Here is a 72089-nt window from a genome sequence, read left to right on the forward strand (position 1 = left end):
GCTGTAATCGCTGCTTCAACAATGTACTGAGTAATTGGTCTGAATACTTACAGTACCAGTCAAAAGTATGGACACACCTTCTCATTCAAGGGATTTTATTTATTTTTACTATTTTCTACATTGTAGAATAATAGTGAAGACATGAAAACTATGAAATAACACATGGAATCATGTAGTAACCAAAAAAGTGTTAGTAAAATCAAAATATATTTTATATTTGAGATTCTTCAAAGTTGCCACCCTTTGCCTTGATGACAGCGTTGCACACTCTTGGCATTCTCTCAACCAGCTTCATGAAGTAGTCACCTGGAATGCATTTCAATTAATAACAGGTGTGCCTTGTTAAAAGTACATTTGTGGAATTTCTTTCCTTAATGCATTTGAGCCAATCAGTTGTGTTGTGACAAGGAATGGGTGGTATTGAGAAGACAGCCCTATTTGGTAAAATACCAAGTTCATATTATGGCAACAACAGCTCAAATAAGCAAAGAGAGAGTCCATCATTACTTTAAGACATGAAGGTCAGTCAATCAGGAAAATTTCAACAACTTTGAAAGTTTCTTCAAGTGCAGTCATAAAAACCATCTAGCGTTATGATGAAACTGGCTCTCATGAGGACCACCACAGGAAAGGAAGGCCCAGAGTTACCTGCGCTGCAGAGGATAAGTTCATTAGTTACCAGCCTCAGAAATTGCAGCCCCAAAAAATGCTTCACAGAGTTCAAGTAACAGACACATCTCAACATCAACTGTTCAGAGGAGTCTGTGTGAATCAAATCAAAGCAAATGTTATGTCACATGCGCCGAATACACCATGTGTAGACCTTACAGTGCAATGTTTACTTACAAGCCCTTAACCAACAATGCAGTTTTAAGAAAAAAATACAATTTTAAATATAACAAGTAATTAAGGAGCAACAATAAAATGACAGTAGTAGGGGGTTCCGGTACAGCGTTGATTTGCAGGGTCACCGGTTAGTCGAGGTAATTGAGGTAATATGTACATGTACAGTTGAAGTCGGAAGTTTACATACACCTTAGACAAATACATTTAAACTCAGTTTTTCACAATTCCTGACATTTAATCCTAGAAAAAATTCCCTGTCTTAGGTCAGTTAGGATCACCACTTTATTTTAAGAATGTGAAATGTCAGAATAATAGTAGAGAAGATTTATTTCAGCTATTATTTCTTTCATCACATTCCCAGTGGGTCAGAAGTTTCCATACACTCAATTAGTATTTGGTAGCGTTGCCTTGAAATTGTTTAACTTGGGTCAAACGTTTTGGGTAGCCTTCCACAAGCTTCCCACAATAAGTTGAATGAATTTTGGCCCATTCCTCCTGACAGAGCTGGTGTAACTGAGTTAGTTTTGTAGGCCTCCTTGCTCGCACACGCTTTTTCAGTTCTGCCCACAAATGTTCTATTGGATTGAGGTCAGGGCTTTGTGATGGCCACTCCAATACCTTGACATTGTTGTCCTTAAACCATTTTGCCACAACTTTGGAAGTATGCTTGGGGTCATTGTCTATTTGGAAGACCTATTTGCAACCAAGCTTTAACTTCCTGATGGATGTCTTGAGATGTTGCTTCAATATATCCACAATTTTCCTATTTCATGATGCCATCTATTTTGTGAAGTGCACCAGTCACTCCTGCAGAAAAGCACCCCCACAACATGATGCTGCCACCCCCGTGCTTCACGTTTGGGATGGTGTTCTTCGGTTTGCAAGCCTCCCCCTTTTTCCTCCAAACATAATAATGGTCATTATGGCCAAACAGTTCTATTTTTGTTTCATCAGACCAGAGGACATTTCTCCAAATAGTATGATCTTTGTCCCCATGTTCAGTTGCAAACCGTAGTCTGGCTTTTTCATGGTGGTTTTGGAGCAGTGGTTTCTTCCTTGCTGAGCGGCCTTTCAGGTTATGTCGATATAGGACTAGTTTTACTGTGGATATAGATACTTTTGTACCTGTTTCCTCCAGCATCTTCACAAGGTCCTTTGCTGTTGTTCTGGGATTGATTTGCACTTTTCGCATCAAAGTATGTTCATCCCTAGGAGACAGAATGCGTCTCCTTCATGAGTAGTATGATGGCTGCGTGGTCCCATGGTGTTTATACTTGCATACTATTGTTTGTACAGATGAATGTGGTACCTTCAGGCGTCTGTAAATTGCTCCCAAGGGTGAACCAGGCTTGTGGAGGTCCACAATTTTGTTTCTGAGGTCTTGGCTGATTTCTTTTGATTTTCCCATGATGTCAAGCAAAGAGGCACTGAGTTTGAAGATAGGCTTTGAAATACATCCACAGGTACACCTCCAATTGACTCAAATTATGTCAAGTAGCCTATCAGAAGCTTCTAAAGCCATGACATTTTCTTGGATTTTCCAAGCTGTTTATTAAAGGCACAGTGAACTTAGTGTATGTAAACCTCTGACCCACTGGAATTGTGATACAGTGAATTATAAGTGAAATAATCTGTCTGTAAACCATTTTTGGAAAAACTACTTAGGACATCTACTTTGTGCATGACACAACTGAATTGCCAAATCTATAGTTTGTTAACAAGACATTTGTGGAGTGGTTGAAAAACAAGTTTTAATGACTCCAACCTAAGTGTATGTAAACTTCCGATTTCAACGGTAGGTAGAGGTAAAGTGACTATGCATGGATAATAAACAGAGAGTGGCAGCAGCGTAAAAATGGGGTGTGTGGTGGGGACAATGCAAATGATCCGGGTAGCCATTTGATTAACTGTTCAAGAGTCTTATGGCGTGGAGGTAGTAGCTGTTAAGAAACCTTTTTTGACCTAGACTTGGCGCTCCGGAACTTCTTGTGGTGCGGTAGCAGAGAGAACAGTCTATGACTAGGGTGGCTTGAGTCTTTGACAATTTTAGGTCCTTCCTCTGGCACCACCTGGTATAGAGGTCCTGGATGGCAGGAAGCTTGGCCCCAGTGATGTACTGGGCCATACGCACTACCCTCTGTAGTGTCTTGCGGTCAGACGCTGAGCAGTTGCCATACCAGGCAGTGATGCAACCAGGAGGATGCTCTTGATGGTGCAGCTTATAATTTTTGGAGGATCTGAGGACCCATGCCAAATCTTTTCAGTCTCCTGAGAGGGAATAGGCATTTTCAGTCTTGGTGTGTTTGGACCATGTTAGTTTGTTGGTGATGTGGACACCAAGGAATTTGAAGCTCTCAACCTGCTCCCCTACAGCCCCGTCGATGAGAAAAGGTGTGTGCTTGGTACTCCTTTTTCTGTAGTCCACAATCATCTTCTTTGCCTTGATCACGTTGAGGGAGAGGTTGTTATCCTGTCACCACAATGCCAGGTCTCTGACCTCCTCCCTATAGGCTCTCTCATCATTGTGAGGGATCAGGCATCACTGTTGTGTCATCGGCAAACTTAATGATGGTGTTGGAGTCGTGCTTGGCCATGCATTCATGTTTGAACAGGGAGTACAGGACGGTACTGAGCACGCACCCCTGAGGGGCCCCTGTGTTGAGAATCAGTGTGGCAGATGTGTTGTTACCTACCCTTACCACCTGGGGGCAGACCGTCAGGAAGTCCAGGATCCAGTTGCAGAGGGAGGTGTTTAGTCCCAGGGTCCTTAGCTTAGTGATGACCTTTGAGGGCACTATAGTGTTGAACGCTGAGCTGTAGTCAAAGAATAGCATTCCCACATAGATGTTCCTTTTGTCCAGGTGTGAAAGGGCACTTTTTAAAAAATATTATGTGCAAGGCAAAATAGAATGCCATTTTATTTTCTCTTGCAGAACAGTTCAAACAACTGCCAGTAGGGCATCCAGCAGCCTGTCCTGGTCCAGGTTCTCCATCCTGGGGGTCTGCTCTGAGGAAGATCTTGTCTTCTTCCTCAGGTAGTTGCGGAACCTCTTCCAGGCAGAGAACTTTGGCTTTGCAGTAGAGAAAGCCTCAGTTTCCTTGTCATCGGCATCATCATGGTCCTCCACTTCAGCCACTTCATGCAGAGTGTCCTCTGTGACGAGCTGGTTGAACAGGGGGAGGCTGACCTGGACTGGCTTCTGTTCTACAGGAACTCATTCCTCCTTCAGAGTGAGGACCTCCTACTCACACCTCGGAAAATTGGCAAAGGACCAGGAAGAGTCTCCATTCTCTGAGGAGGGATCAGCATCTTCCTCCTTTCACCAAACAGCCATGCAGGCAATTAGCCTTTCCCCAAGAGGGTCTGATGCAGAGATCTCAATATTGTCTCTTTGGCCAGCCTCTTCCAACTCAGTGCAAATCATCATTGACAATGTTTTAAAGCTTAGGGCCTAAGGAAAATCTAAATGGAGACTAGATATGAAAAAAATACATCAGCTAGTGCTGCAAAAATGACACTGCCACAAATTACAGTATATTTTTCATTAGGCTATTATAACTAGTCATCTGAATGCGTTTCACATGTATATGCACAGGATGTAAAACACGCAGTAACATTTTATTTTTACCGTACGTCCCCCTTTGCTTTCCGTAGCTGATTTTTTTTCCAATCGTCTCGGGTAGACAACTGTTTTTTTTAGATGGCAAAACTTGGGATTTTTGGATTTGTAAACATTATTTACAACGACTACTGGTGATACTAGACATTATCACAAGTTACTTCTGAAGATATAGTCGTACAGCCGTCAGCTTTGGTTGGAGACTTTCATTTATCATTACGACAAGCGAAGAAGATTTTCTCCGCTGATAGGTAGTGCGCACTAGCAACAACAAACGACGTTAGCTAGTAGCACATCATCATTAGCTAGCCTGTCAACTATCCAGTTACATTTCAAAACTGTCCTTTGTTTTTGTCTTTCGTGGCGCGTTGCATTTGCATCAGTGATGATAAGAAACACGACACAATCCGCAGGACTTCTGGTTTTGTTGTGGTTGTTATTTGGGGACTTTGTCTTTGTTCTGGGTTGGTTTCACAACAGAGTCAAAACGTACAACAACCAATATTCTTCCAAAGAAGATGCTCCTGACAGTCAAGACCAGAGCTGTTTTTGTCACGTAAGTTCATCCAACTTGCAATATCAATGTCCGTTTGGAAAGGTTAAATGACTGCGTTGGAGGAACATTCTTCTAGCGTTTTCTACTGTCACGTTAATTTGACGTCATCATACAGTGAAGCTTGCTGGCGCCTTAACACTGACTTTTCCAACTTTATGGACAACCGGACATAACATCGAACCATATGGTTGATTTCGCCTTGCACATCGAAACACTACAATGGGTGGATAAAGATACTCTTAGCCAACTATTTGTTTTTGTAATTGCTGTACAGTGTAATTTGACAACCAATATCTCGTGCTTGTGCGCATCTCAACTCAATAACGTTACCCCTGTCATAGTCGAACTTTCCCTTATCATGCGAATATCTGATTTTAATTCACCAAATCTGCCACTTCCAGTATCACTTGTGTTTTGTATGCCTATCTCGTGCAATGTTATATTGCGGTGTAATGTTTTCTTGATGTTTGTCATTCATGCCGACGTTAGAAATTAGTCAGCTACTAAAATGAGTGTATGTGTGTATGTGATCGACGACTGATTTGACCCACATACTGCAATCCATTTGTTTTATACTATGGAACGTGCCTTTTATTATTTCTAACAAATTGCACTCACATGAGTAATATGAGAAGACCGAGACGTGGTGTCGTCTGATTGGCCATACTAAAGTTTCCTTCCCAATGAGTTTGTGGGACATGTAGTCTTCTCTTCCGTGAGTAATAGTTGTTTTAAATGTCCTTGAATCGAAGTAAAGACTACAAACGTCAGGTATAGAGGCGGGACTAAGTTTGATAGCTGCAGACACATCTTGTTTGGAGGCTAGGCCTGGGCAGGCGAATTATGCACGAGGAAAATAAGTGGTCTGAAATGACAGCTCATCCCCAGGTTAGGTCAGAGTCTTCCCATCAACTCTGGCAAACTCTCACCTGTCTGTTGAAGTAGGATACAGCAGTCCCTAAGGCTGGTCTTATTTTTGTAATTTAAAACTATTGTTAAAGATAGCAGCTCCTCAGAGAAATAGGCAAATTAAACTATATTTTTAATTAACAACAACCAGGGAAACCACTCAATGGTTTTGAATTCACCAGCATGCTCAGAGTACTTTGTTACTTATGGATGGCTTCACTACTTCCCATCACATTCTCTGGACAGCTACACTCAGAGGTCAGATATATGGTTATGTTTCCAGCTGTGGGCTATATGATGATGCTTGTGTCAATGTACAACTGTTAGTTACATTTCTGACTTATTGTCACAATGACATAGAATAAATTGAAAGAGAAACGTCTTTCTGCTCTTTGTATAGTAGCCAGCTTGTGAAACTAGTTGTCAGTAACAGCTGGTCAGATATGCTACTCGGTTTTCTCCTCATCATGACACAGAACCACTGACGTGAAAGTGACTGAATAGTCTACACAGTGCTAAGATAACTTAATTTCATAGAATTCTTGCAACATGCAGTCTTGCGCAACTTGTTCTTATAAAATAGTGTATGTCTCTGCTTTGGTGACAGTGACCCACATACCTTTCATACGACTGTAGTTAGAATGTACTCCTGAAATGAGTTTTTAACAAATATTTTCTGTAACACCATTTGCATTGATTGGCTCTAGACCTGAATACTTTATGATATGAGAGAGAGTGGGAAGACTTCGGTGTCTTCTGGACCAGACCAACACAGTTGGTCTATTTCATTATGCATGGGGAGTTAAGCCGGTTGTCTGCAGGTATCAAATGTATGAAAAGGTGGAGGGAGAATGGTACATGTTTTGGTAACCAAATTTTGGCCAACAAATGGGACAAATGTCGTCATGCTGCTTAAGTGTTTTGTGGTGTTTGAGAGTATGGGGCAGTTTTAAAGTACCGGTAGGCTAAATGTGTGTAAGAGGAAGTTAACATTTGCAGGCCAGCTTTTGCCCTTGTTCTGTCCTTCTATCTCTGCCGCCACCCCCCCCCCCCCTCCTCCTTTGGCTGAATCCCATATCACCCACTTCCCCTCGCCCCACGGCCCTCAATTTTCACCAAAGTGTCCCAAAGCTGAAGGGGGGAATATTATGGCCTAATTAGGCCCTCCGATAGCCACTTTGACAAGTCAACGCTGCTTCAGAGCGGAGTGTTATCCCATAACGCACTGCATTATTTTATTTTGTGCAATTTCACCCCAACAAGGTGTAGCCTAAACAAATGGTTAACAGTCCGGTCTGCAAGTAGCCTAGTTTTAAAACAGCCCGTGGTGTGCTTTATGAATGTAAAATGCGGTCCGCCAATGCACGATTGAACATAATAGCGCGGCTATTATGGATAATTTATTTTGAGCGGTAATGGCTAGAAACAAGCTAGACTAGTTTTACTATTAAACTTAATGCTGCTATTGTTTTTAATTTCGTAAAGCAGCATGTGTTTCTTAACCAGGCAAAGGGAGTCTGGTGGTGACTGGTTAGCTACAGAGAAACAAGAGTCACCTGTGCCATGTGTTTAATTGGCAGTGGCGCTTGAGCAGAACCTGTCTGCCTAACCTGCCCACACTCATCGCTTTTTCCCCTGCAGCTCACCAGCTGATGTAGGCTAGGCTGTGCGTGGCGGGTTCTTCGCACTGCTGAACAGAGCCGTGCTGCGCTTCTAATACTGTTAGTATTAATTGTGCTTATCACTGAAAAGCTCTCAATCTCTCCTAAAACGCTTGTCCAGCCCACCTAGTAGTCTGATTTTATCTACAGAGATAATTTAGTCTTGTCTCGTTTTAGTCAACTGAAATGAACTATCTTTTTTGTTTAGTTATTGTTTTTCCTGGGTCTATTTAGTCAGTTATGGTGTAGTCAATTGCCACTGAAAAAACGTTGTTTGACACACTATTTTTGTGACTAAAATTAACATGGGTGTACAACCTTCATTCTTAAGGCGTTCTCCGTGTTGTTTCCCTCAGTTGACAGGCGTCTTGGATGACTGCTTCTGTGACATCGAGAGCATCGATGTCTTCAACAACTTCAAGATCTACCCCCGCATTCAGAAGCTGACCGAGAGAGACTACTTCAGGTACTACAGGGTAAGTACTAAATAGACTTGCAGAGGTGACTAAACATCCCCCTCTGCATCTTGATCCTGAACTTACTGACGGGCCACCCCCAGGTGGTAAGGGTAGATAACAACACATCCGCCATGTGCCCCCTTCACGATTGTCTTGGTGTGCTTGGACCATGTTAGTTTGATTGTGATGTGGACACCAAGGAACTTGAAGCTCTCAACCTGCTCCACTACAGCCCCGTCGATGAGAATGGGGGCGTGCTCGGTCCTCCTTTTCCTGTAGTCCACAATCATCTCCTTTGTCTTGATCATGTTGAAGGAGAGGTTGTTGTCCTGGGACCACACGGCCAGGTCTCTGACCTCCTCCCTATAGGCTGTCTCATCGTTGTCGGTGATCAGGCCTACTAACCCTGTTGTGTCATCAGGAAACTTAATGATGGTGTTAGTATTGCAGAGGATGTCTCTGCTTGGGACTAATGTTCTTGTTGGAATTGTGCTACTCTTGTTTACATTATAATGTCCAGGGGTGTATTCACTAGGAACCAAACGGATGCAAACGGGCTGAAATATGACGGGACTAACCTAAACTTGTCCCATAGGGTTGGTTGTTTAGCAACAAAACCATTGCGTGCGCAACAGTGGCGCAAAACAGACGGGGTTGGCTTAGATTGTTGACATGTTGGAAAAAATATATAAATTAGCACTTATGGTCTCAAATAAATTGTTAGTTGTTGGTTAGCTAGCTAGCTAATTTTAGCCATATTAGCATAGGCATGACAAGAGTCAAAACAACATCGCACCGAGCTAAAACGAGCCACCTACGATTCCCAACATGGCATCTTGTTATTGTTGCTAGCTATCTGACTGTTCAAAATCATAAACCCACACGGCCTTCTGCCTCATTGATGCTTACGCATCATTTTTGTGACGTTGTAAGCCAACCCTTCTATAAGAAAGGCTTGTTTTTGTTGCAAAACATTTTCCATTGCAAAACAGTGTGCTCTAATGAATACACCCTGACCAGGAAAAACATGCTTGGGCCCTTGTTACAGCAAAAACTAATTGACCGTGCGTTCCAATCATGGTATGTGATACTTGTCAGGTACAATAAGTGTGAAAATTAGATGCTCCTCATACTGAAACCTAGGTATTAGAAATAATGCATGAGGATGACATCACCATGTGGATGTTACTGAATCTTAAAGGAAATTGCAGTAGGTCAAGTCCAGTGCTGACAAACCTTGTCATCCCTCTTTCCCAATCATCCTTTTGCTTCTCTAGACAGTGTTACGAGTTGCCCATATGTAGAACCTGATGCAAATATATAATTCTCTCTGATAACAGGGGACAGAGTGCTGGTACATTTGTATAACTGCTCGAATGCTTTCCCAACACCTAGCATCCATAAGGAAACATTGAGGCACATCGAGTCACTTAATCTTTTCACAAAGACAGTAAAAAAAACAATCGCTGTGTGAGTCCAGCTGTTGCGTTCATACACACCAAGCCACCTCATTCTAAAGGCAGAGTGTATTGCCCTTTTCCCACTGTGAACATCCCATCAGGAACTCTGAAAAGGAAGAATGGACTCATAGGAACATCCATTAATATTTTCAGAATACTCATCTGGCCCCTAGTGTGATAATCCGAATAATTTTCTGTCTGCCGCTGGTTAGTAATCTGCTCCACTAGTCACCATCCCATTGACCGAGCGATACTTTTGAACCCGCAGATAGCGTGCCACCCTTTTCTAATTATGAAGTATTCTCCTCACACTGTCACCTTCGTATGAGGTTGACGTCTCCAATGACGAGCACAACTGGGGGAAAAGGTCACCAGCAGCGACTATTCCCTGTGGCGTTTACGACGGAGCTCGTCTCTGGAACGTGTCAACGGAAAGAGAATCTGAGTCATTTGTTAACATCATTATTTGAGACGCTTATGCTCATACATAAAGGTCTAAATTGGGAAAACAGTGAATTTAGTCTAGCTGTTCTGTCTTGCCTGTCTCCAACACATCACATCTCTGTGTGACGCAGTCACTTTCATAGCATATACCATGCCATCCTAACTCTTCTCTTCTCCACAGGTCAACCTGAATAGGCCCTGTCCCTTCTGGGCCGATGATGGCCACTGCTCCATCAAGGACTGCCAAGTGGAGCCCTGTCCAGAGGTCAGTTCAACCGACCCACAATTATCTACATTGGTCCCCAAATCGACTTCTAGTATTCATTACCCACAAGCACCTCCTGTAGGTCTATAATGGTTAAATAAGTATTGGCAATGTGGTGAAAATTCCACGTAGGCTACAACAAGGTGGAGCTATTATTAGTATATTGCTAATCACTCTAATTCTTTTAGTTCTAGGCCTGCAAGAAGAGACCGGGGCAAGGGCCCCTAACCCTTAGTGGGTTAGTTTACAATTGTTAATATACTGTTTCCCGAGTCTTTGTATTCTAATCTGTGTTTTCTGTTAGTTATAGCTTAGCCTCTGTGACCTGCGTTCTGCGTTGTTGACAGTGATCTTCACCAGTCCCATCGGTTTTCTTTGTGTGTGTTTGTTTACAGAGCAAGATTCCAGTGGGAATTAAGTCTGGAAACTACAATAGGGTAAGGCGGTCAATCCCCAGACAGGCAACGTTCACTCAGCCATTCAACTGTAATGAATACAAACACACTCTACAAACACGTTAAAATGAAAGGGAAAGAGTGTACCATACGCACTCTCTATTTTCATGCAATATGGCAAAGAAACAGGAGTGTGCTTAACTATGTTTTAAAGGGAATTAGGGCAAAGGAGTACGTTAAACAGAATACTGTGTAAATTGATGGCTAGAAGGATTTCTAATAGTTGGATATGTTCTATTTTATATCTGATTTTACCTGAGGGTCTCTGGAGTGTTATGTACATGTAGGCTAGGCTACCTCTAGAGAGCAGACAGAAATAGGAAAGAAAAGCAAGCGTTTGTTTGCCTTGTCACAGTGTGGCCAGGTAAATAGTGTGTGTGCTTGTTCCAGCACTTTCTGACTAGGTTATGTCCAAAATGGCACTCTATTCCTTATATACTACTCTACTTTTGACCAGAACCCTTTGGGCCTAGGTTGTTATTTGGGACGCAGTCTCTGTCTGTCTTGGCTGCTGATTCCGTACTTGGTGGCCACTGAAATCGCTCATTACTCTCTGCTTGTTTTTGTTCTCTTCTGCAAAGTTTTTTTTTTTTTACGTGCCCTAATGAACACAACTCTGGCGTAGTGCCTTCTGTTTATCTTGTATTGACCCACCAGTGTTTGTTGGACATCTGGACTGATTGCCAGTCAAGGTCAAATCCGGCTATAGCTTTAGTTAGTGGGAAAAGTTGATGTTTGGACACATCGGTTGAGCTTTTCAATGGGCTCCTAGTTTGGTGTATTTAGTCCCATGGCTTTTTCACACTTTCCACTCCAGCAGGGGCTACACACATGATAGGGCTAGTAACATGGCTGTAGGCTACATTATGTACAGGGCAAGGTTTATTGTTTTTCACCTTTTAATGAAATCAAACCCATCTCATAGATTTTCGACCAACAGCGTTAAGCCAGACAGCTCTTCAAAATTTTACAGTAGTTTATTAGCTACATCTGGTTTGACCCCCCGAGGTCTCTGGTCCCTTATTGTGTGGTCTGTTGTATGAGGATTTCTGCCACATCACCCCCAGTGTTAGGGGTTAGCGTTAAGTGTGCTTCTGGAGACATGTGAGGAAAAAGGCTGATTAAATTCACAGTTAGAGCTGTGGTGGTGCTCGCCCACAGCTGAAGGCACAGAGGGAGAACTGTCTAGCATATTCTAGGCAGCGTTGGCTAGAGACGCTATGTGGCTGTCGACGTGGCCATGCCGCAGGAAAAAGCACAGCAGGTGTGTGAGGTCGTGACGAAACATTAGCTGACTGTGCACATTAGAGTTGTTTATTTAGCTTTTAATGCTTCGTTGCTAGTGGCATTAGCTTAACTTATTTGTTTAGCCCCTCAGGCATTTATTTTCTTGATTGACTTTCTATTTGAAAAGTGTAGTCCTATTGCAGACAGTGTGTGAAGAACTCAAGTTGAAGTCTGCAGAGTAGGGAGCCCTATATGAAGGATTTAGCCTAACCTAATTGATATGAAAGAGGGGTCGTTCCATTTGATTTCAATCACCGTTTGACTGCACCCCTTTTGATTGTAACGAAATGTTTAATACATATTTATGGTAGTGGTCAAAAAGTAGCTTTTTGGGCTTGAATGCCAAAACATTTAGGAGATAGAGGTGCTCAAAGATGACCCATTTTGCATACCCCTCCCTACCATGAGCATTCCATGTCTTCATCACTGGAAAAGATAGGTTGAGTTTGATATAAGCTTTTAAATTATGCAAACATTTACTACTAGGACAGACAACCCAGCTCAAAGTTATGCAAGCATCGCAAAACACAGTTTGTAGCACACACAAAACAAATATTAGGCAGCAGTGATCTTAATACAAGAGGTGATGTTCTCTGCTGCTCCAAGAAGCTTGATCTTGCAAGCTAACATTAGCAAGTTATCAAAATGAACAAGTTAGTAAAAACCCAGCTGGAGAGAATTTATTTATAGATAACTTAATAGTTATAGGATATATAGCTGGCAAACAGTAGTGAATTCCCTACAAGTGTAACTTGATCACCTCACTTAAGTTGTGCTGCAGGAGTGACTCACCCATGTTGCTCGTTGTGCTTCTTTGTAAATAAACATGATTGGCTCAAACTGCTGTTTTTGGGGAACTAGTACCGGTAAGCTTCATAATGAAAAAATCATTTTTAACGGCCGAAATGATGAACGCAATCTGGCTTATCTATTACCTAGTGGACAAGTTGACTGCAGGTATTTATATATATATAACGTCGCTTACCAGTATGCTAACAACATGCTAACAAGTACTAAGGGATCAAATCAAATGTATTTATATAGCCCTTCGTACATCAGCTGATATCTCAAAAAGCTGTACAGAAACCCAGCCGAAAACCCCAAACAGCAAGCAATGCCTCCTTAGAAAGGCCAAAACCTAAGAAGAAACCTAGAGAGGAACCAGGCTATGAGGGGTGGCCAGTCCTCTTCTGGCTGTGCCGGGTGGAGATTATAACAGAACATGGCCAAGATGTTCAAATGTTCATAAATGACCAGCATGGTCAAATAATAGGTCTGGGACAGGTAGCACGTCCGGTGAAAAGGTCAGGATTCCATAGCCGCAGGCAGAACAGTTGAAACTGGAGCAGCAGCACGGCCAGGTGGACTGGGGACAGCAAGGAGTCATCATGCCAGGTAGCCCTGAGTCATGGTCCTAGGGCTCAGGTCCTCCAAGTGAGAGAGAGCATACTTAAATTCACACAGGACACCGGATAAGACGGGAGAAGTACTCCAGATATAACAAACTGACCCTAGCACCCCGACACATAAACTACTGCAGCATAAATACTGGAGGCTGAGACAGGAGGGGTCAGGAGACACTGTGGCCCCATCCGATGATACCCCCGGACAGGGCCAAACAGGAAGGATATAACCACACCCAATTTGGGCACAACCCAAGGGGGATCCTCATAAAGAATGCTAACGTGCATATTTTGTACAGTTTCTTACTTAAACTATACAAGTAACTCAAACGCTACTCAGTTTGTTGCATGCAGGGCCACCACTTTAGTTTTAGATGTGGGGGGGGGGGGGGGCATAACCTGGTGAATTTGTTTGAGGCATGTAAAGCTAATTGCCTTCATTTTTACACAATTTAATATGCCATTTCCATTTAGAACAAAAAGTAAGCATAAATGCCCACAGTCATCAAGCTAGGTAGGAGATCATAATTACATTTAAGTGAACAATAAGACTGAGCTAGATCGACGGTAATTCAATAATAGATATTGTGTTGCACCTAACAAACTCTTAACATTTAAAAAAAAAATACTTTTTAATTGTCTTCATTAAGAAATCCTCTATATCAAATTTCAGCCAGAATGACCAACCAGCCCGAGCCACCTGCATGCCTGACCCCCACCAGTCTAGTCAATAACTCAACTCTCAACACAATTTCCTTTTAATTTTCTTAATTCCAAGGGAAAGTTTTGGAAACAAAAAACAAAACAAAAAAAATGCACCTTAAATATACATTAACACACAGAAACTGCAAATCTTACATATAATTAATCTCATGGGACTAAAAGTGTAGAGCTCTTTTTACTTGCACACAATATAGCTAGGTCGCCCCGTCTTGTCCCTAGGGGTCCAACATCCTGCAGTCCCCAAACCCAACCAACACACCCCACTCAGCTTTATGATCTTAATGAAACAATAAATTATTAGTTTCGGTTGTGTTAGGCCAAGATCAGAGTGACAACCCACAGGACGGCACACCCTCAGGGCCAGGACTGAGCAGCCCAGCAGCTAGGGATTGCCTAAATGGGTATCTCCCTTGACGTGGGCATGTTTTCAATACAGACTCCTTTAGTTGTACTGTAATCCCTATAAGACAGGTATTCCCAAACTGGGGTACGCCAAATAAAAATGTGATTCACATTTCAAAACAGAAAAAATGTTCAGTCCATTTATATTTTCTAACGTTTGGGTGAGGTTTTATTCGCGCCTGAGTAGCCTCGTTTCACAGCCAAAAATAAAATTAAACCATCTAGTGTAGAGCGAAATAACAACACAATGTCAAATACAGGTAGCCTAGTCAAATTATTTACATCCAATCACGTTACTCTCTCGGGGGAATTCCACATACGTATGTAGCCAAACGTAGCTGCTGCTCATGTTGGTATCTGTACTGATGGCGCAAAAGCCATGACAGGGAGACATAGTGGAGTGGTAATGCGCATGCAAGCAGTTGCTCCTGATGCCACTTGGGTATACTGCAGCATCCACCGAGAGGCTCTTGCTTCCAAGGGAATGCCTGAAAGCTTGAAAGACGTTTTGGACACTATAGTGAAAATGCTTAACTTTGTTAAAGCAAGGCCCCTTAACTCTCGTGTATTTTCTGCACTATGCAATGATATGGGCAGCGACCATGTAACGCTTTTACAACATACATAAGTGTGCTGGTTATCAAGGGCAAAGTATTGACACGTTTTTTAAAATTAAGTGACGAGCTTAAAGTTTCCTTTACTGACCATCATTTCCACTTGTCTGACCGCTTGCATGATGACGAGTTTCTCACATGACTGGCCTATCTGGGTGATGCTTTTTCTCGCCTGAATGATCTGAATCTAGGATTACAGGGACTCTCCGCAACTATATTCAATGTGCGGGACAAAATTGAGGCCATGATTAAGAAGTTGGAGCTCTTCTCTGCATTAACAAGGACAACACACAGGTCTTTCCATCATTGTATGATTTCTTTGTGTGCAAATGAAGTCAAGCTTACGGACAATGTCAAATGTGATATAGTGAAGTTCCAAAAACTCCTGTGGCCTTCTTTTCAAATTGTCATGTTTCGTTTCTAAATGTCTGCGCAAGAGTGAAGGTTTCCTGTGAGAGAGTAATGGTTAATGTGATTAGATGTACATTGTTTGACTAGGCTACCTGTATTTGACATCTTGTTATTTCGCTGAACGCTAGATGGTTTGATTTAATTTTTTTGGCAGTGAAATGAGACAACTCGGGTGAGGGGGGGAAAACTTCACCCAAATGTATAGCCGCGTTGGAAAATATACATGTACTGTTTGAAAATGTGAAGATTTTTTAAAATTAAATGCGAATCACATTTTTATTTGGTGTACCCATGACTGCATTGCGCATACCCCAGTTTGGGAATACCTGTTCTAACGTATTGCACAAGTTGACGACAGGTATTTACTTAAAAAGTAGCCAAAGTCTACGGAGGAGTGGGGTGATATGGGAGAACTTGGGAAGGTTGAACACCAGACAGGCTGCAGTGTTCTGGATAAGTTGCATGGGTTTGATGGCATAAACTGGGATCCCAACAGACAATTGCAGTAGTCCAGACGGGATAGGACGATGGCCTGGATTAGGACTTGCGCTGCTTCCTGTGTGAGGAAGGGTTGTACTCTACAGATGTTGTAGAGCATGAACCTGCAGGAGCAAGTCACTATTTTGATGTTTGCAGAGAACGGCAGGGTGATGTCCAGGGTAATGCCAAAGTTCTGTGCACTCTAGGAGGGGGACACCGTGGAGATGTCGACCATGATTGAGTCGTCTTGGAGCGGGCAGGTTTTCCCCGAAAGTAAGAGCAGCTCTGTCTTGTCAAAGTTGAGCTTGAGGCGGTGGGTTAACATCCAAACTGAGATATCTGCCAAGCAGGCAGAGATGCGTGTCGCCACCTGGGTGTCAGAAGGGAGGAATGAGAAAAGTAGTTGAGTGTTATCTGCATAGCAATGATAGAAGAGACCATAAGAGGATATGATGGAGCCGAGTGACTTGGTGTATGGAGAGAAAAGAGGATGGGGCCTAGAACCGAGCCCTGGGTGACACCAGTAGTGAGAGCATGCGAAGTGGTTCAACATTGAGCATGTCTATCTGTTTTGGCATTCAGGTCCAAAAAGTAACCATGGGCAAATATGTATGGAAGGTTTGGTTCAAATCAGAAGGGGTGCCATCAAAAAGTGATTTAAATCCAATTGAACGACCCAGCTGGAGCATTTTTCTTAGGCTACAGATTTTTTTCTTTAAAGTTATCTTATTTCTTCTAGCTAATGCTATTTTATCTTTCTATCCTTGTGGCCAGTACTCCCAGGTGGCCAACGCCAACACAGACATAGTAGATTGTGAACAAGCCCAAGACCTGGGGGCCATTAACAGCACCCTGAGGTAAGAGCAAATGCACACGCATGCTACTTCCCTAAAAGGCCTCATACATACATGGGCATCTGTTTTGATAAGAAATTACTAAACCAACACTGCAAAACATGGTGGTTATTTCCGATGAATGAAAGCATTGTCCGAGAGTGGTTTTCTGTACTACTTTTCCTCCTCCTATAGTAACTATAGTAAAGAGGCCTTTGAGGACTGGGCCCGGCACGATGACGCACAGGACCACTTCTGTGAGCTAGATGGTAAGGCCCACTCTTCCACTTCAATTCTCCACCTAAGAGACTTATTGACTTTTTAGACGGTGCCTATCTTTTCCATTTGTATGGGATCGAGGTTGGTGTATTTCTTCTCAGACTGGAAGGGGAACTTTTGGCCAGTGTGTGAGAACCGCTTTTATCAATTGTTCTTGGGCGTGAGCTACGCTACAAATCTTGGAAATAGTACCAGAACTTAATTATACGCTCAGTAATCTTTGATGGCAAACGCATGTAACTGTCTGAGAGTATCTGTTTAGAGAGGTGGAGACTTCTCTAGTCTCGTTAGAATATTTTCTAAATACGTCTCCCCCCCAGAACATAATCAAGCATCTGATGAAATTACGAAAATATTTAGTTCTGGGTGTCTGAGATTATACGCTCAGCAACGCGAGCCTCTCGTGAAGCCGTGTGTCTTAGTTCCAGGTTTCATTCAAATTAGTAGGAGCGTCTCATGCTCTGCAAATAGTGTGCATTTAGTGTAACAGTCACTTTTTGAGGTGTGAAAACATCGGACACATTTTGTTATTGGTGTCCAATACCCCTTTAACATTGACAAGAGATTTTATAAGGTGTCTCTCAATAGTGAAAGTGATTTATCTATCCATCCATCCCAATGTTCTCTCATTCTTTCTCATACCTTTCTTCTGTCAGATGAGACGTCACCAGATGCAGACTATGTGGACCTGCTCCTAAACCCAGAGCGCTACACTGGCTACAAGGGCCCCTCAGCCTGGAGAGTGTGGAACAGCATCTACGAGGAAAACTGCTTCAAGTGAGACACACACACACACACACACACACACAAAAAACTTGTGCACATGCCTCTGAATGCAGCTTTACACACACATTAACTCTATCTCTCACATGCCTACTTGCGCACGGTCCACTCACACACACCACGAGGGACATGTTCCCTAATCTGTAGCCCAATTTGTAAGTCGCTCTGGATAAGAGCGTCTGCTAAATGACTTAAATGTAAATGTTAAATGTAAATGTAGCTAGCTGAAATATTTCAGCTTCCCTCTCTTCGATGGGCTGATGTACAGTCAGGTCCATAATTATTGGCATGTGTGCATCAAAGATCCACCACCATATTTTACTGCAGTTCTGTTTTCATGTCATCTGACCATAGCACAGGTTCCTATCAAACTCTAGGGGGCGCTATGGTCAGATGACATGAAAATAGAGTTCGTTGGCCACACACACCAGTGCTGGGTTTGGCATCAAAAAAGGGAAGCATATGCAATAAAGTACCTCATACCTATGGTAAAATATGGTGGTGCATCTTTGATGTTATGGGGCTGTTTTGCTTCCACTGGTCCTGAGGCCCTTGTTAAGGTCAACGGCATCATGAACTTTACCAAGTACCAGGACATTTTTGCCTAAAAACCCGTTTGCCTCTGCCTTGGCTTCAAGTGGACTTTCCAGCAAGACAATAACCCAAAGCACTAATCAAAATCTGCAAGGTAATGGTTAGCCACAGAATCAACATTTTGCAATGGTCATCGGTCTCCAGACTTGAACCCCATTGAAAACATGGGGTTTGAATTGAAGAGGGCAAGTCCATAAGCGCAGGAGAATGATATGGAATGGTCTAATATCCCTGCTACTGTGTTATCTAATCTCAAAGAATTTTAGAAGGGGATGGTGCTTTAGTATTAAAAACAGGGGTGCCAATCATCAATTGTATTAGTGTAAAATAATATAATTTCCCAATTACTTTGAAGATACAATATATCTCACTATTTGTATAATTTATTTTATAGTATTTTTTTCCTATTTTTTTGCTCGTCTTTGTCAAGTGTACCAATAATCATGGACCTGACTGTATGTCTTGTGATTAATCCAGTATAGGGTCTGATTGCGCATTGTTTGTGGTTTGCAGGCCCAGATCAGTGTACCGGCCCCTTAACCCACTGGTTCCGCCCAGAGGTAAGGGATGCTCTTCTTGGACCGTCTTGTCTCCATTGTCCTTGTCAGGGTGGCCTGTATTTTACACACTTAAACCGACAGCTATTTTTTATTTACATTTGCCCTGTGTATTCACATGCTTTCACTTCGCTATTAGGTTATAATAATAGTTTTTATATTGTTTCCAGAATCCTTTCTAGAAATGTGTGTGTGCATATTCAGCTTCTGTGTAATAGATAATGTCCTCTCTCTATCAGCTTGATGGTGGTAATTAAAGCAGGGATTTTGTTCGTTTGCCTTGTAGTGTTACTTGAGTTATTTATAAGTAACTGTAGAGTTTTCTCCTCCAGATGTCTGTGTGTGAATGCGTGTCCTCATGCATGTGTAATATTAATAGCCCACAGTACGTGTGTAACATGCCTTTGTCCTCCTCTCTCTTTTGTATTTTTTCATTCCCATAGGAGGAGATGATGACGGTAAGTTGGAATTTATGCATGTTAATCTATGTATATTGAATAGTGCTGTTTATAATATGCTTTAATGAATGCAAACTGACACGAGGCCTATTGTCGTCTTGTATCCGTGCAGGTGAAGGTTTCTACAACTGGCTGGAAGGTAACTTTAAAAATGCATTTTTATCTCATCAAATTATTTAAAAAATTCGCTTCAAATTAGCATTATTTTCACTTCAAACACACAATATATTTTGGAATGAAGCAGTGGTACATCTTGTATCGGCACTGTTACAACCTACAGTCATTTCCCTGTATGAGACACCACAGGACAGGTAGAAACTTGTAAATTAATTCCACAAGAATGGGGTTATTTGTAATTTAGCCCGTTCAGAATCAATTGAATGTTACGTCATCGTCGAATGCCCCTTAACCACACCACTCAGAACAGCCACTCGCATCCAAACTAATTCAGCCGAGACTCTCTCTCTCTTCAACTTTTTTTCACTTGACAATGGGTTTTCAACATCTCTCAGGTTGCATCCCAAATGTCATATTTATGTCATGCTGCACTACATTTGGGGGCGCTGGTCAAAAGTAGTGCACAATATAGGGAAAGGTAGGGGGAAAAAAGTTCCCACTTTGTATGCCTTCATTAAGTTTTTTTTTTACCAGGCAGACAGTAGTGAATGTCCTTTGTTGTGAATGTCCTGTGACGTGCAGACACACTTACTGGACCAAGAGAGGGGACACTAGTCACTCAAATGCGATGAGTCGACAACACACATACACAGTGATGGCAGAATTTTTCTGAACTAGGGGTGTGTGTGCATGTCTCAAGCTTTCTTTTTTTCTCTTCTTTCTCCCACCCCTCCCCCCTCACTCTTCCCATCACCCCTCTACACACTCTCTCTCTCTCCCTCTCTCACCCCATCCTCCCTTCTAGGTCTGTGTTTGGAGAAGAGGGTGTTCTACCGGCTCATCTCTGGTCTCCACAGCAGCATCAACATCCACCTGTGTGCAGAGTACCTACTGGACGGTAGGAAAAACAGACCACACCCTCTCCATAGATGTCAAAACAGTCACCAGCTTTATATGGTCATAGAATTATAATTCTTAGACTCGAGGTGCTTCTTCTATTCTATGGCAATTTTGATGATGAACCGTGGCAATTTGGGTGGCGGATTCTATCTCTGGTTGTAGTAATGTGTGTGGTGTATTCGTGTTTGTGTGAAACCAATTGAGCATTTTCTGTATATTTACTCTACTTTTGTAAGTGTTCTTGTATTGGGATACCTTCATATGGGTCTGTTTTATCCTTGTATAACTGATTCACTGTGTTTACTTCTTCGTAACGTCACTGCATAAAGGTTTGAAAATCAGTGGTCCCAATTGTTCACCCTAACATAACGTTGCGCCAACGGCAATGTAACCCTCACTATTCACTCACTCCTGCTCTCGTCAGAGGGCTGGGGCAAGTCCCTGTGGGGCCCCAATGTGCAGGAGTTCCGCCAGCGCTTCGACCCGGCCGAGACCAAGGGCGAGGGTACGCGGCGCCTCAAGAACCTCTACTTTCTCTACCTGATCGAGCTACGTGCCCTCTCCAAGGTGGCGCCCTACTTTGATCGAGCCTTCGTCAACCTGTACACAGGTGACCGTCAAGAGGACCGAGCTACCAAAGAGTTACTGCTGCAGTTCTTCAACGAGACCAAGTTAGTTTTTTGTTATTTATTTATTTATACGCTACTGTTCAAAAGTTTGGGGTCACTTTGAAATGTCCTTGTTTTTGAGAGAAAAGCTATTTTTTTAACATAACATCAAATTGACCAGAAATACAGTGTAGACATTGTTAATGTTGTAAATGACTATTGTAGCTGGAAACAGCAGCAGAAGGCCAGCATCCCGGAGTCGCCTCTTCACTGTTGACGTTGAAACTAGTGTTTTGCGGGTACTATTTAATGAGGCTGCCAGTTGAGGACTTGTGAGGCGTCTTTCTCAAACTAGACACTCTAATGTACTTGTCCTCTTGCTCAGTTGTGCACCGGGGCCTCCCACTCCTCTTTCTATTCTGGTTAGAGCCAGTTTGTGCTGTTCTGTGAAGGGAGTAGTACACAGCGTTGTATGAGATCTTCAGTTTCTTGGCAATTTCTGGCATGGAATAGCCTTCACTTCTCAGAACAAGAATAGACTGACGAGTTTCAGAAGAAAGTTCTTTGTTTCTGGCCATTTGGAGCCTGTATTCAAACCTACAAATGCTGATGCTCCAGATACTCAACTAGTCTAGAGGCCAGTTTTATTGCTTCTTTAATCAGATCAGCAGTTTTCAGCTGTGCTAACATAATTGCAAAAGGATTTTCTAATCATCAATTAGCCTTTTAAAATTATAAACTTGGATTAGCTAGCACAACGTGCCATTGTAACACAGGAGTGATGGTTTCTGATAATGGGCCTCTGTACGCCTATGTAGATATTCCATTAAATATCTGGCATTTCCAGCTACAATAGTAATTTACAACATTAACAATGTCTACACTGTATTTCTGATCAATTTGATGATATTTTAATGGACAAAAAATGAGCTTATCTTTCAAAAACAAGGACATTTCTAAGTGACCCCAAACTTTTGAACAGTAGTGTATATTTTATAAAGGAATTAAAAATATATATTTATAGAAGAGATAGTGAGAGAGGAGGGTGACAGTGAAGAGAGATCGAGAAATGGTGGATAAATTTGCAGTAGGCTGGATTCAAACCCATGCCAACACTGTAGACCTATGCCAGAGGCTGCAGCATTACAGCTAGACCAACCAGGCCACAAGACCAATTGAGTCTTAAGGATCTTTCGCCCTACTGAACTCCAGGGCTTCAATGAGACCATGAGTTTCAGTTCAAGTGGTCGGATTTGACTGTGAATTAGAGCGGATATTGTCTTGGCTTTGAAATAACCGTCTATTCTCGTCTCCCAGAGCTTTCCCAATGCACTTTGACGAGAAGTCCATGTTTGCTGGGCAGAAGATCGAAGCAAAAACGTTGAAGGTGAGTCTACGCATCTCACTTTCATTTCACTATTAGTACCGCATAGCAATGCTAACTAACATGCTTATATTTGCCATAAGCAAATCGTAGAATAGTTTTGACCCCGTATCTCAATGGTTTGGTCCCTACCATAGTTTTGTACAGTGGGACTTAATTTGGACTGTGGAGAGCAGATGTGTCTATACAGACGTTTGTGCTAGCTCACTGCGCGAGCAGCTAACTAAATGAGCCAGTATTCGGTCAACAGACAGTGTTTTTTTTTAATGCACTGTATAATGATTTTGACGCGTCCATTGAACTTGACTTGACACATTCATGACACGGCCTAGTAGACCTACATAATGTACATTTGGGCTGACATGAAGTCATAATAGCTAAGCTAATGACAACTGACTTGTGTGTGTGTGTGTGTGTGTGTGTTTAATTCCTCAGCCTCACTGATTATGACTAAATCTGTTCAAATTACACTGAATTAATGCAGGTGTTTGCAGGCTATTTATTCACATTGAGCCTAGCTCATACCCCCACAGGACGCAAAGCCTGAAACATTCCCGTCTCTCTCCCCCCGTTTTTACCAGGAGGAATTCCGGCTACATTTTAAAAACATCTCCCGGATCATGGACTGTGTGGGCTGCAGTAAATGTCGACTGTGGGGGAAGCTACAGGTACGCCATTTTGTCACCTGTGGACCCATGGTTATTTGTTAGCGGTAGTTACCCATTATCCATTGTGCTGGGCTGTAGTTAGCTGTTATGCAATGAGTGCTATTTGTAGATGTGATCAGACAATTTGTCCTTTATTTCTCTTCATATCAGGGTTAATTTAGTTACTTTGCAAATTACAGTGCAACTTGCTTCAGTTTAAAATACATCAATTTAAAATACATCTTAAATTGTTGATGTATGAAGGCTTAATTAAAAGGATACTTTTCTGATTTCAAACTGATCCCGGCACATAACACGGGCACAAATTATAAGCAGTAACAATACCCTTAGGACAATAACCAAAACCAATGGATTTTGACTAAAGTCCAGAGGAAGAAGCCATATGGAATTGTACCCTATATCGTGGGACAGTGCTAGATCTGATGTATAGGAAAATATTACACACCAGTATCCACATCCAACGTTTCTGAGCAATTTACTGGATATCAAATATGTTCATAAGGTAAAAAGAGACTCTGAACATTGAAATCTAGGCTCCCATTGTGGTTCACGGGCGACAACGTTTCAACCCTTTTGGCAGTGTCTCAATCCTGGTCCTGGGGGGCCCAAGGCACATTTTTAGTTTTTGCCTTAATAAGAAGATGTTTGGTTCCACTAATCATAGACATGATGATTAGTTGAATCAAAAGTGTGCAGGACCAGGATTGAGAAACGGTAAAATAATTATACGCTCATGAAACCTTATCACCAGTAAACCACGTGGGATCATGGATTGGCGTGTGTGAGATCTCAGGCTTTCTCACATGATAAACCCATTGCTCCCCAACACCCCATTGCAGACCCAAGGGCTGGGCACAGCGTTGAAGATCCTTTTCTCTGAGAAGGAGATCAAGAACCTACCGGAACACAGCCCCTCTAAGGGCTTCCAGCTGACACGCCAGGAGATAGTGGCCTTGCTCAACGGCTTTGGGAGGTTGGTACCACTTTTATACACGTTGTGTCTTTATGGCTGGTACTACTGCCTTGGAAACTGGGTGGTGTTCATTAGGGCACACAATGGAAAATGTTTTAAAATGGAAAACAAAAATGATAATTTCATGCTGGAAAAATAAAGATAGTCCTTTGGTTTCAGTCTGTTTTGTTCCCTTTGGTGCGTAATGAACACAGTTGGCCTCATGAAGGGGATTCATAATATTTTCCACTAATCCTACCACCCCTCCCCTAATTGGATTAAACTAAAACAATAACACTTAGGCTTCTACTTCCAGCTTATACACACTATATACATTTTACAGACACAGAATATTTAGCATTTGTTGTGTTATTATTAGTCCCACCCTTCTGCTCCATTCAACTCCTCCGTCTATCTCTTCACCATCCATATTGGATTTCTATTTGTCATATATTTTTCAACTGTGCTGTGATGCTTCACAAAAGTTCTGAACCTTTCCATTCTTATAGTTTCTACAGATTGGAAATTAAAGATAAACATTTTTGCTAAAAGTATAATATAATACTTTTTGCAAAAAAATGGTATATTTTTTTATTATTATTATTATTATTATAGAATTATTATTGATTGATTGACTATGACTTTTCAAATCACTAAGTATTGCTATCTGCAGCGTTAGCGCCAGGTAAATGTTGCAATTCTTCAACCATTACTGGACCTGTGACCAAAAACAAGCTACATATGGACAGTCCCCCATATATATTATTATTTAAAAAAAAAAATTTCACCTTTATTTAACCAGGTAGGCTAGTTGAGAACAAGTTCTCATTTGCAACTGCGACCTGGCCAAGATAAAGCATAGCAGTGTGAACAGACAACACAGAGTTACACATGGAGTAAACAATTAACAAGTCAATAACACAGTAGAAAAAAAATGGGCAGTCTATATACAATGTGTGCAAAAGGCATGAGGAGGTAGGCAAATAATACAATTTTGCAGATTAACACTGGAGTGATAAATGATCAGATGGTCATGTACAGGTAGAGATATTGGTGTGCAAAAGAGCAGAAAAGTACTTTTAAAAAAAAAAATTTAAACAGTATAAAAACAGTATGGGAATGAGGTAGGTGAAAATGGGTGGGCTATTTACCAATAGACTATGTACAGCTGCAGCGATCGGTTAGCTGCTCGGATAGCTGATGTTTGAAGTTGGTGAGGGAGATAAAAGTCTCCAACTTCAGCGATTTTTGCAGTTCGTTCCAGTCACAGGCAGCAGAGTACTGGAACGAAAGGCGGCCAAATGAGGTGTTGGCTTTAGGGATGATCAGTGAGATACACCTGCTGGAGCGCGTGCTACGGATGGGTGTTGCCATCGTGACCAGTGAACTGAGATAAGGCGGAGCTTTACCTAGCATGGACTTGTAGATGACCTGGAGCCAGTGGGTCTGGCGACGAATATGTAGCGAGGGCCAGCCGACTAGAGCATACAAGTCGCAGTGGTGGGTGGTATAAGGTGCTTTGGTGACAAAACGGATGGCACTGTGATAGACTGCATCCAGTTTGCTGAGTAGAGTGTTGGAAGCCATTTTGTAGATGACATCGTCGAGGATCGGTAGGATAGTCAGTTTTACTAGGGTAAGCTTGGCGGCGTGGGTGAAGGAGGCTTTGTTGCGGAATAGAAAGCCGACTCTTGATTTGATTTTCGATTGGAGATGTTTGATGTGAGTCTGGAAGGAGAGTTTGCAGTCTAGCCAGACACCTAGGTACTTATAGATGTCCACATATTCAAGGTCGGAACCATCCAGGGTGGTGATGCTAGTCGGGCATGCGGGTGCAGGCAGCGATCGGTTGAAAAGCATGCATTTGGTTTTACTCGCGTTTAAGAGCAGTTGGAGGCCACGGAAGGAGTGCTGTATGGCATTGAAGCTCGTTTGGAGGTTAGATAGCACAGTGTCCAATGACGGGCCGAAAGTATATAGAATGGTGTCGTCTGCGTAGAGGTGGATCAGGGAATCGCCCGCAGCAAGAGCAACATCATTGATATATACAGAGAAAAGAGTCGGCCCGAGAATTGAACCCTGTGGCACCCCCACAGAGACTGCCAGAGGACCGGACAGCATGCCCTCCGATTTGACACACTGAACTCTGTCTGCAAAGTAATTGGTGAACCAGGCAAGGCAGTCATCCGAGAAACCGAGGCTATTGAGTCTGCCGATAAGAATATGGTGATTGACAGAGTCGAAAGCCTTGGCGAGGTCGATGAAGACGGCTGCACAGTACTGTCTTTTATCGATGGCGGTTATGATATCGTATAGTACCTTGAGCGTGGCTGAGGTGCACCCGTGACCGGCTCGGAAACCAGATTGCACAGCGGAGAAGGTACGGTGGGATTCGAGATGGTCAGTGACCTGTTTGTTGACTTGGCTTTCGAAGACCTTAGATAGGCAGGGCAGGATGGATATAGGTCTATAGCAGTTTGGGTCCAGGGTGTCTCCCCCTTTGAAGAGGGGGATGACTGCGGCAGCTTTCCAATCCTTGGGGATCTCAGACGATATGAAAGAGAGGTTGAACAGGCTGGTAATAGGGGTTGCGACAATGGCGGCAGATAGTTTCAGAAATGGAGGGTCCAGATTGTCAAGCCCAGCTGATTTGTACGGGTCTAGGTTTTGCAGCTCTTTCAGAACATCTGCTATCTGGATTTGGGTAAAGGAGAACCTGGAGAGGCTTGGGCGAGGAGCTGCGGGGGGCGGAGCTGTTGGCCGAGGTTGGAGTAGCCAGGCGGAAGGCATGGCCAGCCGTTGAGAAGTGCTTATTGAAGCTTTCGATAATCGTGGATTTATCGGTGGAGACCGTGTTACCTAGCCTCAGTGCAGTGGGCAGCTGGGAGGAGGTGCTCTTGTTCTCCATGGACTTCACAGTGTCCCAGAACTTTTGGAGTTGGAGCTACAGGATGCAAACTTCTGCCTGAAGAAGCTGGCCTTAGCTTTCCTGACTGACTGCGTGTATTGGTTCCTGACTTCCCTGAACAGTTGCATATCACGGGGGCTATTCGATGCTATTGCAGTCCGCCACAGGATGTTTTTGTGCTGGTCGAGGGCAGTCAGGTCTGGAGTGAACCAAGGGCTGTATCTGTTCTTGGTTCTGCATTTTTTGAACGGAGCATGCTTATCTAAAATGGTGAGGAAGTTACTTTTAAAGAATGACCAGGCATCCTTAACTGACGGGATGAGGTCAATGTCCTTCCAGGATACCCGGGCCAGGTCGATTAGAAAGGCCTGCTCACAGAAGTGTTTTAGGGAGCGTTTGACAGTGATGAGGGGTGGCCGTTTGACTGCGGCTCCGTGGCGGATACAGGCAATGAGGCAGTGATCGCTGAGATCCTGGTTGAAGACAGCGGAGGTGTATTTGGAGGGCCAGTTGGTCAGGATGACGTCTATGAGGGTGCCCTTGTTTACAGAGTTAGGGTTGTACCTGGTGGGTTCCTTGATGATTTGAGTGAGATTGAGGGCATCTAGCTTAGATTGTAGGACTGCCTGGGTGTTAAGCATATCCCAGTTTAGGTCACCTAACAGAACAAACTCTGAAGCTAGATGGGGGGCGATCAATTCACAAATGGTGTCCAGGGCACAGCTGGGAGCTGAGGGTGGTCGGTAGCAGGCGGCAACAGTGAGAGACTTATTTCTGGAGAGGGTAATTTTCAAAATTAGTAGTTCGAACTGTTTGGGTATGGACCTGGAAAGTATGACATTACTTTGCAGGCTATCTCTGCAGTAGACTGCAACTCCGCCCCCTTTGGCAGTTCTATCTTGACGGAAGATGTTATAGTTGGGTATGGAAATCTCTGAATTTTTGGTGGCCTTCCTGAGCCAGGATTCAGACACGGCAAGGACATCAGGGTTAGCAGAGTGTGCTAAAGCAGTGAGTAAAACAAACTTGGGGAGGAGGCTTCTATTGGTTGCAAGAATTTAAAAATTAGAAGTTTTGAATCCAATATAGTTTTGTGTATCAGTTCATAAACCATGTGCTGTGGAATTGGTATATTCAAGTAGTGTTCGCATCTCTCTCTCTCACGCTTTCTCTGTCTTGCCATTTCAAATTACTATTAGCATGACATACATTTAGTAAATATTGCCAAATATTGCATACATTGTCATAAATAGTTTCTTAATCTATTTCTCTCCCCATCTCCTTCCCCCTTCTGTTTTCTCGCTAGGCTCTCCACAAGCATCCACCAGCTCCATAGTTTCCGTGCCTTGCTGAAGGAGAAGAGGTAACACCCTTCAACAGCACTACCACCTCCTAGCCACTAGGTGGAGCAAGCCCAGAGGGAACTGCAATAGTCTTATTCCTCCCCAGAATAAGATCAAGTTCAGGGACTTCAGGATAGACACTGAACACCCATCCCCTCCTCCCTCTATGTATAACTCTCCTTCTCTCCCCTTCCTTCTAAATCTAGATCTCGTCTTTCCATAGAGCATAGCGCTCAATGTGAGAAATCTGTACCTCCATTTCGTTGTTTTTAAATGTTTGTTTTTACTATTGTGGGTGAAAGTGTTCACCATTTCAGGCATACTAGTTGTGAGCTAGCCCCAGCAGTGTGTGTTTTTGGTGTTTTGGTGTGTTTTTGTGAGAGGGAGTACTTGTTTGTTGGTGATCGCCAGTTGCAGCTAAATGATACCGAAAATTAGGATTCATTCCATACTTTTACGACCACAAACTTGATAAGCATACTGCGTTTTGCTATCCTAGAGGTGTAGCCTTTTTTTTTCCTGTGTGAGTGAGTGCATGTATTGATTGAACGTCTATGTGAGCGACTGTGTCTGCTGTTGCTTTTGTCTGTGCATTTAGCTGTTTAGGGGTGTTAACATCTCCACGTGGCAATCCAGTCTTTCTGCACATCACAAATGTATTATATAAAGCCTCGTTTAAATGTGAAAAAGGAGCAATTTGCGGATTGTGCATCTGTTGACAACGATAAGCTTGCGTCACTTCTCTCATACCTATTCTATTTGGTGGCAGAACGGTTCCTGGTGTTTTTATTCTTATCCTATTATTTTATTGGTTTTATGAAAGACTAGACTTGCCAGGGTGACGGCAATCCCAAATGTGTAAGAGGTGTTTTCATGGCAATTTAAAAGCGAAACCAGTATTTGTTTCATAGTTCACTTAAATAAGCTGTCATCCTGTGAAACTGCCATGTTGGAGAAGAGTACTGTTAAAGTATAATGGAGAATGCAGCCAATGGTGTGAAAAGAAGCAAATCGAAACGAGCGGTGGGATTTGTTCTCCCATGATGGTCAAGTTCACTGTGGTGTCTTGGTGAGCTTGCCGTGTAAATCAATTCAAAATGCATACGCGTAATGGCATAAACCGTCATACCCTTTAGGGCTGGGACGATACCAGTATCGTGATACTCGTTAGTATCGTGGCGAGGAAACAAAACACAAAGCGGAATTAACTTCTTTAGGAAAACAGCCCTAATGTTCCACACACTATACGTGTTTTATTTCTGTCTGAAGTAGGTATTTCACCATGTGGACCAAAGATTTTACGTTGCCTTTTTTTCTTTATGTCAAAGCACCTTTTGAGTTTTTCCACCATATACGTTTTTAGTTTGTGAATCCTCGCCCCCTTGAGTAACATTAGTTAGAAAATGTCACAAGCAAAGATTGCCTTATGCGCAAAGATCAAACAATCGGTAGCCAGACAATACCTGTGTAATACTTTGTAACACATGTTTTGTAAAAGAAAGATCTCTATTCAATCAAACAAAGGTAGACATGGGGTCCAGTAAGTAGGAATTGAGTCAGTGGTAGCTGTCGGATGCTTATGCTAACATTAACAGCAACGCTAATGTCGCCTTGAATGTGAACGCTATGGAGATTGAACAAGCTGTTCCTTCTTTGCTTAAAATGAAGGAAATAGACTAGATAAAATATTATCTTCGAGGAAAAGCGTGCGTGTCTGTCTGAGCCTTGCATGCTTTCAAAAACACCAGAACGTCCTGTGCAATCCACTTGTCTGCCTTAAGTTCCAAAAAAGTGTTTAAAAATAATAATGATTAAAAAAAGCTTGAGCCTGCTTTCTTGGATGAAATCCACCATTTTGTCTCCAATGATCTCTACGCTCTTCTGCTAGCTCTGCCTTTGTAACATATTCAGATGACCCAGGAAGTTGTACTATTTGTAAAAGGAAAATTACTGAACTTTTTTCAAATCTATATGAATATATATATATATATATATATAGTTGCACCTGTATTGATGTGTATTCTTATTTGATTATATTTATTTGAACAGAGGAATAAAAATGTCTGGTTGTCACTCAAACTTTTTGTGCATCTTTTCAGATTTGTACCATGATCTATTATGTACAAGCACTTTCGGAACAATACTATTTGACCTCAACGTAACAGAAAGGTATACTTTATACCCCTCAAAGCAAGTTCCACTGTGTTTTGTCATTGTTCCCCTTTAATCAGGGACTTATTTAGACCTCGGTCACTAGGTGGGTGCAATTGAATTATCAGGTAGAACAAAAACCAACAGGTTTTACCCCTGCTCTATACACTTAAAAATATTACATTCAGTCATTTTTAGCAATAAACCCTGAAAAGGATTCTGTAGGGTTATTTGGACTTGTTCTGACCTCAAATGAAATTGTAGACAATGTTGCGGTCAATTCTGTTTCAGCTAGTGACTAAATCAAGAACTGTAAGTAAGCTGTCAACACAAATGTCATTTTATTCATGTTTGTGTCAATACCGACCACGATACAGACAGAAAAGCGGACACAAAATAGAGCGTCTGATCAGTGAAACTTTCTTCATTACAAATTACATTAAAAAAAACAACTTCCTGTTAGAAATATAGAATCAAATTTTTTTCACCATTACATCACCAATAAATGAATATATGTTCATAGTCATATTTACTGCAGATATAGATATGACATGATTTTGTTTCTGTATTTGTATCATTGTTATATACAGGCTTTCGAATATTGATATTGTCTAAGGTCAACTACCTTCATGTATATGTTTGTGCATGACTTAGTGCTAGCTTATAGTATGGGTTTATTTCACAGGTTTTCTAGATGACTTTCTAAAATGTCTATCAGTGGTTCCCAAACTGTGGGGCGGTCGATAGGGGGACAGAGTTTTTGTTGTTGTTGAGGAACTCAGTCAGGCTTACAACTTACTCTTGAAAGTTGTAATAGTAGAATGCACAAGGCACAATTATGTGTAGTGTATCATCCGTTTTCCTCTTGTCATTAATTGCATACCTTAGAGCTATTTATAACTTGTCAGAAATGTCCAGATCAATGAGCCCATGTCAGCTAACGGGAGGTTCCCCAATGATGGAACGGGGCCCCGAGTGAAATAGTTTTGGAACCACTGGTCTACATTATCACTAAGTGACTAATGCAGTACGTTGGCTGATGGACAAAATATGGATGCTGTAAGTTTACAAAGTGCGGTGCTGTACAGTGCAGTGGACTGGTTCAAAGTTGTGGTCAATTCCATTTTTTTTTGCTTTTCAATTAGGAGAATTTGAATTTTTGCTTTGAATGATTTGAAATGGAATTGACCCTGTACTCATGTCTCAGTATGGACGAAGCTCTCCCGTCACTGGTGCCAACCGTTGTTCGTCCGTCCCTGTTTGGACAGTGAAACTGCTGTTGTGGCTGCCCCAGTCGTAGCAGTCTGTAATTAGGCTATAGAAACCAAAAGATAAACATACTTTAGTTTAAAAACCAAACAATTTCATTGATTTTACTGCGTTACAGTTCATATAAGAATCAGTCAATTTAAATAAATTCATTAGGCCCTAATCTAACGATATCATATGACTGAGAATACAGATATGCATCTGTTGGTCACTGATAACTTTAAAAAAAAAATGGCCTCACAATGGACCTCAGGATCTGTTTTTTTGTGCATTCAAATTGCCATCTATAAAATGCAATTGTGTTCGTTATCCGTAGCTTATGCCTGCCCGTACCATAACCCCACTGCCATTATGGTGCACTGTTTACAATGTTGACATCAGCAAACCGCTCACCCACACAACGCCATACACGTGGTCTGCGGTTGTGAGGCCTGTTGGACATACTGACAAATTTTCAAAAATTACGTTGGGGGTGGCTTATGGTAGAGAAATGAACATTCATTCTCTGGCAACAGTTCTGGTGGATGTTCCTGCAGTCAGCATGCCAATTGCATGCTCCCTCAAAACTTGAGACATCTGTGGCATTGTGTTGTGTGAGTAAACGCCACATTTTAGAGTGCATTTTATTGTCCCCAGCAAAAGGTGCACCTGTGTAATGATCATGCTGTTTAGTCATATTCTTGATATGCCACACCTATCAGTTGGATGGATTATCTTGGCAATGGGGAAATGCTCACTAACAGGCATGTAAACAAATTTGTGCACAACATTTGAAATAAGTATGGAACATTTCTGGGATATTTTAGTTCAGCTCATGAAACATGGGACTAACACTTTACCTGTTATGTTTATATTTTTGTTCAGTGTAGTTATTTCAGTATATCTTTTAAATCTATAACATACTGAAAAGTAACCTATCCCTGTCTTAACTGTACTGTACCTTGTGGAGTTGTTCTGAGGAGGGATGCTCCACGCCAGGTCATCGTCGCTATCGTACCGACGGGGGTTGTCAAAGAAGTAACCTCTGGACGAGAGCACGTGGTTTGGGATCCCTGATCCACTCTGCAAAGACAGCATACCGAATAAGCTAAAGAAATCGGTAACGCTTTGTTTAAGAGTCCAGTTTAAGCTGGTACTTCCCTCAGAATTTAACACAATTAGTAACTACCTGGCATCAAATGGTATTGGCTTACATAGTGACATTAGCGTCAATGAATCCCAGTGAAACCGATGTGTAGAAGGTTCCTGGTTTGGGGCGGCAGGTATCCTAGGGGTTAGAGCATTGGGCCAGTAACCCAAAGGTTGCTGGATCGAATCCCTGAGCTGACAAGGTAAATAAAATCTTGCCGTTCTGCCCCTGAACAAGGCAGTTAACCCGCTGTTCCCCGGTAGGCCGCCATTGTATCCTGGAAGGATATTGACCTCATCCCGTCGGTCGAGGATGCCTGGTCATTCTTTAAAAGTAATTTCCTCACCATATTAGATAAGCATGCCCCGTTCAAAAAATGCAGAACTAAGAACAGATATAGTCCTTCGTTCACTCCAGACCTGACTGCCCTTGACCAGCACAAAAACATCCTGTGGTGGACTGCCATAGCATCGAATAGTCCCCACGATATGCAACTGTTCAGGGAAGTCATGAACCAACACACGCAGTCATTCAGGAAAGCAAAGGCTAGCTTTTTCAAGCAGAAATTCACATCCTGTAGCTCTAACTCCAAAAAGTTTTGGGACACTAAAGTCCATGGAAAACAAAAGCACCTCCTCCCAGCAGCCCACTGCACTGAGGCTAGGTAACACGGTCACCACTGATAAATCCGTGATTATCGAAAATTTCAATAAGCATTTCTCAACGGCTGGCCATGCCTTCCTCCTGGCTACTCCAACCCCGGCCAACAGCTCCCCCCTGCAGCTTCTCGCCGAAGCCTCCCCAGCTTCTCCTTCACCCATATCCAGACAGCAGATGTTCTGAAGGAGCTGCAAAACCTGGACCAGTACAAATCAGCTGGGCTAGACAATCTGGACCCTCTCTTTCTAAAACTATCCGCCGCCATTGTTGCAACCCCTGTTACCAGCCTGTTCAACCTCTCTTTCGTATCGTCCGAGATCCCTAAAGATTGGAAAGCTGCCGCGGTCATCCCCCGCTTCAAAGGGGGTGACACCCTAGACCCAAACTGTTACAGACCTATATCCATCCTGCCCTGCCTTTCTAAAGTCTTCAAAAGCCAAATTAATAAACAGATCACTGACCATTTCGGATCCCACTTCCGAGCTGGTCACGGGTGCACCTCAGCCACGCTCAAGGTACTAAACGATATAACCGCCATCGATAAAAGACTGCAGCCGTCTTCATCGACCTAGCCAAGGCTTTCGACTCTTGTCAATCACCGTATTCTTATCGGCAGACTCAATAGCCTCGGTTTTTCTGACGACTGCCTCGCCTGGTTCAACTACTTTGCAGACAGTTCAGTGTGTCCTTCCGTGGCCTCCAACTGCTCTTAAACGCTAGTAAAACCAAATGCATGCTTTTCAACCGTTCGCTGCCCGCACCCGCCTGCCCAACTAGCATCCAACTGCCAGTGACTGGAACGAATTGCAAAAATCGCTGAAGTTGGAGACTCTTATTTCCCTCACCAACTTTAAACATCAACTATCTGAGCAGCTAACCGATCACTGCAGCTGTACATAGTCCATCTGTAAATAGCCCACCCAATCTACCTACCTCATCCCCATATTGTTTTTATTTTATTTACTTTTCTGCTCTTTTGCACACCAATATCTCTACTTGCACATCATCATCTGCTCATTTATCACTCCAGTGTTAATCTGCTAAATTGTATTTATTCACTCCTATGGCCTATTTATTGCCTACCTCCTCATGCCTTTTCCACACACTGTATATAGACTTTCTTTTCTCTACTGTGTCATTGACTTGTTTGTGTTATAGGCTTGTTTATTGTTTACTCCATGTGTAACTCTGTGTTGTTGTCTTTGTCACACTGCTTTGCTTTATCTTGGCCAGGTCGCAGTTGCAAATGAGAACTTGTTCTCAACTAGCCTACCTGATTAAATAAAGGTGGAAAAAAAATGTAAATAAGAATGTTCTTAACTGACTTGCCTAGCTAAATAAAGGTTCAAATGAAAAGTGCGAAACAATTATTAGGTATTTACCGTTTAAACAACTAACTAGCTGGTTAAATTAAAGAGTTTTACAAATCAGACATTTCCAAGCTTCTCTTTCCTTGTGATTTGAATTCTGGACACACACTCACCCTGTCCTGTGGCAGCCTGCGGACCCTGAAGAAGAAGACCACCAGGGAGGTTGGCAGCAGTTCCCAGACAAAAAGGATCACCCCGAACACGATGTAGCCAGCGTCTCCCAGAGTGGACCTCAAGTCAGCCTGCACACAGAGAGAGTGCATTTGTGTTTATTCCTCCAGAGGGTCTTCATTTGTGGCTTGTTGGTGTTAGGCTGTGTTCGGGTGTGTTTGTCTGGCGAAATGTATTTGACTTGTCCCACATATACTGTGTTTGTGTCTGCCTGTCTCGGTGTGTCTGTCACATTCTTTTTTTCTCTGTCGCTCTCTTCTCCCTCATTCTGTGTCTGGGATAGCATGTCATCCTTACCTGGTCGGACACGTTGTACCAGTCGTAGTCGAAAGAGTTGATGGTCTCGATGTCGGTCAGAGCAAGCACCACCAGGTTGTAGCAGGCCCGTGATGCGTACAGCAGAACCACCAGGACGCCAATCAAAGTCACCTGACACACCGACGTTCCCTGCAACCAATGTTGAGGGAGGTCATGAACTACCAATCAGCATTAGTTTTTCAGAGGGCTCACAATTTCCCACCTCCAAAATAAATAAAGACGTTCAATTAAATTGAATTGAACTGCTTTTTAAATTGACCTTAAATCTTATACGTCATGTCCTACTTTCAGAAAACAATGGAGCAGACCCAGACAATCTTAAGTATGTAGCTGTATGTATCAAGTGTCTCAGAGAAGGAGTGCCGATTTAGGATCGCATGGACAGGCAAGACCTGATCCTGGATCAGCAATCCTACTCTGAGATGCTTGATACAGCCCTGTATCTACAAGTCCTGAAGGTCCTACCTTGGACTCGAGGTATATGCTGGCCAGGGACATCTTAGCCACCTTGTAAAGGCAGATGGACAGTGAGACGGCGCAGAGCACGAAGAGCGTATCGTTGATGGTGACTCTGACCAGGACAATGGTCTTGACATCGGTGGCGGTCATCTTAACCAGCAGGGCACAGGCCAGGTTGACCACCAGGAAGAGAAGACTGACCGCCAAGAAGACCAGGTAGAGAGGGAGCCTGCAGAAGGAAAGATATGGAAGGGGGAGGGGGGTCTAAAACACTGCAATACATACCACATGAAATGTATGAAATGTCTGGGCCCTAGTGACAGCCTTTGAACTATGTGAGGGTCCTGTATATGGAGAGGAAGAGAGGGGTAAACCCAGTCCACTTACTTGTATTTAAGGAGCTCTGGGGTATACTTGGACTTTGCCTTGAAGTAAACCTGTTTTGGGTGACATCAGAAAACAAGTTATACTTTGGATATTTTCCCAATGTTCTTTTAAGAATTTGCTCCCAAGAAAACAACAAACAATCAACAATGTGGCCTCTCAGCTGAAGAACCAGGTAATGAACTGATTCTGTCTCCAGATCAGATATATTTCGAAGGGATCCCGAAGAAATCCAAATAAATTGGACCTCTGTAGACTGAGCTCTTATCAGTTACTGTAAATAGCACCAAAAGAAACCCATGACGTGATGTCAACAGCAGACAAACGAGGCCCTACTGTATTATATTTAATAGTCATGTGTGAAGGGAAACAAATGCTGCGAATAGATGTAGCATTGTGTCTCTAACTGGCTATACAGAACAGTGGGCATGGGAATGTCAAGCAAGTGTGTGATTGCTGGTGTCTGCAGACAAGGGCTGTGTAAGTCTCTATTGTGGGCCACCCCTCTGAGCCGGGTTCCTCTTTAGGTTTCCTTCCTCCTAGGGAGTTTTTCCTGCCCTGTGCTTTCGCTTCTGCTTTGCTTGCTCTTTGGGGTTTAAGCCGAGTAAATGGAAAGCACTTTGTGATAACTGCTGATGTGAAGAATCTATATGAAATAATTTATAAAACACTAGATCCTCTATTTAAGTCTATTACAATTTAATTACGTGCTTCTGATAATGATTCATCATCTACACTGAACATGTAAAGTGTTGGTCCCATGTTTCATCAGCTGAAATAAAATATCCCAGAAATGTTTAGCACATAATGAATATTTGTCTTAGATTTTGTGCACAAATTTGCCAAGATAATCCATCCACCTGACAGGTGTGGCATATCAAGAAGCTGATTAAACAGCATCATCATTACACAGGTGCACCTTGTGCTGTGGGGGGTCAATAAAAAGGTAACTCTAAAATGTGCAGTTTTGTCGAACCCCACAATGCCATAGATGTCTCAAGTTGAGAGAGAGTGTGCAATTGGCATGCTGACAGCAGTAATGTCCACCAGAGCTGTTGCCAGAAAATTCAATGATAATTTCTCTACAATAAGCCACCTCCAATGTCGTTTTTTCGAGAATTTGGCCGTACGTCCAAACGGCCTCACAACTGCAGACCACATGTAATCACGCCAGACCAGGACCTCCACATCTGGCTTCTTCAGCTGCGGGATGGTCTCAGAAGCTCATCTGCGTGCTCATCGTCAACACCGGGGTCTTGACCTGACTGCAGTTCGAAGTCGTAACCGACTCCAGTGTGAAAGCTCTCACCTTCGATGGCCACTGGCACACTGGGTAAGTGTGCTCTTCACGGATGAATCCCGGTTTCAACTGTACCGGGCAGATGGCGTCTTGTGGGCGAGCGGTTTGCTGTTGTCAACCTTGTGAACAGAGTGCCCCATGGTGGCAGTGGAGTTATTATATGGGCAGGCAAAAACAACAAACACAATGGAATTTTATCAATGGCAATTTGAATGCACAGAGATAACGGGACGAGATCCTGAGGCACATTGTTGTGCCATTCATTCATCATCACCTCCTGTTTCAGCATGATAATGCTTGGATGGCCCCATGTCGCAATGATCTGTACACAATTCCTGGAAGCTGAAAATGTCCCAGTTCTTCCATGGCCTGCATACTCAACAGACATGCCACCCACTGAGCATGTTTAGGATGCTTTGGATCGACGTGTACAACAGCGTTTCCAGTTCCCACCAATATCCAGCATCTTCACACAGCCATTGAAGAGGAGTGAGACATAATCCACAGGCCACAATCAACAGCCTGATCAACTCTGTGCAAAGGGGGTGTGTCTCACTGCATGAGGCAAACGGTGGTTACACCAGACACTGACTGGTTCTCTCATCCACGCCCCTACCTTTTTTTAAAGGAATTTGTGACCAACGGATGGATATATACTCCCAGTCATGTGAAATCCATAGATTAGGGCCTAATGAATTTATTTCAATTGACTGATTTCCTGTAACTCAGTCAAATATTTGAAATAGTTGCATGTTGCGTTCACTGCTCAAAAAAATTAAGGAAACACTAAAATAACACATCCTAGATCTGAATGAATTAAATATTCTTATTGAATACTTTTTTCTTTACATAGTTGAATGTGCTGACAACAAAATCACGCAAAAATTATCAATGGAAATCAAATTTATCAACCCATGGAGGTCTGGATTTGGAGTCACACTCAAAATTAAAGTGGAAAACCATACTACAGGCTGATCCAACTTTGATGTAATGTCCTTAAAACAAGTCAAAATGAGGCTCAGTAGTGTGTGTTGCCTCCACGTGCCTGTATGACCTCCCTACAACGCCTGGGCATGCTCCTGATGAGGTGGCGGATGGTCTCCTGAGGGATCTCCTCCCAGACCTGGACTAAAGCATCCGACAACTCCTGGACAGTCTGTGGTGCTGGTGGCGTTGGTGGATGGAGCGAAACATGATTTCCCAGATGTGCTCAATTGGATTCAGGTCTGGGGAACGGGCGGGCCAGTCCATAGCATCAATGCCTTCCTCTTGCAGGAACTGCTGACACACTCCAGCCACATGACGTCTAGCATTGGCTTGCATTAGGAGGAACCCAGGGCCAACCGCACCAGCATATTGTCTCACAAGGGGTCTGAGGATCTCATCTCGGTACCTAATGGCAGTCAGGCTACCTCTGGCGAGCACATGGAGGGCTGTGCGGCCCCCCAAAGAAATGCCACCCCACACCATAACTGACCCACCGCCAAACCGGTCATGCTGGAGGATGTTGCAGGCAGCAGAACGTTCTCCACGGCGTCTCCAGACTGTCACGTGCTCAGTGTGAACCTGCTTTCATCTGTGAAGAGCACAGGGCGCCAGTGGCGAATTTGCCAATCTTGGTGTTCTCTGGCAAATGCCAAATGTCCTGCACGGTGTTGGGCTGTAAGCACAACCCCCACCTGTGGACGTCGGGCCCTCATACCACCCTCATGGAGTCGATTTCTGACCGTTTGAGCAGACACATGCACATTTGTGGCCTGCTGGAGGTAATTTTGCAGGGCTCTGGCAGTGCTCCTCCTGCTCCTCCTTGCACAAAGGCGGAGGTAGCGGTCCTGCTGCTGGGTTGTTGCCCTCCTACGGCCTCCTCCACGTCTCCTGGTGTACTGGCCTGTCTCCTGGTAGCGCCTCCATGCTCTGGACACTACGCTGACAGACACAGCAAACCTTCTTGCCACATCTCGCATTGATGTGCCATCCTGGATGAGCTGCACTACCTGAGCCACTTGTGTGGGTTGTAGACTCCGTCTCATGCTACCACTAGAGTGAAAGCACTGCCAGAATTCAAAAGTGACCAAAATATCAGCCAGGAAGCATAGGAACTGAGAAGTGGTCTGTGGTCACCACCTGCAGAACCACTCCTTTATTGGGGGTGTCTTGCTAATTGCCTATAATTTCCACCTGTTGTCTATTCCATTTGCACAACAGCATGTGAAATGTATTGTCAATCAGTGTTGCTTCCTAAGTGGACAGTTTGATTTCACAGAAGTGTGATTGACTTGGAGTTACATTGTGTTGTTTAAGTGTTCCCTTTATTTTTTTGAGCAGTGTATATTTTTGTTCAGTGCATCTAAAAGCAGCATGACTTCTTGTCTGACCCGTACTGCCCACACCTCACCACGACACCCGCTATGATATATTGTAAATAACTAGCTGTATGACTATATAATTGCCAGATGCTGTGTGCACATTGCACAATGAGGTGGCTGTGCTAAGCCACTAAATAAGGAAAATGTTGCTAATCTTCCTTTGCAGGAAGACCGCCCCCTCCTTCCCACTGCCTTCACGACCCTTCCACCACGTACCTCTTCTAAGGGGAGCTTTCCCCATAGGATTGTATATCCCAGCTATTGGGGATGCCACCATTTCAACAATATCGGAAATAACAGTCCACAGCTATTCTGTATACACAACACTCACACATCAATGTATCATTATATTAATACTCTGAACTACTTCCTAGACACTGAGGCTGAAAAAAAGGACAGATTGGTATTTACAACATATAGCATCCAACCGTAATCCACATTTTGGATCCCAATGGACCCTCACAATGGCCCCAATATGGCTCTTGTGGCCTCCTGAGACCCCCCCATTCCCTAAATGTGGCCCCTGGGAGTGCATCCTCACCTGGGCGCAGTAGAGGTTCATGAGGCTCAGCGTGAAGAACTGCAGGCAGACGGGGAAGCAGTAGAGCAGCCAGAAGGCGAAGGGCCCCAGCGCGTTGGCCGTGACGCAGTCGCGGAAGTAGAAGGAGAAGAGGAGGGCGCGCAGCGCGGCCCACAGCAGACACAGGAAGAGGAAGGCCGTCTGGTAGCTGAAGCGCTTGTGTCGGTATCGGAGCACCAGCCACAGCTGGGCATAGATGAAGGCAAAGAGGAGAGAGTAGAAGACAGTGTAGGCCACGGTGAGGCCAAGCTTGACGTAGGGTGGGATGGCCGGGGCCATGGTGGGCGGAGGAGGCAGGGAGCCGTTACCGGCTGCTGCCGTCGTGAATGCCGGCTCTGGTGCCGCTGAAATCCCCCCGACGGTGCTTTTCTCCACCACCGGGGATGATGACTCCAGGGACATGTCCATCGCTTCTCCATTCATCCTCTGTTCCTCACTCACTTTTCTTCTCTCTCAGGCAATGTGTGTCTGGTAGAGACGATATCTCCTCTCCATGGAGCCTTTGCTTCAGACTCACAGCTCTGCTGTCTGACTCAGAGAGAGGGAGGGAGACAAAGGAGGGAGGAGAGGGGGAAAAGAGACACCCCCCTCTTTTTGCCGGTGCTCCGGAGAGTGGTTGGAGGTAGTGTCACATGACCGTGGCTCGGGGTGTTTCATTGGCCAGGGGCTCGGCAGGAGGCTGTGATGCATTTGAAGAGGATGGAGGGAGGGTACAGATGGATCAAGAAAAAGAGAGCGAGAGAGAGAGAGGGAGGGAGTAAGCGAGAGGTGCACTGACTGTACCTTAGACCACGTGCTGGAGGGACCTGTTATCTGCTCCCACCCCCCTCTTCTGTCATAGACAGCATCATCATGCAGCCTGTGCCAACTGTTTAACACCCCTCCCCCATTTGTTTCTCCTCATTTCTAATTTCATCCATCCATACTGAAGGTTGTGTAATGGATGTATCACAGTGATGATGGGTGCTTTAACATACAGTGGGGAGAACAAGTATTTGATACACTGCCGATTTTGCAGGTTTTCCTACTTGCAAAGCGTGTAGAGGTCTGTCATTTTTATCATAGGTACACTTCAACTGTGAGAGACGGAATCTAAAACAAAAATCCAGAAAATCACATTGTATGATTTTTAAGTAATTAATTTGCATTTTATTGCATGACATAAGTATTTGATACATCAGAAAAGCAGAACTTAATATTTGGTACAGAAATGTTTGTTTGCAATTACAGAGATCATACGTTTCCTGTAGTTCTTGCACACACTGCAGTAGGGATTTTGGCACACTCCTCCATACAGACCTTCTCCAGATCCTTCAGGTTTCGGGGCTGTTGCTGGGCAATACGGACCTCCAAAGATTTTCTATTGGGTTCAGTTCTGGAGACTGGCTAGGCCACTCCAGGACCTTGAGATGCTTCTTACGGAGCCACTCCTTAGTTGCCCTGGATGTGTGTTTCGGGTTGTTGTCATGCTGGAAGACCCAGCCACGACCAATCTTCAATGCTCTTACTGAGGGAAGTAGGTTGTTGGCCAAGATCTCGCGATACATGGCCCCATCCATCCTTCCCTCAATACGGTGCAGTCGTCCTGTCGCCTTTGCAGAAAAGCATCCTCAAAGAATGATGTTTCCACCTCCATGCTTCACAGTTGGGATGGTGTTCTTGGGGTTGTACTCATCCTTTTTCTTCCTCCAAACACAGCGAGTGGAGTTTAGACCAAAAAGCTCTATTTTTGTCTCATCAGACCACATGACCTTCTCCCATTCCTCCTCTGGATCATTCAGATGGTCATTGGCAAACTTCAGACGGGCCTGGACATGCGCTGGCCTGAGCAGGGGGACCATGATGGCGTAGTGTGTTAATAATGGTTTTCTTTGAAACTGTGGTCCCAGCTCTCTTCAGGTCATTGACCAGGTCCTGCCGTGTAGTTCTGGGCTGATCCCTCACCTTCCTCATGATCATTGATACCCCACTAGGTGAGATCTTGTATGGAGCCCCAGACCGAGGGTGATTGACCGTCATCTTGAACTTCTTCCATTTTCAAATAATTGCGCCAACATTTGTTGCCTTCTCACCAAGCTGCTTGCCTATTGTCCTGTAGCCCATCCCAGCCTTGTGCAGGTCTACAATTTTATCCCTGATGTCCTTACACAGCTCTCTGGTCTTGGCCATTGTGGAGAGATTGGAGTCTGTTTGATTGAGTGTGTGGACAGGTGTCTTTTATACAGGTAATGAGTTCATACAGGTGCAGTTAATACAGGTAATGAGTGGAGAACAGGCGGGCTTCTCAAAGAAAAACTAACAGGTCTGTGAGAGCCGGAATTCTTACTGGTTGGTAGGTGATCAAATACCTATGTCATGCAATAAAATGCAAATGAATTACTTAAAAATCATACAATGTGATTTTCTGGATTTTTGTTTTAGATTCCGTCTCTCACAGTTGAAGTGTACCTATGATAAAAATGACAGACCTCTACATGCTTTGTAAGTAGGAAAACCTGCAAAATCGTCCGTGTATCAAATACTTGTTCTCCCCACTGTATGTCAGTTAACCACTTGGCTGAGTAAGAATTTTGTCCACAAATGTACCCACAATTCTATTATACGCTGGGTGTACAGAACATGGACAGACTGACCAGGTGAAAGCTATGATCCCTTATTGATATCACCTGTTAAATCCACTTCTATCAGTATAGATGAAGGGGAGGAGACAGGTTAAAGAAGGATTTTTAAGCCTTGAGACAATTGAGACTTGGATTGTGTATGTGCGCCATTCAGAGGGTAAATGAGCAAGACAACATTTTAAGTGCCTTTGAACGGGGTATGGTAGTAGGTGCCAGGTGCACCAGTTTAAGTGTGTCAAGAACTGAAACGCTGCTGGGTTTTTCACACTTCCCAATTTCCCACCCAAAGGACATCCAGCCAACTTGACACAACTGTGGAAAGCATTGGAGTCAACATGGGCCAGCATCCCTGTGGAACGCTTTTGACACTTTGTAGAGTCCATGCCCTGACGAATTGAGGCTGTTCTGAGGGCAAAACGGAGTGTAACTCAATATTTTGTACACTCAGTGTATATCCTGCCTAGTGGCACTATTGAGCATTGGCCCGTATGATGATTATATTTTTGACTATTCAGGTTCAGATAATGACTGAGGATGTGTTTTTGGTATAACATATTATAAGCCTACAGTATTTTTTTGGTTCTCTGGATTCACAGACACACCATATGTCACCTATGTATATGTCCTATTGATTCAGGAGACAGCCTCTACAACCACTGTGATTATTATTTGACCCGGCTTGTCATCTATCAACGTTTGAACATCTTGGAAGAACTATTTGGCCTTAATGGCACAGCCAAAACGAGGACTAGCCACCACTCAGAGCCTGGTTTCTCTCTTTGGGGTTTTAGCCTGGGTTTGTGCATAATCACTTTGTGTCATCTGCTGATGAGAAAAGGGCTTTATAAATACATTTGCTTGATTGATTATTTCTCTTTTTATTATGCGCTATAATTTGCCATTTACTTTGAAACATATTATCCTTATGATTTTTTTATATTGTTGTCTCAATGAGCCACTAGGCTATAAATAGGATTTAAGTGCAATATTCAGGTCACTGAGGAAGACATCAGCGTGATGTCGAAACGTCAGTCACCTGTCCACATCCTGTACAATGGATTAAAGTGAGCAATAAGAAATCAATCTCTGCCTTTTTTTTTTTTACCTCGAATTAGTCCTTTTGGATGATTTTCTTGGTAAGCCATTCTGGTGATTTTTCTCATTGTTGTTGAGCACCTTCCTTTCCTTTGTTTGCTGAAGCGCGAAGGCCCACCTGAACTCTATGCTACAGTATATTATTGTATGCTATTATATTCTGTTATGTAAAAAACTAATGAATCATTGTGGTCTTGAAAAACATTGATTCAGCTTTAGTCTTACTTTACTAAACCAGCACCATTGTGAGAACGGACAATCGCCTATTTGTAATAATAATAATAATAACAGAACTTGACGAGGGTTATTTTAAGCGATGTAAGCGCCCTCAGAATCATGGTGCTGAAAGGACAGCACCGTAACCAAGTGCTCACATATCGCCCTGAATTCCACTGTGCAAGAGGGGGTCCGTGGAGTTTTATGAACTTCAAGGCAGACACGCAGTGAATTTGGATCCTAGATCTCGTTGGTGGGATGATAATGTTCAAGTGGTGGATCAGTTCATCTGCATACGCAATAGAGGTGGTGCGTTTCTGTAAGCTAAGCACTCGGACAGTCGGGCGAGTTCAAGTGTGTTGTACATGGATGGGCCCCAAGCCCATAATGAATTGTTTTGAGGACAGCCGTTTCTAGCACCTCATAGAGTTTTCTGTGGATGGTCTTGTTACATCGGATTTGGTCCGACCGATCGACTGGCCTCTGCACACAAGCCTACAGTATTCATCATTTGCGCCACCGACAGAGAGAGAGAGAGAGAGAGAGAGAGAGAGAGAGAAAAGACAGGGAACAAACCACCGTTTAACTACCTACAGTGCATTCAGACCCTTTCCCCTTTTCCATATTTGTTCCTCTTATTCTAAAATTGATTAAATACATTTTTCCCTCAATCTACACACAATATCCCATTATGACAAAGCGAAAACATTTTTAGACATTTTGCAAATTATTAAAAAAACTCAAACAGAAATACCTAATTTACATACATATTCACACCCTTTTGCTATAATACTCTAAATTGAGCTCATGTGCTTCCTGTTTACATTGATCATCCTTAAGATATTTCTACAACTTGATTGGAGTCCACTTGTGGTAAATTCAATTGATAGAAAATGATTTGGAAAGCCACACACCTGTCTATATAAGGTCCCACAGCTGATCCCACGGTGCATGTCAGAGCAAAAACCAAGCCATGAGGTCGAAGGAATTGTCCGTAGAGCTCCGAGACAGGATTGTGTCAAGGCACAGATCTGGGGAAGGGTACCAAAATATTTCTGCAGCATTGAAGGTCCCCAAGGACACAGTGGCCTCCATCATTCTTAAATGGAAGAAGTTTGTAAACACCAAGACTCTTCCTAGAGCTGGTCGCCTGGCCAAAATGAGCAATCAGGGGAGAAGGGCCTTGGTCAGACCAAGAACCCAATGGTCACTCTGACAGAGCTCCAGAGTTCCTCTGTGGAGATGGGAGAACCTTCCTGCAGCACTCCAATCAGACGGAATCCACTCCTCAGTAAAAGGCACATGAGAGCCCGCTTGGAGTTTGCCAAAAGGCACCTAAAGGACTCTCAGACCTTGAGAAACAAGATTCTCTGGTTTGATGACACCAAGATTGAACTCTTTGGCCTGAATGCCAAGTGTCACGTCTGGAGGAAACATGGCACCATCCCTACGGTGAAGCATGGTGGTGGCAGCATCATGCTGTGAGGATGTTTTTCAGTGGCAAGGACTGGGAGACTAGTCAGGATCGAGGGAAAGATGAACGGAGCAAAGTACAGCGAGACCCTTGATGAAAACCTGCTCCAGAGTGCTCAGGACCTCGGGCTGGGGCGAAGGTTCACCTTCCAATAGAACAACAACCCTAAGCACACAGCGCGACTCAGTCAAATAAATTATCAAGTCAAATATTTTATTAGGACGGGCAATGAGGAAAGGTAAGGCGGGCAAGGCCTCTAAGGCCCGCCTAGGCCCCTAAGGCCTGACCATAATGCAGACCCTGTCAATAGGCACTTCTTACAGTAAGAGGCTGTTCCTTCTCTTGCTAGAACAAAAGACTACCTGCTATGTGCCGACCTGGTATCGATGAACCTGCTGTTTCTACTTGTAGAATCGGCAGTGGCCAACAACTTGACTTTGAGCCAATCAGAGAGCTCGAACATCCATGTGGGGTAGCCGACAGGAGTGACAAGTAAAAAGGAAAAACCAGGGCATTTTTTTCCTGCCTAATCTAATTGTTCTAACTAAAACACGAAAGCTGCCATTATGCATTTTTTTTTATAGAGCAAGACTTTACATCTAGCTATGGATTTTTGTGCTTGAAGAAGGATTTTTTTTGTTAAGCTAGTTACCTAGCAATTAATGAGCAAGGCAGCCATACACACTTCATATGAAACAAATGGGGTGGTGAGTGCAGCACTAAATGCTTTACCAAGCTAGCTCTCTCTGTAGCTCGTAATATTATAATTAAATCACAATGGATTCGTTTCCATTAAGCATCTGCTGTAGCTGGCTGCCGAGAGTCAATGCAGTGTTTTTACTTTACCTAGCTAGCTAGCACAACAGCTTGCTAACGTTAGCCAGCTAGCTAAAAATGCATCTATGGGCAGTATGCGATTATGGAGAATAAATTCAATTGTTTCTTTGTCATCTTCCTATCTTGTTATCTAGCTGTGGCCATATGACTAGTATCAACAAGGGCTTTGCACAACAGCAACATTAGTGCCGCTTGCTAGCTAGCAAACATTGACTAGACCTTAAAGCAACACACAGGGACATGCATTTCCAAACAACGCTACTGCCACCTTCTGGTTTGGAGTGGCTGATGACTTCAAGGTCTTTGCTGTGTCAACACAAAAGAGTGACTGCCGATTCAGGTTGTGACTTTTACTGTAACACAACAACATTTGGAAAAAGTCAAGGGGTGTGAATACTTTCAGAAGGCACTGTAAACAGCAACATTCACAATTGACAAATACAAATGCTTGCATGGTAAATACAAGGTAAGTTTAAAAAAATGATTTAATTAAAGCATCTTGCTATACAAGATACTATACAAGAACATAAGTAACACAAATCAATTTTCATTTAAAAGCCTACTGTTGCCGGTACAAAACTGTACTTCTTGCTTTTGGGAGGTAAAGACCTGTATCAGGACATGACCCAGATACAGACACAGGAGGCAGATAATGTGGTTCTCAGATTATTCATTGTTAACACGGGGCAGACAAAGGGAAGGTCGAGGACAGGCAGGGGTTCGTAATTACAGTTGAAGTCTGAAGTTTACATACACCTTAGCCAAATACATTTAAACTCAGTTTTTCACAATCCCTGACATTCAATCCTAGTAAAGATTCCCTGTCTTAGGTCAGTTAGGATCACCACTTTATTTTAAGAATGTGAAATGTCAGAATAATAGTAGAGAGAATGATTTATTTCAGCTTTTATTTCTTTCATCACATTCCCAGTGGGTCAGAAGTTTCCATACACTCAATTAGTATTTGGTAGCGTTGCCTTTAAATGGTTTATCTTGGGTCAAACATTCCGGGTAGCCTTCCACAAGCTTCCCACAATAAGATGGGTGAATTTTGGGCCATTCCTCCTGACAGAGCTGGTGTAACTGAGTCAGGTTTGTAGGCCTCTTTGCTCACACATGCTTTTTCAGTTCTGCCCACAAATTATCTATGGGATTGAGGTCAGGGCTTTGTGATGGCCACTACGATACCTTGACTTTGTTGTCCTTAAGCCATTTTGCCACAACTTTAGAAGTATGCTTGGGGTCATTGTCCATTTGCAAGACCCATTTGCGACCAAGCTTTAACTTCCTGACTGATGTCTTGAGACGCTGCTTCAATATATCCACATAATTTTCCTACCTCATGATGCCATCTGTTTTGTGAAGTACACCAGTCCCTCCTGCAGCAAAGCACCCACGCAACATGATGCTGCCATCCCCCAAACTTCACAGTTGGGATGGTGTTCTTCGGCTTGCAAGCCTCCACCTTTTTCCTCCAAACATAATGATGGTCATTATGGCCAAACATTTCTATTTTTGTTTCATCAGACCAGAGGACATTACTCCAAAAAGTATGATCTTTGTCCCCATGTGCAGTTGCAAACCGTAGTCTGGCTTTTTTATGGTGGTTTTGGAGCAGTGGCTTCTTCCTTGGTGAGCAGCCTTTCAGGTTGTCGATATTAGGACTTGTTTTACTGTGGATATACATAATTTTGTACCTGTTTCCTCCAGCAACTTCACAAGGTCCTTTGCTGTTGTTCTGGGATTGATTTGCACTTTTCACCCCAAAGTACGTTCATCTCTAGGAGACACGTTGTCACTGCGTGTCTGTGTCCTTCCTGCATTGAAGCTCATTTGGAGGTTTGTTAACACAGTGTCCAAAGAAGGGCCAGATGTATACAGTGTCCTGAGGAGAGAGCACATTTTCTAAGCCAGGTGAAATCGCTCATTGCGATGGCTGTATCCAAATAAATGTCAGTAGAACACAGTTTAAACAAATGCAAATGCAGCTACGTTGTTGTTATTCTGGCTGCACAGTTTGACATGACTAAGTTAGCTAGCTAGCTAGCTAGGGATAAGCACATTGCCAGCCTGTATGGAAATAAAACAAAAAGACAAAATAGAAAAATATCATTATCTGATGATTCAATATATCCAGGGGAAACGTCATTAGAAAACAGCTCTGTCTCCAGCTCACTGGTGTGGCAAACTCTGAAGGCCCAGAATAGGATAGTTGATGCAATGTTGCCAGTTCGCTAGTGACAGCTCAAGTCAAGACAAATAGAAATGGAGGCAGATAGGTGGAGTAAAGAGATGAATGTGATTGAAAGAACCAGCATTTTCATCAGGATATTTTCTACTGTTTTTATTTGTCAGCTTTTTTTTTGTTGTTTTTTGTGTTTTTTGTGTTTTATTAAGTTAACAATGGTGTACTGCTACATTGGCCTATAGGCTGAGTTCTATGCACTCATTTCTTTAGCTGCAGATTGATCATAGTGTGTCCATATGGCATAGGCTAGTGCTCTTGCTTGGTAACATTTTCACTTTTACATTTTTTGCGTTTTACTTCTAATATTTATGATTCGCCACATGACAATGATTTTGAGAAACCAAAAAGCTATTGTGGAAATAAAACTGTTCCATGAAAATGTGCATATAAAAGTAATCCGAATTGGCATACAGATTGGTAGAAATGGTAGGATAAATTGTAAGCTTCCCCAAAGTTGAAACTGACGAGCTGCCTATGGTCTTTCAGTGTTGCCAACTCCTCAGTAAGGAAAGTAGCTATTGGCTGTCCTAAAAGTCGCTAGAAGTCGCTAAATGACGTCATCGCCCAATTTGTATAATTGGCCACGTAATTGTGATGGACTCTGTAGGAGAGAGGAATAACGTTGTAGGAGAGACAAAAAGTTATTAAAAAACACCCTAAATACAGTGCCTTGCGAAAGTATTCGGCCCCCTTGAACTTGCGACCTTTTGACACATTTCAGGCTTCAAACATAAAGATATAAAACTGTATTTTTTTTGTGAAGAATCAACAACAAGTGGGACACAATCATGAAGTGGAACGACATCTATTAGATATTTCAAACTTTTTTAACAAATCAAAAACTGAAAAATTGGGCGCGCAAAATTATTCAGCCCCCTTAAGTTAATACTTTGTAGCGCCACCTTTTGCTGCGATTACAGCTGTAAGTCACTTGGGGTATGTCTCTATCAGTTTTGCACATCGAGAGACTGAAATGTTTTCCCATTCCGCCTTGCAAAACAGCTCGAGCTCAGTGAGGTTGGATGGAGAGCATTTGTGAACAGCAGTTTTCAGTTCTTTCCACAGATTCTCGATTGGATTCAGGTCTGGACTTTGACTTGGCCATTCTAACACCTGGATATGTTTATTTTTTAACCATTCCATTGTAGATTTTGCTTTATGTTTTGGATCATTGTCTTGTTGGAAGACAAATCTCCGTCCCAGTCTCAGGTCTTTTGCAGACTCCATCAGGTTTTCTTCCAGAATGGTCCTGTATTTGGCTCCATCCATCTTCCCATCAATTTTAACCATCTTCCCTGTCCCTGCTGAAGAAAAGCAGGCCCAAACCATGATGCTGCCACCACCATGTTTGACAGTGGGGATGGTGTGTTCAGGATGATGAGCTGTGTTGCTTTTACGCCAAACATAACATTTTGCATTGTTGCCAAGAAGTTCAGTTTTGGTTTCATCTGACCAGAGCACCTTCTTCCACATGTTTGGTGTGTCTCCCAGGTGGCTTGTGGCAAACTTTAAACAACACTTTTTATGGATATCTTTAAGAAATGGCTTTCTTCTTGCCACTCTTCCATAAAGGCCAGATTTGTGCAATATACAACTGATTGTTGTCCTATGGACAGAGTCTCCCACCTCAGCTGTAGATCTCTGCAGTTCATCCAGAGTGATCATGGGCCTCTTGGCTGCATCTCTGATCAGTCTTCTCCTTGTATGAGCTGAAAGTTTAGAGGGACGGCCAGGTCTTGGTAGATTTGCAGTGGTCTGATACTCCTTCCATTTCAATATTATCGCTTGCACAGTGCTCCTTGGGATGTTTAAAGCTTGGGAAATCTTTTTGTATCCAAATACGGCTTTAAACTTCTTCACAACAGTATCTCGGACCTGCCTGGTGTGTTCCTTGTTCTTCATGATGCTCTCTGCGCTTTTAACGGACCTCTGAGACTATCACAGTGCAGGTGCATTTATACGGGGACTTGATTACACACAGGTGGATTGTATTTATCATCATTAGTCATTTAGGTCAACATTGGATCATTCAGAGATCCTCACTGAACTTCTGGAGAGAGTTTGCTGCACTGAAAGTAAAGGGGCTGAATAATTTTGCACGCTCAATTTTTCAGTTTTTGATTTGTTAAAAAAGTTTGAAATATCCAATAAATGTCGTTCCACTTCATGATTGTGTCCCACTTGTTGTTGATTCTTCACAAAAAATACAGTTTTATATCTTTATGTTTGAAGCCTGAAATGTGGCAAAAGGTCGCAAAGTTCAAGGGGGCCGAATACTTTCGCAAGGCACTGTATACAGTATGTATATTTATTAGGTCTATGTTTTTTAAATAGTCTCCTCTCTCTCACTCTCTCTATATGATGGTGTGGTGGGCCATTGTGAGAAGGACACTGCAGACATATCACCTGTGCACCAGGTAGTCAATTGAATCTGTCCCTACAGTGACAAGGACAGGCAGGGACTGGAGAGACTGGAGAACATGCTGCAAACAGGGCTGAGTGACAACCAGACCTCACAGGACACACCTTCACAGCCCAGGTGAGCACAATAGAATAGGCCAGGGTAACAGGACACACACAACACACACACACACACAGAGAGGAGGACAGGCAGGTTAACATTGACTGGCACGCTCTTAGAAAAAAAGATGCTAAGTAGTACCATATAGGGTTTATCAGTTTGTCCCCATAGGGGAAGCCTTTTTGGTGCTACAGTGGGGCAAAAAAGTATTCAGTCAGCCACCAATTTTGCAAGTTCTCCCACTTAAAAATATGAGAGAGGCCTGTAATTTTCATCATAGGTACACTATGATGTGTCAGACGGGCCTGGACATGTACTGGCTTAAGCAGGGGGACACGTCTGGCACTGCAGGATTTGAGTCCCTGGCGGCGTAGTGTGTTACTGATGGTAGGCTTTGTTACTTTGGTCCCAGCTCTCTGCAGGTCATTCACTAGGTCCCCCCATGTGGTTCCGGGATTTTTGCTCACTGTTCTTGTGATCATTTTGACCCCACGGGGTGAGATCTTGCGTGGAGCCCCAGATCGAGGGAGATTATCAGTGGTCTTGTTGTCACGGGATACTAGGAGTGGTGGGTTGGATCAGGCGCAGAGAGCAGGGTTCAGTATATCGTCAATTTATTCTCCGGCGAACAAAACGGTCACGCCAACATACAGCATACAATAGACCAGCCCAAACACAGGACCAAATAGTCCGGAGAATACACATATGAAAACCACCATTCGACAGAGTAACAAAAAACAATCCCGCACAAAACAAGGGCGGGACAACCTACTATATATAAGGACGCTAATTCAACTAAAATACACACAGGTGAAACTAATAAGACAAAACCAACAGACAAACGAAAAAGGGATCGGTAGCGGCTAGTAGGACGGTGACGACGACCGCCGAGCACCGCCCGAACAGGCAGGGGAGCCAACTTCGGCGGAAGTCGTGACACTTGTATGTCTTCCATTTCCTAATAATTGCTCCCACAGTTGATTTCTTCAAACCAAGCTGCTTACCTATTGCAGATTCAGTCTTCCCAGCCTGGTGCAGGTCTACAATTTTGTTTCTGGTGTCCTTTGACAGCTCTTTGGTCTTGGCCATAGTGGAGTTTGGAGTGTGACTGTTTGAGGTTGTGCACAGGTGTCTTTTATACTGATAACAAGTTCAAACAGGTGCCATTAATACAGGTAACGAGTGGAGGACAGAGGAGCCTCTTAAAGAAGAAGTTACAGGTCTGTGAGAGCCAGAAATCTTGCTTGTTTGTAGGTGACCAAATACTTATTTTTCACTATAATTTGCAAATAAATTCATAAAAAATTCTACAATGTGATTTTCTGGAGAATTTTTTTTTCTCATTTTGTCTGTCATAGTTGAAGTGTACTTATGATGACAATTACAGGCCTCTCTCATCTTTTTAAGTGGGAGAACTTGCACAATTGGTGGCTGACTAAATACTTTTTTGCCCCACTGTATGTAGAACTCATTTGCACAGGGTTCTACCTAGAACCCTCTGTATATGGTTGTTCATAGTAGCCCCTGTGTAATTACATACCATAAGGACTTTCTTTGAGGGCCTAGTTATAACTTAACACAGGGGTGTTAGGAAACTCCAGGTCTGTAGCATACAATTAATCAACCAATCAACGTACATGCAAAAATACAGATATTACAACTAACAAAAAAAACACCCTGCTATGGAGCATGCTGGAAAATATGATATGGCTCTATATAGAACCACTTTTGCTTTCCAAAGAACCCATCTTGCCTTCCAAAGAAACATCAAAGAACCCTTTCTTCCAAAAACAGTTCTGATCCCAGATCTGTTTATGCTGTTTTGCCATGTCCTACTGTGTGATTGTTGTCGTGCCATGTTACCATAGGAGTTGGCTTTACATAGGAGTTGGCTATCTGGCACAAATAGACCACGCTTACATTTGGCTTTTTGTCAGAACAGAACATTTGGAACTTTGATTTACTGGATGACTAGTGTAGAAATTGTTGGCTTTGTTACAGGAAAAGTAGGAGGCGGTTGTTTGTGTAGCACCTGAATGTGAGGGCAAGTGGTTATGCATCGTAAGGGACTGAAAATGTTCTAGGTTGTGGAACTCCAGTGAGTGTGAATCATTGCGCAAGTAGGCACTAGTAAAGGTAGCTATCATTGAGGTCTAAACTGATGCTCTGTTTAGGGAATAGGGTGCCATTTGGAAATCAGCCTTAGCATTGAAAAGCAGTCCTAGATTTGGAAAGCAGCCCTAGAATTGAAAGATGATAAACAATTATCCCTCCAGAAATAGTCTGTTCACGGAACAATACCGTGGGCCACTAAAATAGCTGTAACTTATTCACAGTAAAAGGTATTTCTATTCTGATTTCAGATTGTTAAGCCTAACAGAATAAGAAAGACTCAATATCTTTATATATTTTTCTCTATTTTCATTAGAATCTTGTGTAAATGTTAGTTGTTTGGGGGAAAAGCAGCGATTTTCATATAAAATACACATTTTCACAGGTGTTTTTTTTCTTGACTGATTACAATTTGATTGCTGGGGTGCTATTGTATGCCCTATCATTTGAAAGAGCTCTTTCTCAGCTTTCAAAAATACTGTATGTATCATGTTTTCATATATAGTTTGTTACCAGCTAATTATACTCAGTAATGCACACAGAGGTCATGAACCAGCAAAAAAATTTAACATTCTGATCAGGCAGAAAAGGGTTGGAGACTACATTTTACAGAGTGCAAGAACCATTGGTGGGAACTGTACTTTTCATTTTGGTCACACAGCAATCAAATTCAATTGACCAATCATATGTGTACAATCATTTACCGGGCCAATCAGATCTCAACACCAATTTACCTCTTCAGCCACATGTCCAGCAAGAACCTTCATTTTTACCATTGAACATGCCTACAGTTAGTTTGGGTTCCAGTCTTTTTAGGTCATTACTGGTTGCCGTCTCTGTTCAGCTAATACATTCCACTCCTTTAATTTGCCAAAGATTCAAAAAAGGAATGACAGGAGTGGAATGTAATAGCTGAATAGATGGCAACCAGGCTAGCCTACAGTAGTGACCTTTACAAAATAATGGCAAAACAGATTAACAGGTAGGGTCTTAACCCAAACATAGTCTTTATTTCACTTAAGAAATGCAGTTGTGAAAATACAAGAACAACCAAATGTTGATAAAGGACTGGTCAATTTGACCCTTTGTCAACCCCCGCCCTGGAAGTTTTGGCAACCAATCTCAGCGCTCCAATGGATGGCAACTGTTGTCAAGTCAGACACTCCGGACAAGCTCACGTGTAAGAGTTGGAGATCTGGCGAGACGCACGGAGGACGACCCAGGAGAGATGTCAGAAGCGGATTATGAAGTGGATTCTTAATACAATGGCGGTAGAATCAAGGAGAATTGGAGCATTGTTCAAAAGAATGGAAAACGGAGCAAATTAGTGTGCAGTGATGAGAATGAACCTTCGTATCTTGTAGGAGTATGGTTTGTTAATGAGGAGCAGCTGGGCAGAGTACCAATCTTGAAGAAACCATTTGAGCTATCCAAACTGGTGGAGAGAGTGCTGGGTAAAGTGAAGGCTGTGAGGATCACGAGAGGCGGGCTTGTTTAGATTTTTGTTGTGCTTCTGTGGATCAGCAGGAATGTGCGTTCTGTCTTAACCGATTTGATCAGTTTGAAGTGTCGTGTGTCTCTCTTCGGGGAATAGGGCTCCCCTCAAAGGGGTTATATCTGGTGTCTCGTGGGAAGTTGATTTTGAAGAGATTACAAATATTCCTGGAGTGATTGGAGCACATCGGATGAATCTTATAGTGAAAATGTAGAGTCTATCTGTTCTTTAAAAAAAATTATATGCAGTCTCTCCCTACTCAAGTGCAGTTAGTTTATAATAACTACAGAGTCAGAGCATTTATCGCATCGACCAATGCAGTGATCATTTTAAAGCTTTTGGTCATGTATCAGGTGTTTGCAGAAGGGAGAAGCCGAGATGTCCAAGTTGTGGAAAAGATCATACTTTGTGTTATAAAAGTGATGAATATGTGACATGTTGCAATTGCGGTGGGAACCATGAAGCCACGTCTTTCGAATGCCCCACAAGGGTGAAATGAGAATGAGGTGGCCAAAGTCAGGGATGTCCAGAGCATTTCATACGCAGCAGCTGTGAAAGGAGTTGAGGGTTTGAATTGTGCACCAGAAGAGGCCATGGTGGTGGTTAGGCCTACATTGCAGGCTGCAGGGGTTGTCTTTCACCAGCAGGATCAGGACATTTTAAAGGTTAAGAAGGTGGACAATGTGGCCTTTATAGCAATGTTAATTAATGGCAGTGCCAAGGTGGAGAGGAGGTCCAGGAAGAAAGAAATCATAGTGGAAGCGGCGGAGCGGTTCCTGGGTCTGAAAGATTTCTCAGCGAAGGAGTTACATGGAATATTGGAACAAGTCGTTCCACCCTCTCAGGTCCAAGCGCCTGAGAAGGGAGATATGGAGAATTAAAAGAAGGAAGAAGTGGGAGTTTTGTTTGTTTTGGCAATGTACTATTTTTATTGGGGAGGATTAAGTTAGTTTCACGATTACGTATGGATTTATTTCTTGGGGGGTTTCAACTTGTCCAGTTTGTGGCGGAAATACACCTTTTGGGGTTGTAGTCCGCTATAAACAGCAAAGAAGAAGAAGCTCACATGTAAAAAGCATGAAAGCCAGTGAGGAACATGTGTATATGGTTAAATAATTCAACAGTGCACCAGCGGTACTTGTTATTGTGGTTCCTGAAATTCAGAGCCTGTTGGGAGTATTTTGTTCCATAGGTTGCTAGCTCAGCTGGTTAGCTAGCGCAGTCACATTAACCAACATAAAACATTGCTAACACTAGCTAACTATCAACTAAATACAACTTAAACAAGTCTCTAAATGTATGTTAGCTAAGTTATCCATGTTATTAATAAAACTACCATCTGCTGTTGACATCAGGATATGATGAGAGCACTAGTTTGTTCCAAAAGTGGTTATAGCTTTAACTGCATGCTCTGTGTGAATTCAGAGACATTTGGTGTCTAGCCAAACTGCAAACATGATTTTACCAGGTCACCGTGAAGCAATTGTAATGAGTTTTACTGAGCACCGTGTCACCAACTCGCCTTCCTAACGCTCTATTCCCAGCCCATTGTTCTACGTCACAAAGCCTGTATTCCCAGCCCATTGTTCTACGTCAAAAAGCCTGTATTCCCAGCCCATTGTTCTACGTCACAAAGCCTGTATTCCCAGCCCATTGTTCTACGTCACAAAGCCTGCATTCCAGCCCATTGTTCTAAGTCATAAAGCCTGCTTCGTTATCGCTGGCACTGAGACCTGCCCACATTGAACTCGAAGTCTTACCTCATGTGATGATGATGATTATTATTATTATTATCAAGGTTACGGCTACCTTGTGCACAAGCTCACTGTTCGCCTGGCTACACGTTTTTGTGTCCCACAGCGTTTACGATGACATGGTTAACCATCTTTTTTTCCCTTCCAGAAATAGGTGTAAACCTGAACAAAATGCATGTCCCTGTCCTCTTTTTCAAGATGTGGCCGATTTAAACAGCCAGACTACATTTTTAAATTAAGAAATAACCTTTTTTAAATTATTTTTAAAAACTATTTGTTGCTTCTAAATGGCTGCTGGGTAATTTGATATGCGTCGAAATATGTTTGTTCATACGCATCAAATTGAACGAATACTGCGCAGGTTCACTGAATTACAAACTAAATGGATAGGTCTAGCTCATTGATTGGTAGATCACGCAGTTGCTACTTCCAGATTATGAACCTATCAGTGTCACGAATGAGTTATGTAGTACCCACAGAAGGCCACATGGAGGCGCAAGAGAGCTATAAACCCATACTGTTTTTTTGCCTTAAAAACCCTAACCCTAGTAGGTATAACCTATTTTTAGGTATAACCTATTTTAACCCTAACCCTAAACCCTAACTCTGACTTGTAAACACGATGCACCTATAGCTGTAATGGTCACCATTTTTCTAACCCTAAACCTAACCCTGATTGACATAAAATAGCATGCAACAAAATACTATATGTCCCATGATTTTCTAAAATGGTTAATCATTACCTATACTTATATATATATATTTATATATATATATATATATATATATATACACTTCCATCCTAGCTGCTAATAAACATGTGTTCAATTTTTTCCCCAACACCAGATCTTTTGCACAAACAAGGATTAGTTGTGTACGGTTTTCTTGATATTCCTGACAATAAGGGAAACCAGGGCATATTACTAGTTTTGTCATATTGTATTCTAAACACATACATGTAATCTGATTTTCTAATGTCTACAACTGTTGCATCATATTCTGTATCTAAAACGTTTCCACTAAACGTATGCTGAACACGTTTTCCAAGTAACTGCAGTGGCATTTTAATACTTGGTAATCTAACCACATCTAAATGTCCTCTCGTACGTCCCAGATCTTGTGCTTTAAGGTGCTGTTTGGTAGCATCTCTCCAAAATACCTCTTTCATTTGAGAAACAAGATCAGCTGGCGCAGTCATGCGTGCTTCGTCTAAACTAGTGTCACGCATAACAACTACTACACTCTTCAGGTTACTGAAGAGCTGATCCAATGACAGCCGTTTCCCATATTTTGATAAGTTAAATATTGAATTCAAAATTTTCTGGCCTAATAACAAAGCGTCTAAATTTTAACTGCGCTGTCACGGCTGGTATTTTGTCCACATCACTTAAATTAGCTATCTGTTCATCCACTTCCTCTACACTGGTCCAGAAACCACCATATTTGCCCATGTCTACAGTCATCTGTTGTTTTTACTGACTACCTGGAGGTAGTTTTGCTTTTGTCTATATTGTTTCTTTTTAAGTGCCTGCAGTCTCTCCTATTTTGACATGCGCTCACAATATATGGCTCTCTGTCCTTTAACTGATGCCCTAGATGTTTCAAGGACCTCAGCTTTCCTCTCAGGACCTGAACCAGCCAACCATTCCCAAGACCTATTCTGTTTAAACATGATCATGCCTTCTAATGCTTGCCCTAGTCTTGAATCTTTATTAACTGATTCAAAATCCCAAAATCCCTCTCACACGCAACGTTCGTTTTTGGAGCAGATTTATACAGATTATGCTTTATACTGCTCGTCAGATACGTTGTCCTACCGTCCATGCTTTCACTAGACTAGCAAAAAATTGCTCTAGAGCTTGTTTTGTCATGCCATCAAACTCTTCTGATTCTTGTGCTATAAGTTTGTCGAAGATGGGTCCCCTGTGGACGTCTACGCCATCAAACAAATTGACCTCACCTCTAATGAAAGTGCTGCTGTCTGCCTGCCACTCTGGGAGCTTTCTAACAAGCATACTATTTTTTTATTTTACCAGGCAAGTCAGTTAAGAACAAATTCTTATTTTCAATGACGACCTAGGAACAGTGGGTTAACTGCCTGTTCAGGGGCAAAACAGCAGATTTGTACCTTGTCAGCTCGGTGGTTTGAACTCGCAACCTTCCGGTTACTAGTCCAACGCTCTAACCACTAGGCTCCCTGCCGCCCCTATACCTGTTGATTAATGCAAGGAAGTGTTCTTTCGTTCCAAGGACTCTCCAGAATGGCTCAGACAAAAGGAAAACAGGTTCATTCAAGCCGTCCATGCTGAACTGAATAACATTCAGATCAGCATGGACGGCTTGAATGAACCTGTTTTCCTTTTGTCTGAGCCTCGTGAAGTTCAACACGTCAGTGTAGAGATAGTAAACACCTGCTGCATTGTGGAACATCACATTTATGCGGTTTCCTTTGAAAGAAACTAAAGGAACGTCGTTCCTTGTTAAGCAAGAATGTTCTAAATTCGACTGGCTTGCCACTCTTCTTACATGCACGTTCCTGTACCGCTTTAGATACAGTTTGGGTAAGACTAACTGTACCACTCCTGATGTGTGTGGGATCTACTTTAGCACTACCTACCTTGTCCTGTTGGAAAAGAAGGGATTCCCACATAGGTAATGTTGTACCCGCCTGATGTGCCAGCCCATCAATAACGTGCATACCGCAAAATAGCTCATTGACAAGAGAAAGTCTAGCCTTTTCTGTGTCATCTAAGTCATTGAACCCATCTACAATATCTGGTAATATGTTTGACCTGAACTGGGATAGAATCTCATGAAATGTTTTCTCTACGCTCGCTCTGACACCCATTAAGTTTGTTATTTTTGTAGACATGTCTTTGAAGTGGTGATCGCGCGAAAACTCTGTTTTACCACTATTGACAACGTCCTGTACCATTTTGACAATGGTGTCAAATCAAATTTTATTGGTCACATACACATGGTGAGCAGATGTTAATGCGAGTGTAGCGAAATGCTTGTGCTTCTAGTTCCGACAGTGAAGTAATATCTAACAAGTAATCTAACAATTTCACAACAACTACCTTATACATACAAGTGTTAAAGGATGAATAAGAATATGTACATATAAATATATGGATGAGCGATGGCAGAACGGTATAGGCAAGATGCAGTAGATGGTACAGAGTACAGTATATACATATGAGATGAGTAATGTAGGGTATGTAAACATAATAGAAAGTGGCATTGTTTAAAGTGACTATACATTTATTACATCCAATTATTAATTATTAAACGGACTAGAGATTTAAGTCTGTATGTTGGCAACAGCCACTCAATGTTACTGATGGCTGTTTAACAGTCTGATGGCCTTGAGATAGATGTTTTTCAGTCTCTCAGTCCCAGCTTCGATGCACCTGTACTGACCTCGCCTTCTGGATGATGGCGGGGCGAACAGGCAGTGGCTCAGGTGGTTGTTGTCCTTGGTGATCTTTTTGGCCTTCCTGTGACATCGGTTGATGTAGATGTCCTGGAGGGAAGGTAGTTTGCCCCTGGTGATGCGTTGTGCAGACCGCACTACCCTCTGGAGAGCCTTACGGTTGTGGGCGGAGCAGTTGCCGTACCAGGCTGTGATACAGCCCGACAGGATGCTCTCGATTGTGCATCTGTAAAAGTTTGTGAGTGTTTTCGGTGACAAGCCAAATTTATTCAGCCTCCTGAGGTTGAAGAGGCGCTGCTGCGCCTTCTTCACCAAGCTGTCTGTGTGGGTGGACCATTTCAGTTTGTCCGTGATGTGTATGCAGAGGAACTTAAAACTTTCCACCTTCTCCACTTTTCCTGACACCACACTCCGAGGGCCATTACCTCCTCCCTGTAGGCCGTCTCGTCATTGTTGGTAATCAAGCCTACCACTGTAGTGTTGTCTGCAAACTTGATGATTGAGTTGGAGGCGTGCATGGCCACGGAGTCAAGGGTGAACAGGGAGTACAGGAGAGGGTTGAGAACACACCATTGTGGGGACCCAGTGTTGAGGATCAGCGGGGTGGAGATGTTGTTTCCTACCCTCATCACCTGGGAGCGGCCCGTCAGAATGTCCAGGACCCAGTTGCACAGGGCGGGGTCGAGACCTAGGGTCTCAAGCTTAATGAGGGGTTTGGAGGGTACTATGGTGTTAAATGCTGAGCTGTAATCGATGAACAGCATTCTTACATAGGTATTCCTCTTGCCCAGATGGGTTAGGACAGTGTGCAGTGTGATTGCGTCGTCTGTGGACATATTGGGGATGTAAGCAAATTGGAGTGGATCTAGGGTATAAGGTCGGGTGGAGGTGATATGATCCCTGACTAGTCTCTCAAAGCACTTCATGATGACAGAAGTGAGTGCTACAGGGCAATAGTTGTTTAGCTCAGTTACCATGTGGGCACAGCAGACTGGGATAGGTATTGATTGAATATGTCTGTAAACACACCAGCCAGCTGGTCTGCGCATGCTCTGAGGACGAGGCTAGGGATGCCATCTGGGCCGGCAGCCTTGCGAGGGTTAATACGTTTAAATGTTTTACTCACGTTGGCCACGGTGAAGGAGAGCACACAGGTTTTGGTAGCGGGCCGTGTCAGTGGCACTGTATTGTCCTCAAAGTGATAAAATAAGTTGTTTAATTTGTCTGGGAGCAAGACGTTGGTGTCCAAAACGGGGCTGGTTTTCTTTTTGTAATCCGTGATTGACTATAGACCCTGCCACATACGTCTCGTGTTTGAGCTGTTGAATTGCGACTCTACTTTGTCTCTATACTGACGCTTATATCTTGTTTGATTGCCTTGTGGAGGGAATAGCTGCACTGTTTGTATTCAGTCATGTTACCGGTCACCTTGTGTCAGGGATTTCCTCCTCTTCTTCCGAAGAGGAGAGGCGAAAAGGATCAGAGGACCAATATGCGGCGTGGTAAGTGTCCATGGTTCTTTTAATACGTAAATGTACACATGAACACTACAAAACAATAAACATAGAAAACCTAAACAGTCCTATCTGGTGCAAAGACAGAGACAGGAACAATCACCCACAAACACACAGTGAAACCCAGGCTACCTAAGTATGATTCTCAATCAGAGACAACTAATGACACCTGCCTCTGATTGAGAACCATACTAGGCCGAAACATAGAAATACCCCAAAACATAGAAAAACAAACATAGACTGCCCACCCAATTCACGCCCTGACCATACTAAATAATGGCAAAACAAAGGAAATAAAGGTCAGAACGTGACACCTTGCCATGATTAAAAGCAGTGGTTCACGCTTTCAGTTTTGCGCGAATGCTGCCATCAATCCACGGTTTCTGGTTGGGGAAGCTTTTAATAGTCACCGTGGGTACAACATCACTGATGCACTTGCTAATAAAGTCGGTCACCGATTCAAAGTAAACATCAACGTTGTTGTCTGAGGCTATCCGGAACATATCCCAGTCCACGTAATCGAAGCAATCTTAAAGCTTGGCATCTGATTGGTCGGACCAGCGTTGAACAGATCTGAGCATGGGCGTCTCCTGTTTTAGTCTCTGTCTATAGGCAGGGAGCGGGGGAGGGAGGGGGAGGGCTTTGTATGCGTCGCGGAAGTTAGAGTAGCAAATCCAGAATGCTGCCAGCTCGAGTTGCGCATTCGATATGCTGATCAAATTTAGGGAGCCTTGTTTTCAGATTAGCTTTGTTAAAATCCCCAGCTACAATAAATGCAGCCTCTGGATATATGGTTTCTAGTTTACATAGAGTCCAGTGAAGTTCTTTCAGTTCTTTCAGGGCCGTCGAGGTGTCTGCTTGGGGGGGGGGGGAATTCTCTTGGTAGATAATGTGGTCAGTGTTTGATTGTAATGAATTCTAGGTCAGGTGAACAAAAGGACCCGAGTTTCTGTATGTTGTTATGATTACACAATAAATCGTTAATCATAAGGTATACACCCCCGCCCTTGTTATTACCAGAAAGATGTTTGTTTCTGTCGGCGCGATGCGTGAAGAAACCGGGTGGCTGTACCGACTCTGATAACATATCCAGAGTGAGCCATGTTTCCATGAAACAGAGAATGTTACAATCTCTGATGTCTCTCTGGAAAGCAACCCTTGCTCGAATTTCGTCTACCTTGTTGTCAAGAGACTGGACATTGGCGAGTAGTATGCTCGGAAGCGGGGAGCATTGTGCATGCCTACAGAGCCTGACCAGGAGACCGCTCCGTCTGCCCCTTCTGCGGTGCCGTTGTTCTGGGTCGGCTACTGGGATTAAATCCATTGTCCTGGGTGGTGGGCCAAACAGAGAATCTGCTTTGGGAAAGTCGTATTCCTGGTCGTAATGTTGGTAACGGGTGGCAGGTAGCCTAGTGGTTAGAGTGTTGGACTAGTAACCAGAAAGTTGCCAGATTGAATCCCCTAGCTGACAAGGTAAAAACCTGTCGTTCTGCCCCTGAAAAAAGTAGTTAACCTACTGTTCCTAAGCTGTCATTGAAAATAAGAATTTGTTCTTAACTGACTTGCCCTAGTTAAATAAAAAATAAGTTGACGTTGCTCTTATATCCAATAGTTCCTCCAGGCTGTATGTAATAAGACTTAAGATTTCCTGGGGTAACAATGTAAGAAACAATACTGCATACTTTCCTAAGAACGCAAAGCGTGCCTTGCACAGAACCAGATGCCTGTTGTCTTAAACCTAAATGATGCCTAGAGCTGTCTTTAAAACAAAAACCTGCCGTGGGGGAGTTGTGTATGCAGGGAGGAAACTGATCTTCTGAAACGTCAGTCTATTGGACTGATTTAGAAACTGCAGTTCATTCATTTTTTTAAACAATCTGATCATACTATCAAAAAATGGCGATACCTAAGGTCACGGAATAAAGTGTATATCCTTACTGAAATAGTAATTACTCAGAAATGCTTAATATAAGATATTTGCTAGTTCATTTAATCAATTACAATCATAAAATAAAACATTTACAGCATAACAATTAAACTGATGGTCTATACGCATATACAAAAAACACCATAGATTGAGTTAATTCTTTATAAAACACTTTCTTTACTTAGGTAACATTATTTGAGCCCCCCATATTAGTAAGGATAATCTCTTCTTTCTAATTATTTAAGGCTGGGTAGTGTATCTCGTTGTCATTTTTCGCTAGCCCCAAAATACTTTTATCTTGGAACGCTGAACTCCCCATTGTTTTCCTATGAAGGGTCATGCTGGTATATTTTGCCAAATATCTCTCATTGCTGCACATCTGAAGTTCGCAAAAGAGCACCTGGATGTTCAACAGCACTACTGGCAAAATATTCTGTGGACAGATGAAACTAAAGATGAAACTCCCATGTTTATCGAGACATTTTTGCAGGAGAATGTAAGGCTATCTGTCCGCCAGTTGAAGCTCAACAGAAGTTGGGTGATGCAACAGGACAACGACCCAAAACACAGAAGTAAATCAACAACAGAATGGCTTCAACAGAAGAAAATACGCTTTCTGGAGTAGCCCAGTCAGAGTCCTGACCTCAACCCGATTGAGATGCTGTGGCATGACCTCGAGAGCGGTTCACACCAGAGAGTATTGCTGAACTGAAACTGTTTTGTAAAGAGGAATGGTCCAAAATTCCTCCTGACTGTTGTGCAGGTCTGATACGCAACTACAGAAAACGTTTGGTTGAGGTTATTGCTGCCAAAAGAGGGTCAACCAGTTAGTAAATCCAATTGTTCCCATATGTTTCCCACCCTGCACTGTGAATGTTTACACTGTGTGTTCAATAAAGACATGAAAACGTATAATTGTTTGTGTGTTATTAGTTTAAGCAGACTGTGTTTGTCTATTGATGTGACTTAGATGAAGATCAGATCACAGATCAAATTTTATGACCAATTTATGCAGAAATTCAGGAAATTACAAAGGGTTCACAAAATTTTCTTGCCACTGTATGCCTCTAACTTGGGGCGGCAGGGTAGCATAGTGGTTAGAGCGTTGGACTAGTAACCGAAAGGTTGCAAGTTCATATCCCCAAATCTGTCATTCTACCCCTGAACAGGTAGTTAAGTTAACCTTAAACCGGATGGACAATTGCCTATTTAAATAAAGGTAAAATTACTTTCTCACTCACCATTATTTGTTTATTTAACCTTTATTTAAGTAGGCATGTCAGATAAAAACAAATTCTTATTTATAATGACGGCCTACCCCAGCCAAACCCTAACAACACTGGGTCAATTGTGTGCCTATCTATGGGACTCCGATCACAGCCAGTTGGGATATAGCCCAGGATCGAACCAGGGTCTGTAGTGACACCACTAGCACTGAGATGCAGCACCTTAGACCGCTTTACCACTCGAGAGGCTATGATTATCCATTATCATGGTACCATCCACATTAATGTAGAAGTGTTCAAATCTATATGAACTCTGAATGCCGTAAAAGTCAGCAGGTGGTAGTCTATGCTTTAATTAGAAAGGAGAACATTGAACCCTCTGGATGAAAGCTGTATTTGCCATAACCTGCTTATTAACTAAATCCCCAATGTTCTCCTCCTCCTCTTTGTATTTAAAAAGGTCCTTCAGCTATTTTTGAAATTGTACTGTTGAAACACAATATCCTAAATATAAATATAGTAAAGTGAGCACACTAAAGTGTAAAAAAACAAAAGTGAGCAAAATAGTGTTTTTGTAGACACAACTTCAATGGAGTAGGGCACAGGTGTCAAACTCATTCCCGAAGAGCCAAGTGCCGGTGGGTTTTTCACTTTTCCCTTATACTTGACTGATGAATTAAGGTCACAAATTAGTAACTCCCCACACCTGTTTGTCTAGGCCTTAATTCAAAGGGAAAACCAAAAACCTGCAGACACTATGCCCTCCATTGAATTAATTTGAAACCTCTGGAGTAGGGCATTCAAAGAGTTGGTCCTGTTGGGAATCCTCTGACGTCATCGGCCTCCCTCCTATCTTGAGGAACAATAAATCAAATCAAATGTGATTTGTCACATACACATGGTTAGCAGATGTTAATGCGAGTGTAGCGAAATGCTTGTGCTTTTAGTTCTGCAATAATATCCAATGAGTAATCTAACCTAACAAATTCACAACAACTACCTTATACACACAAGTGTAAAGGAATGAATAAGAATATGTACATTAAAAAAATAGAGGAGCAATAGAGAACAAAATAGCAAAGCCTCCCCCACCCCCCACACACGCACGCACACGCACGCACGCACGCACGCACGCACACACACACACACACACACACATACCTGGACCATATATTGAGATGTGCCTTTTGTTAAGTAAACCAGGTGTTAGATGACGTGAATAGGAGACTGGAGTACCACTTGACATTCAGCTCCATTGTTTGACTGAGTTTAACCTCTTGGTCCTCCCCTGTGCATGCCACACCCTCTCCCAATGTGGTGTACATGTGAACACATTTCAGACAATGGCTGCATTATGTTCTGTGGTGCTTGAAAATAAAAGGAACACTTGTGGTAGATTCGAGCCATCAGAGTTAAGTTCACAGCTCTTTCATACTGAGGTGATAATTTCTTACCCTGAAAAGGACCATTGATAAACAGCAGAGCTGTAAAAGATCTACATGTATTTGCACAATCAACTGGTTCAGTGATTTCAATGCAGTCTCACACTCAATTTGCACAAATAACATGCAAATATGTTGCAGCAGATTTCAAAGCCGTTCATGTGTCCTCAAATGCACAAAAAGGCACCAAATCAACTTTTTGCATGTTATTGCACGAATTGCGTGTGAGACTGTGTTAATGGGTAACAGGGTTGACAGTGTCATGAGCCATGTGCTTTTGTTTTCCACTGCAAAACACCAGAGCAGAACCAGTTCACCTGCTTTTACAATATGATTTGACTAGATGTTCAAAGAATTACAGAAATAATAGTTTTTCCATATTTAAACCAGAGTTCAGCTCACGTCACAGGGTTGACCTTAAACCGGATGGACAAATGTCAATTTATCATTAATCACATTAACCCATTCCTCAACCAACTGCAGAACATGTTTTGACAGTGGATTTAGAAGTGGATATGAAACAATTATTCACTTGAGCTTGATTGGTCAACTCCCCCAGCACTCCTGCATTAATTTACACTAGCGGCACCCTGCCCTTAAGGGCGGTATAGATCATTGGAAATGAGTCATTTGATTCGATTCAATTCCCCTTCTGTAAATAAAAAATATATTTATCTGTTTAGATTTTTGGTCTCTGGATATACCAATATTCGTAAGCATTATACAATCTCCATAGGCCTATTTCCTGTGGGATGGCACATGCTTTCTCTTTCAAAATTCAATGTTGTGACAGGCCTACCATAAACATGTTATCTGTTTAAATACAGTATAAAAGTGCTCCAGACAAACTTTTCCCATGGTGCCACGAAGGTTTGCAGTGGTTGGCACCAACCCAAGATTTGGTCCCACCAAAATGAGGTCATTGGCTTCACACAATAGACACATGAGGATAATGTTATACAGTCATTCACAGTGCTATTGAGATGGTTTGATTCAATAAATACATTTCAGAATGGCCAACATTTAATCTAAAATGGCCAAGCAGGAATTATAACAAATATATTTTTTATGTCCAACACTTAAACCAATGCTTGGCATACTTTTTGGTTCGACCATTAGGCATTGTTGCTATCATTTTACTGTAAAAATAAGGCTCCAGGATTGCGGAATGGAATTTGTTTACATATTTTTGTTGTGTACAAATATCTATAGGCTAATTAATTTGGGAGTAAGTTCACCATTTGAGTAAGAAGAAACTCAAAACCTATTAGCTAGATCGCTAAATATAATTTCCATCTAGTTAGTCGAGTTATTGGTAAGAGGTTCTCTTGTCTTGGGGTCATTATCTTTGTGCATCTGGAACTTTCTCACTCGGGTATATGGAAAAAAATACAAAAACTTTGACAAAATGTAAAACACTGAAGAAAATTTGTACTAGTTGCCTACTAGACACATTGAAATGGGGGGACTAGATACATAAAGTGTGGCAAGTGACACTTTGCTTCTTGAAAGTCCAATATCTGCAAAACGTGACTGCTGACGTGCAAAACATTTTGGGACTGTATCAACAGTGGTATAATGATAAAAATACCAAAAGATAGTTTTTGCATGGAGTTTTCCTTTAATGTTCAGTTAGGCTATATGTTTTAGTAGGCATAAAGACAATATCATTGCGATAAAATATATTTCAATATCTGCCCAAATACAAAAAAAAGATCAGTGGACAAATGGAAAAAATACCTAAATATATTTTTTAGTGTAGAACAGTTTTTGATTTGTTAAAAAGTTTGAAATATCCAATAAATGTCGTTCCACTTCATGATTGTGTCCCACTTGTTGTTGATTCTTCACAAAAAAATACAGTTTTATATCTTTATGTTTGAAGCCTGAAATGTGGCAAAAGGTCGCAAAGTTCAAGGGGGCCGAATACTTTCGCAAGGCACTGTATATATTTGGGCCAAAAAGAGTATGGCATGGGCTGCATAAACTCAGTGTACAGTCCAAACCACCCCCCTGATATTGAGTTTTGTGAGTGTCTTTTGTATTGCAGGGCACCTCTAGCCAACATCTCCAATCTTGTCTCATTGATTGGACTCCAGGTTAGCTGAGTCCTGACTCCAATTAGCTTTATAAAAAGTCATTAGCCTAGGGATTCACATACTTCTTCCAACCTACACTGTGAATGTTTAAATTAAGTATTCAGTATAAACAAGAAAAATACAATTTGTGTGTTATTTAAGTGCACTGTGTCTATTGTTGTGACTTAGAGGAAGATCAGATCACATTTTTTGACCAATTTATGTAGAAATCCAGGTAATTCCAAAGGGTTCACATACTTGTTCTTGCAACTGTAAATATCACACCCCCACAAAAATGCTAACCTCCCCTGTTATTGCTAATGGTGAGAGGTTATCTGGGGTCATTATCTTTGTGCATCTGTAACTTTCTCTCTCGGATATATGGAACAAAATTCAAAACCTTTGACAAAATGTAAAACACTGTAAACACTGAATATGTAGGGGTGTGTATGTCTCAGACTTAAGCCATATGCTGGTCATTAGCATGTCCATTGAACATCTAGTCAAATTAAATTGTAAAAGCAGGTGAACTGGTTCTGCTCTGATGTTTTTGCAGTGTTTTACACATTTGCATGTTATTTGTGCAAATTGAGTGTGAGACTGCATTGAAATCACTGACCCAGTTGATTGTGCAAATACATGTAGATCTTTTACAGCTCTGCTGTTTATCAATGGTCCTTTTCAGGGTAAGACATTATCACCTAAACGCTCAGTATGAAAGAGCTGTGAACTTAACTCTGATGGCTCCAGTCTACCCCAAGTGTTCCTTTTATTTTTAAGCACCACAGAACATAATGCAGCCATTGTCTGAAATGTGTTCACATGTACACCACATTGGGAGAGGGTGTGGCATGCACAGGGGAGGACCAAGAGGTTAAACTCAGTCAAACAATGGAGCTGAATGTCAAGTGGTACTCCAGTCTCCTATTCACGTCATCTAACACCTGGTTTACTTAACAAAAGGCACATCTCAATAGATGGTCCAGGTATGTGTGTGGTGGGGAGAAGGGGGGGGTGTTGCTATTTTGTTCTCTATTGCTCCTCTATGGTTCCTCAAGATAGGAGGGAGGCCGATGACGTCAGAGGATTCCCAACAGGACCAGCTCCTTGAATGCCCTACTCTAGCGGTTTCAAATTCATACAATGGAGGACATAGTGTCTGCAGGTTTTTGGTTTTTCCTTTGAATTAAGGCCTAGACAAACAGGTGTGGGGAGTTACTAATTTGTGACCTTAATTCATCAGTCAAGTATAAGGGACAAGCAAAAACCCGCAGGCACTTGGCTCTGCAGGAATGAGTTTGACACCTGTGCCCTACTCCATTGAAGTTGTGTCTAAAAAACACTATTTTGCTCACAATGTTTTTGTTTTTTTACACTTTAGTGTGCTCACTTTACTATATTTGTACTTGGGATATTGTGTTTCAACTTGTCCAGTTTGTGGCGGCAGTTTGTGAATACTGCGCAGGTTCACTGAATTGCAAACTAAATGGATAGGTCTAGCTCATTGATTGGTAGATCACGCAGTTGCTACTTCCAGATTATGAACCTATCAGTGTCACGAATGAGTTATGTAGTACCCACAGAAGGCCACAGGGAGGCGCAAGAGAGCTATAAACCCATACTGTTTTTTTGCCTTAAAAACCCTAACCCTAGTAGGTATAACCTATTTTTAGGTATAACCTATTTTAACCCTAACCCTGACTTGTAACACGATGCACCTATAGCTGTAATGGTCACCATTTTTCTAACCCTAAACCTAACCCTGATTGACATAAAATAGCATGCAACAAAATACTATATGTCCCATGATTTTCTAAAATGGTTAATCATTACCTATACTTATATATATATATATATATATATATATATATATATATATATATATATATATACACTTCCATCCACTTCCATCCTAGCTGCTAATAAACATGTGTTCAATTTTTTCCCCAACACCAGATCTTTTGCACAAACAAGGATTAGTTGTGTACGGTTTTCTTGATATTCCTGACAATAAGGGAAACCAGGGCATATTACTAGTTTTGTCATATTGTATTCTAAACACATACATGTAATCTGATTTTCTAATGTCTACAACTGTTGCATCATATTCTGTATCTAAAATGTTTCCACTAAACGTATGCTGAACACGTTTTCCAAGTAACTGCAGTGGCATTTTAATACTTGGTAATCTAACCACATCTAAATGTCTTCTCGTACGTCCCAGATCTTGTGCTTTAAGGTGCTGTTTGGTAGCATCTCTCCAAAATACCTCTTTCCTTTGAGAAACAAGATCAGCTGGCGCAGTCATGCGTGCTTCGTCTAAACTAGTGTCACGCATAACAACTACTACACTCTTCAGGTTACTGAAGAGCTGATCCAATGACAGCCGTTTCCCATATTTTGATAAGTTAAATATTGAATTCAAAATTTTCTGGCCTAATAACAAAGCGTCTAAATTTTAACTGCGCTGTCACGGCTGGTATTTTGTCCACATCACTTAAATTAGCTATCTGTTCATCCACTTCCTCTACACTGGTCCAGAAACCACCATATTTGCCCATGTCTACAGTCATCTGTTGTGTCAGTGGCACTGTATTGTCCTCAAAGTTATAAAATAAGTTGTTTAATTTGTCTGGGAGCAAGACGTTGGTGTCCAAAACGGGGCTGGTTTTCTTTTTGTAATCCGTGATTGACTATAGACCCTGCCACATACGTCTCGTGTTTGAGCTGTTGAATTGCGACTCTACTTTGTCTCTATACTGACGCTTATATCTTGTTTGATTGCCTTGTGGAGGGAATAGCTGCACTGTTTGTATTCAGTCATGTTACCGGTCACCTTGTGTCAGGGATTTCCTCCTCTTCTTCCGAAGAGGAGAGGCGAAAAGGATCAGAGGACCTAAATGCGGCGTGGTAAGTGTCCATGGTTCTTTTAATACGTAAATGTACACATGAACACTACAAAACAACAAACATAGAAAACCTAAACAGTCCTATCTGGTACAGAGACAGAGACAGGAACAATCACCCACAAACACACAGTGAAACCCAGGCTACCTAAGTATGATTCTCAATCAGAGACAACTAATGACACCTGCCTCTGATTGAGAACCATACTAGGCCGAAACATAGAAATACCCCAAAACATAGAAAAACAAACATAGACTGCCCACCCAATTCACGCCCTGACCATACTAAATAATGGCAAAACAAAGGAAATAAAGGTCAGAACGTGACACCTTGCCATGATTAAAAGCAGTGGTTCACGCTTTCAGTTTTGCGCGAATGCTGCCATCAATCCACGGTTTCTGGTTGGGGAAGCTTTTAATAGTCACCGTGGGTACAACATCACTGATGCACTTGCTAATAAAGTCGGTCACCGATTCAAAGTAAACATCAACGTTGTTGTCTGAGGCTATCCGGAACATATCCCAGTCCACGTGATCGAAGCAATCTTAAAGCTTGGCATCTGATTGGTCGGACCAGCGTTGAACAGATCTGAGCATCTATAGGCAGGGAGCGGGGGAGGGAGGGGGAGGGCTTTGTATGCGTCGCGGAAGT

The 72089-nt window shown here is 42.6% G+C and overlaps 2 protein-coding genes across 3 annotated transcripts; one reads left to right on the forward strand and one right to left on the reverse strand.

Moving 5' to 3' along the window:
• The first annotated feature begins 4492 nt into the window (after positions 1–4492).
• On the forward strand, positions 4493–30457 carry LOC115119688 (ERO1-like protein beta). Of its 2 annotated transcripts, none has more exons than XM_029648552.2 (16): positions 4493–5022; positions 7949–8068; positions 10136–10219; positions 10615–10656; positions 16769–16851; positions 17023–17096; positions 17763–17883; positions 18997–19043; positions 19484–19498; positions 19611–19637; positions 20421–20513; positions 20940–21186; positions 22441–22510; positions 23089–23175; positions 24015–24148; positions 28342–30457. In XM_029648552.2, the coding sequence occupies exons 1-16, from the start codon at positions 4852–4854 to the stop codon at positions 28400–28402; spliced, it is 1476 nt and encodes a 491-aa protein (XP_029504412.1). In that variant the 5' UTR covers positions 4493–4851; the 3' UTR covers positions 28403–30457. The 2 variants fall into 2 exon arrangements, with proteins under 2 accessions (XP_029504412.1, XP_029504413.1); XM_029648553.2 differs by lacking the exon at positions 4493–5022 and adding an exon at positions 5713–6189.
• Positions 30458–30846: 389 nt separating this feature from the next.
• On the reverse strand, positions 30847–41035 carry LOC115119689 (G protein-coupled receptor 137Ba-like). Its single transcript, XM_029648554.2, has 7 exons — positions 40497–41035; positions 36293–36342; positions 35912–36134; positions 35426–35575; positions 35071–35199; positions 32739–32860; positions 30847–31844 (listed from the first exon to the last, which is right to left on the reverse strand). The coding sequence occupies exons 1-7, from the start codon at positions 40956–40958 to the stop codon at positions 31733–31735; spliced, it is 1248 nt and encodes a 415-aa protein (XP_029504414.1). The 5' UTR covers positions 40959–41035; the 3' UTR covers positions 30847–31732.
• Positions 41036–72089: the final 31054 nt, after the last annotated feature.

The sequence above is a fragment of the Oncorhynchus nerka genome, linkage group LG15, assembly GCF_034236695.1.
Source record: "Oncorhynchus nerka isolate Pitt River linkage group LG15, Oner_Uvic_2.0, whole genome shotgun sequence".
Taxonomy (NCBI): domain Eukaryota; kingdom Metazoa; phylum Chordata; class Actinopteri; order Salmoniformes; family Salmonidae; genus Oncorhynchus; species Oncorhynchus nerka.

Bases quoted from the DNA above. Each gene is read 5' to 3' on its own strand.
- LOC115119688 (XM_029648552.2), top strand. From the start codon at position 4,852: ATGATAAGAAACACGACACAATCCGCAGGACTTCTGGTTTTGTTGTGG. The intron at 17,097-17,762 runs GTAAGGCCCACT...TTCTTCTGTCAG, and splicing joins CCACTTCTGTGAGCTAGATG to ATGAGACGTCACCAGATGCA. The intron at 22,511-23,088 runs GTGAGTCTACGC...CGTTTTTACCAG, and splicing joins TCGAAGCAAAAACGTTGAAG to GAGGAATTCCGGCTACATTT.
- LOC115119689 (XM_029648554.2), bottom strand. From the start codon at position 40,958: ATGAATGGAGAAGCGATGGACATGTCCCTGGAGTCATCATCCCCGGTG. The intron at 35,200-35,425 runs GTAAGGATGACA...CTCTGTGTGCAG, and splicing joins GGTACAACGTGTCCGACCAG to GCTGACTTGAGGTCCACTCT. The intron at 31,845-32,738 runs GTACAGTACAGT...TGGTTTCTATAG, and splicing joins CCTCAGAACAACTCCACAAG to CCTAATTACAGACTGCTACG.